Raw genomic sequence first — 70,277 nt, forward strand, 5'->3', positions numbered from 1 at the left:
TGGAGACGTGGACATGGACGCGCATAACACCATGCAGGATGGAGTAGAGAGTGACGATGAGCGAGCGGCCGCACACTAGCGTGATGAAGCGGTTGCGAGCCTGACTGCTCCAGCGGCCTCCCAGGATCACAGACCTCGCCGACGGAACCAAGCACGCCACTCTGAACTCCTGAGCCTGAACACACACACACACACAGCATTTTTTTATTAATGCTGTATTAGGGTGTTTAAATTTAGCTAAATGGTTGCCATGGAGACAATACCTGAAAGGGCAGAGCTTGCAGATCAGCAGGAAGTTCCCTTAGAGAGTTACAGGGAACCTTGGAGGTGTTTCCAAAGTCCACAAAGAACACCTGTGCACGCACACAAACACAGCTTCGTTACAGACTTACTTAAAATACAAAAATAACATAAAATTTACCTTTAACCACTTCATTCTTTGCCATGGAGATACTTTAGTATGTGTAGATTTATGTGTGTGTGTGTTACCTCCACGTTACTCCCCCTGACGTGCAGTATTTTGGCTCTGTAATATTTATATGGTTCAGTCTGTGTCTCAGAGAAAGGGGCGAGACACAGAAGATTTGGATAGAGTGACACGGGAAGTGGGCGGAGCTCGCGCTCCTTAATGGCCCCCGTCATTCTCCTCTGTTTCTCCAGACTCGTCTCATCAGCCTGGAACCCCCAGAAGTGCCCCACTTCAATGACCTGCACACACACACACACACGAGCTCCTGCATATATATATATATAAATATATATATATAAAAAACACACATATACACTACCGTTCAAAAGTTTGGGGTCACTTGCAAATTTCTTTGTTTTTGTTTAGTGATTTATTTTCTACATTCTCCAACAATACTGGGGATTTCAAAACTATAAAATAACACATATGGAATTAGGTAATTATCTAACAACAAGAAAAACAAGAGTTAGTTGTTATTTTAAGACACAGAGGTCGGCCTTTCTGTAATAGTTCTTGCAAGAACAGTATTGTCAAGTGCATTTGCAAAATCCGTCGAGCACCATAATGAAACTGGCTCTCATGAAGGCCGTCCCAGGAGGGCGAGACCAAAACCTACCTCTGTCACAGACGAGAAGTTCATTTAGAGTTATCAGCCTGAAAAATGACTAATTAACAACCAGCACCTCAGATTAGAGGCGTTATGAAGTCTTTACAGAGCAGAAGTAGCAGAAACATCTCACCATTAACTGTTCGAAGGAGATTAATGCATTTTTTGGACGCCTTCAGCATTCCTTTACAATGTAGAAAGAAATAAAAATCAGGAACCATCATGGAGTTAGAAAGTGACCTCAAACTTTTGAACGGTAGTGTGTGTATATATATATATATATTTTTTTCATATTTTTATTCATTTTATATATATAGTTTGCGCAGTGAAAGACAACAAAGGTGTATCGGACACCTCTGTGATGTTGACGATGAAGACGCATTTGGACGGGAGTTCCTCTGGATCGTAGCAGCTGCTCAGAGCGCCGACGGGGCTCACACACTGCGTCTGAAAATCCACATTCACCCTAAAAGAGAAGATAAAGAACTGGTAATGTACAGCGTATCATCTACACATCACACCATCGAAGGGATGTGGTCACATGACTACGTCCACTTTAAATGTAACCATGGCAGCCTAAGAAGCGATCTGAACTTACCTTACGATAGGATTTGATGATGCTCTTGTTTTCTGTGCTGTCCGTATGTGTATGTGTGTGTGTGTGTGTGTGTGTGTGTGTGTGTGTGTGTGTGTACACCCATACCGTGCATATCTGAGGTGTGAGATACAGCGCCCTCCTGCCCGAGCTTCCACCTCCTCTACAGGATGAATGTTGAGATGGAGAGGAAGTCTTTGCTGAGCGAGGAGGAGAGACAGAGAGACCTCTGGGAGAACGCCGGAACTCGGGGACGAACAGTAGAATTCTACATACGCCCTGAGACACACACACACACACCATAAACATATGCATAATCACAACAGACACACATACGGTGTTCTACCTGGAGTTGTCGTAGGTGATGGACTTGACCGGACCACACTGTCTGAAGAGAGATTGGAGCTGTTTATAGTACAAGAACGCAAACGGAGGGAGATTACGCACCTGAGGGACACAGAGAGAGAGAGAGACAGATTCTTTTACCACTACAACTTATTATTATTAATAAATCAAATTCAAATTTTATTTGTCACAGACACAGTCATACACAGTGAAATGCTTATTACTACTACGAATACCCTGAAGTTGAGTAAATACCATTACGGTGGTCCTGGGGTCGTTCCCTGAGAGTTCCTTGCAGACGAGCTCCTCGTCCACGGGCCCCTGGAGGAAGTAGTTTGGATAAAACGCTCCTGCTATTGCCACCTGAACACCAGACCGATAAACAATAATTAATAACAACAGATCGCTAGCAGGAATAAGCCACACATGTTGGACTTTGTCGTCATGGAGACGGGGAGAGACCACTTTAAACTTATTGATTTTATTTTTGCGTTCAGTTCGACAGCTTGAGAAATATGACCACAGAGTTTCACCTAAACATGAAACAAAGCTCTTCACAAGTTAAACTAGACCCGTTTCATTAGTGTGTGTGTGTGTATGTGTGTGTGTGTGTGTGTGTGTGTGTGTGTGTTACCTGCAGTATGAATCGCTGTGTATGTGTGCTGGTGTAATCTAAGGGAGAGGACGTTTCGGGGATGTGCATATTGAACTGCGACACACGGTTCTTCAGATCCTCAAACAACTCGGCCACCTGTAACACACACACAAAGTATGTGTAGAGACGTGGGTGTGTATAGATGTATACTGGAGCTGTGCAATTAAATCAACAACTAAATTTAATTGAGCTTGTGTTGGTCATTTTTCTATTTCGTATCGATTCAGACGTTTTAATGTGTGTACAGTCGACCCCAAACAAAGTCGCGGTTCAGAGTTCGTGACCTCAGTCGTTCAGTACATATAGGGGTAAGATGGGCATTAGACATTCTAGTGATAGACACAACAGTACACGGGTTCACCTTCAATTTCTTTTTTTTTTTTTTCAGGAGTAATGTATTAAGCTGAGTTTGAAATTTTGAATGAAATGCAATTTCGGGGGTCGGCTGTACATTACTGCCACCTACTGGCCTGAAATGTGCAGCAGAAGAAAAAAAAGTTATTACTGACAAAAAAAATCTAGAGTATGTATGCGCATGTTACTGGTACTAAAGCTTTGTGATTAAATAATTGCCCGTGTCCAAACTCTCTTTCTCAGATTAATTCACAAAATTCCAAAAGATTATTATTGGCCTTATTAAAGTCCTTATGAAAAATCACTAACCCCCCTATAGTGTACACATCCACATGTGGTTACAGATGTGTGTATAAACGTGTGTAATGAAAGGCTGATGAGTCAGTGTGTGATTTCTAACCTCTCGTATCCGTTTGATCTGAATGCAGTTCTCTTTTCCCCACTGCAGCTCATCCTGAAAACACACACACACACACACACACACACACACACACTATTATTTCTGGAAGTAAACACACGACCATCAATCCCAGACTAACCTCTTTATTTATATCCATAACAGATCATGTTACAACTCATCATCATCATCATCATCATCACAAGCTCTCGGCTCTCATCCCTCCTGTATACATGCTCTATACATGTTTTACCCATTTCCTTATTTGGTCATCACTTCCTGTCCTTATTAGCGTGTCCTCTCTCGGGGCGGTTCCTATTGAGTTCTGCCTTACAGTGAGTACTGTATCTGTACACTACACACAGAGAACACACACACACACTCACCTTCGGGTGTCTAAGCTCTCCTTTGGCTCTCGATGTGTACCAGGCCTAAAACACACACATAAAAAGCAATAAGATGATTTAGTGTGAGGTTTTGTAAGCGAGTACTGGGAGGGAGATGACGCCTCAGAACGGTGTGTATTGGGGCACAGATTAATGCCGAGGTGAACACTAGAACACACTCAAAGCCTGACGTTACACTGCCAACATGACCACAGCCCCACGTGTACTGCAGACGGAGACGGATTCCAGGATACGTATGATAAACAGAGTGAACGAGGACTTGACCAAACCCCCTGCCGGGTCTCAGGGTCAGACATTAACCACAGGGTTCATCAACACTTCATCAAAATAAGGCATACCTTAAAGGCGTTAACAAAGGCAATGGGGTCACTGGGCACGCCCTGAGCGAATGACAGCTTACTCCTGATAGAACACACACACACACACACACACACACACACACACACACACAGGAACGGTCAGGATCAGACACAAATATACCACCACTACATAAACGAAAAAACAATAAATAAAAAACTAAACTCACCGGTAACCTGGAAGTGGCTGCAGAGACGAGCTTACAAAAAAACTCTTCAGAGAGAGAGAGGCAGCTGAGAGAAAGAGAGAGAGAGAGAGAGAGAGAGAGAGAGAGAGAGAGGGAGAGAGAGAGACAGACAGAGAGAGAGAGAGAGAGAGAGGGAGAGAGACAGAGAGAGAGAGGGAGAGACAGAGAAGGTGAGAGAGAGAGAGGGAGAGGGAGAGAGGGTGAGGGTGAGAGAGAGAGAGAGGGAGCACTGATTGTGTGCTGAATTATATTAAAACTAAAACTATTAAAAAATTAATAAAAAACTATTAAATCTCGCACTTTCACACTCACACACACACACACACACACGTGCGCACAGCATTACCAATGATGACACACTCCTCCAGGCAGCCGAAGACGTGTCCGAGGACGATGAGCTTCCCGAAGTACAGATCCAAGGGCAGGTGTGCAAGAACCCGACCAAGAAACGTTAAATTACCATCAAACTGCGTCGTACTGCTGCTACACACCGAGAGCGCGCCCATCTGCTCTCTCACACACACACACACACACACACACACACACACGTTAGAACTGGCTATTACCTCATTTGTGATTACACACAGAAATTTAACTTTAGTGTGTGTGTGTGTGTGTGTGGGAGCCAAACAGAGGTGACTTTGAACCCCTGACCTCTTTGAGCTGCAGGACGGTCCTCTCAATGTCGTCCAGGTTCGGGGGTGTGAGCGCGGTGGAGAGCACGGAGCGGGGATCACCCATGTCCAACAACTTCACTTTTAACAAGGTACTGGCTAAAGGCGACCGCTGTGTACAAACACACACACACACACACACAATAACAAGAATTCAATAAAATTTGTATTTGTAAAGCGTTTTTAACAATTGTCATTGTCGCAAAGCAGCTTCACACAGTCAGAAGAAGTTTGTATGGAATGTGAGTGTGTGTGAATCAGAATAATCAGATCATCATCAATCATATGTTTGTGGCCGTATTAACAACACTGATAGGGGTGCTAATAATTTGTGCGGCGTGACCCGAGAGCGCTCGTCTCACCAGCATCTGAGGAACGGTGTACTCCGGAATCTCACTGTCCCAGAAGTTTCTAGTGACCAAGCGATAACAAAACCCTTTAGACACACGACCTGCGCGACCTGAGAGGGGGGGGAATGGGGGGTGGGGGGTACGAGTCATTCTCAAGTAGACGGTGATGAATAAAATATCAAGTCATTAATATAGATGTTAATTTCACCTCGTCGCTGGTTACAGTTGGTCTTGGATGCCCAGGTGAGACGGAGAGACTGGTAATTTGTCTCCTTATCACACACCAGGTGGCGTACCAAGCAGAAGTCAATCACTGTGGGGCGCACACACACACACGCACACACACACACACACACACACACACACACACACACACACACACACACACACACACACACACACACCCTCTAGCGAGCATATTCGAATTCTAGTGTTTAGTTTCATTGTAGTCCAAACCAGTACATCATAAAACATCACACACAAACAAAGACGCACCATATTTGACATCAGGCACTGTGACTGAACTCTCCGCTATATTGGTGGACAGGATGATCTGTCAAAACACACACACACACACACACACACACACACCAGTATGTTTAAATAGGCAAAACATTTCTTGAGTTGGAAAAAACTGAACTGTACAGTACAAGGGCAGAAATGCAGAATTAAAATGTGTACAGGTAAGTGTGTGTGTGTGTGTGTGTGTGTTACCTTCCTATACCCAGGTGCAGGTACCAAAAACACCCCATTTTGCTCCTCCAGAGTGACAGTGGAGTGGAGAGGATACACCTGCAACCTGACACACACAAATATACACACATAAAAAGCTGTGTGATTGTGATTGTGATTAATCCAGGTCTGTGTAAAGACTCCAGGTGATTAAATAAATATAGATCGTATATAATTCTAGTCGGGTCGGAGTAAATCGGACCCTCTCACCTTTGGCGCACCAGTTTAGCGAGAGCTTCCTGCATGTACTGAATCTCAGCGAGTCCGGGGAGAAACATCAACACACTCCCTCTGTCTGGGAGAGACGTACCACCATCCTGCTCCGAAATACTGTCCAACACACACACACACACACACTCTGATGAAAACTGAAAGTAATTCTAGCTCAGACATGTTGATCGCGTGCAGGCTGTAGATTAGATTAGATGTGATCAGATTCCTGGACATTGTGATTCTCAGTTTATTTCAGCAGCAGCAGTTTACAGTCTGATTTAATTCTGCCGCTCTATTTCTTACATGTTTTAATGTATTTAAAACTAATAATTGCATCTAATATCCATTTAAACATCGTGTAACTCGTGTTGTTGATTGTTTACATTTCATGTTGCATAAAAAGCGATTTTTTTTTTTCAGCCGATCACAAAATGAATAAAGTATTTAAAAACTAAATGATCGTGAACTCTGATGTGGGTCGTGTGAAAGCTGACCTTTGCTCTTTGATCTCCATCTCATCAAAATTCTGAACGAGACTCACGGCAACATTATACATTTCTACTGTAATGTAGGGCGCATCGGGGTGGGACATGTCCACCTGACACACACACACACACACACACACACACACCATGTTAATCTCACTATATGAATAACTTGAGTCATTATTGTTCACTCCTGTAATTAAGTACACAAAAGTACACAAACACTAGCGGTGTGACAATACATCAGTATACAGGTGTACCGCGATATTATACCTGTACACAACACGACACACACTCGTACGTCTGTAACTCACTCACTCACCCTAAAAGGCAGGATGGTTCTGAGGTCATCGAGGTAAAACTCCTCGACGGTGTACGGCGCTCCCTCCACCTCAAACACATACGCCGGGTTTATCCAGTTCCTGATCGGAGTACCGAAGTATTCGGCAAACTCAGCACAGTTAATCGTAGCCGACATCAGGATCACCTGCAGGAGAGAGAGAGAGAGACAAAGAGATGATCACCTGCAGGTTAGACACAGTTAACCAAATGTGTGTGTGTGTGTGCGCGCGTACCTTAACAAAGCGTGAGTTGGAGTGCAGCAGTTTTCTAACCAACAACAGAAGGAAGTCCAGCTCCTCTGTCCGCTCATGCACCTAAAACACACACTCCATCATGAATACTGTGTGTGTGTGTATATATGTGTGTGTGTGTGCGCGTGTGCGCGTTACCTCGTCTATAAAGATGTGTGTGAACTCGATTAGGCTCTTGGCTCCCACCAGTTTCTGGAGAAGAACTCCTGTGGTCATGTAGATCAGCCGAGTGTGTTCTGTGGCCATCTTCTCCAAGCCCACCTACACACACACACACACACACACACACATGAGAAGACAAGAAAGTATTGGCAAAGGAAATGGGATGAGAAAAGGGAAGGTGGAATTAAGAAATCAGAAAGAGAAGAAGAGAGGGAGGATGTAAACAGACAGAGGATCAAAGACAAGAAAAAAATAAAGAATAAGGAAAAAAGTGAGAGGAGAAGTGGCAGAGAAGTGTGTGTGTGTGTGTGTGTGTGTATACCTGATACCCCACCACGCTGCCGAGTGTACACCTGCGCTCCTGGGCGACCCAGCGTGCGATGCTGCTAGCTCCGATCTTGCGCGGCTGTGTGACCACCACGTTGCAGGGGGCGCCCTTCTCCATGTAGTAATCCAGAATGAACTGGGGCAGCTGGGTGGTCTTCCCACTGCCTGTCGCCCCCCGGATTATCACCACAGAGTTATTCTCAATCAGGGAGATCAACTACACACACACACACACACAGTAAATACACTGTCTTCTGATAACCTGAATGTACGGGTGATAGTGTAGATTTAGCGTGTGTGTGTGTGTGTGTGTGTGTGTGTGTGTGTGTGTGTGTGTGTGTGTGTGTGTGTGTGGACCCACGCACCTCCTGTCTGTTCTTAGTGATGGGGAGTGTTGGATACTCGTAGCTGGCGAGAGGAGGGGGAGTGACCCCGGTGCCTAGAATTTAAGCTCAAAGGTCAGAGGTCACATCAAGGACACAATGCAAACACTGACTGCATAAAAAGAACTGGACAAACCGTCTGTAGCGCCACCCACAGGTCATCTAAAGAGCACACCCCTAACTATGCATGATTTTACCGTTTTATTATAACTTTAACTGATGATTGTACCAGGCTGTGAATTTCTGGTGTAAACTTGTGCAGGTGTTTAATATGAGGCTCTGTGGGGATCGACTCACATTTGTGGACATTAGAGGAACTTTGTGCACGTTTTGGCACGGCCATTTAACTTATTTTTAACAGAACAGGATTTCGTCCCTTGAGCGTGAATGTTGAGCTCAATCTGTAAAGCGTTTATTTTATAAACAAGTTTTACACTCAATAAAAGTGTGTATGATTAAATCTGTGACACGACGATCGCAGACTGAAAAAACCTAATGAAACTGCTCTCACCGAGGAGGAGGTCAGACTTCTTTTTTCTCTGGACTCCTCCCTCTGATCCATCCTTCTCTGGGGTTCTGAGGCTGACACTGGAACACACACACAGAGTTTCACATTAACACTTTGTTAAACAAAAATGTTTATATGGCCACCGAGTGGCACAGTGGTAAAGTGCTCGCGAGTTCAATTCCCGGGTGATGCTGTAATCTCTCACAGCCGGAGGTCTAGAGAGAGCTGATTGGCCGAGCTCTCTCAGAGGGGAGGGATGAGAGGTACTCGCGCTCCCACATTAATCACGACTCTACAGCCAATCAGGGGCGTCTGTGAGCTCACCCAAGCAGAAGGATGTTTGGATAAAATCTCATTCAGGAGCTTCAGCACATTTCCACATCTTTTTACACTCTGGAAATGTGCTGAAGTTCCTGAATGAGATTTTATCTAAAATTAGTTATTTTAAACTGTATTTTAGACGTCAGGGTAAGAACAGTTTTGACTCATTCACAATAAAAAATAAATAAAATGTAAAATATATACTGGATTAAAGTTCACCTTTCGTGGATTAAAGTTCTATTTATGGCAAATATGAATAAAGTAATAAATATTAAGTGATGCAGTACCAAACATATTTAAATATATGTTTAGCTAAAATGTATTACTATATTAACATTGGTTTTGTTTTTATTATTAAAATGTTAATGGCCAAAACACAGTATTTGTGTTGATGTAATTTTTTTTTTATGTTATACACATGATACAGATGGAAGTGACCCATCGTGCGTCCCTAAAAGCATATGAGCTGTAAAACTGTTGCTTAAGTATTTTTTTTCTGTCCATTTATTCATGTAAAATCTAAAATGACCAAATTTAATTTGAATGACAATTAAGATCATTGAAGGATTTAAACTTGAACATGTAACTTCACTGTAGATAATAGTTTAGATGAATCCTAGAGAACAGGTGCTGACCTGCTGATTATGCAAATGAGATGAACTGCTATTAGCTCTCTCATCGCGCATGCGCAGAGCCGAATGATTCAGCGATTAAACTAGCGGTTCTAATTAGCCAGGGAAGCTAAATGACATTCCGTCACATCCCTCAACTAAAGTCAATAATCTACTGAGAAGTGAGTTCATCGTTCTACATTAAAATAAAATGACCAGAATGTTAATATTATTCTAATCAGCACTGCGCATGCGCGGACTGGAGCGGCTCTCCCGCCAACACTTGGTGTAACATTAGCGTTAATACTCGGGGTCTCGGGCCTGAGGTGTTGTGCAGTGTCCGTCCCTCCGCACCTCCGCCGCTCCTCCCGCCGCTCCTCCCCGGGCCGGTGTGTGTCCCCGGGTCTCGGCTCCTCACTGATGCGGACATTAGCGAACTGGGCTCCGAGACACCAGCGCGCGATCTGTTCCGCCGTCACCGCCTGCTTCATACCGACTCACACACACACACACACTGATTAATACAGACCATACAACACGGAGGAAAAACAGCTTCAGTCACACACACACACAACCGAATGAACTCTAAACTTTAAAGAGCAAAAATAAACTTGCTCTCCGTGCGTGCGTGCGTGCGCGCGCGGTGACGTCACCAAATTAACGGTCGCGCCCAGGTGATAAACGGATATTTAAATCGGTGAGGGGAAAAATTCAAAATAATTAAACTTTATTTCATAAATAAAGTTCATCATTATTTAAATTCTGGCCGAAGTTTATATTATTATTACTATTTAACACCACTGAAACAAAATCTACATTTATAATAGCATCAACAAATTCGAATAAACACGTGTTAAACAGGACCCACACTAGTAAACACTTTTCAAAAAGGAGGAAAAAAGACAAAGCAATAAAACAGAAAATTAATAAATAAACACAATTAGCAATTAAATACGATTACTAATACAAACAGGTCTCTTTATTTCTCTTCTAATAAACCGAGGTTTCTTATTATTCCAGCAAATGTCTTGGCGTTTTTTATTTTTATTTTTTTACCTTTCATATGTTCCACAGATGGAAAGTAATTACAAACAAAATCTTTTTTTAAAAACTGAAAAATTAGGTTTAGTTTTCATACATTTGAATTTATGAATGATTTTTTTCCAACTTAGTTTCTGTTTATTTATAATGTTAATCTGTTTTGTCTCAGCTAGCCTTAGCTAATTAGGTTCTTAGTTAGTTAGTTAGTTAGTTTTTCGTTAATTTGGTTGTAGATTGATGTTGTATGAAGCACCTCGGTCCTGGAGGACCGTCGTTTCGTTTCATCATGTACCCAACTGTATATCGTTAAAATGCCAATAAAAACTTCTTTAATAAAAAAAGTTTAAAATAATTTTTTTTTTAATTTCCCAGAATCAACTTTATATTAATGAAAACCTCGTTCTCATCATCAGCAGTGTTCCAAACGTAATGGATCATGTTGTATCTTTGATTCCAACCAATTAGAATTATTTCCCCAAAAGATACCAAAATACACACATATAAGAAAAGAAAAGGTGATTAATTGTCTTAATGTTAACTTTACAGAAAATACAGGCATTTTGTGCAAAATTAAACTGGTGTCTGTTAAAAACCGAGATGATTACCATTAAATATTTTGAAGTGAGTTTCCAATATACTGTATTCACAGTACTACATGTATTTTAATAGTTGGTTTATCATAATTTTGTGAGAAACTGTTATAGTATACCCATGCCAGATATAATATAGAATTAGAACAAGAGCGAATGATTTCGTTGGGAAGCGTCGCTTTGAGGTTATTAGCATTTTAAGAGAAGTGATGGAAATTCTCATGATCCATCTGAGATGTTGGTAAAGCTGTTTTGTACAACGTTTATGAATTTTTTTTTTTTGAATAGCTTATAAGATGCGTTCAAATTGCTCATGTTTACAGTGTAAACTGTATTTAGAACAGAAACCAGTGAGAGACAACAAGCTCCTGTCCTCATTCATTAAGTAATGAACTGACCAAACGCTTATTAACCTAACTTACATGTCTTTGGAATGTGGAAGGAAATCCACCAAGCACGGGGAGAACATGCAAACTCCATGAACACAAAGTCGGGAATCGATCCCGGACCCTGGAGGTGCGAGGCGACAGTGCTAACCACTACAGCACCGTGCCGCAAGATTTAGTGGAGTGAAGTTATAATTCAACTCAACTCAACTCATCTTTATTTGTATAGCACTTTAACAACATGAATGCCCCAAAGTGCTTCACATAAATAATAAAATAACATTGTAATCTAATAAAATAATGAATAATAATAATAATAATAATACAAAAATAAAATATTGTTTGTAATAAATTGTTAAACAATATGTAAAATCAACATTTCATGTTGGTTTAAATGCCAGGGAAAACATGTGAGTTTTAAGATGGGACTTAAACACCCTCAATGATGTGGCCTCACGAATGGTCAATGGTAAATCATTCCATAATTTGTGAGCCGCCACAGAGAACGCCAGATCACCCCTGAGCTTGCATTTGGTCTTGGGTACCATCAGCAAACGTTTATCTGATGATCTGAGAGACCGGGGTGGGGCATAGGGCTGGAGCAGTTCTAAAGGGTAGGGAGGGGCAAGGCCATGTAAACATTTAAACGTGACCAAGAGAATTTTAAAATTAATTCGGTACTGTACCGGGAGCCAATAAAGAGAAGCCAGAACTGGTTTGTATAATAATTTACAATTTAGCATAACCTGTTGGTGAAATTAAGATAATTTAATTGGTAGTCACAGGAAACAGTAAAATCGCATCTTAATAGAAAATCAGTTCCACACAATAAAAAAAAAAATTAACGTCTAGGAACGGAAAACCAAAGATTATTTTTGTTTTAGCCATTTAATTTTTAACATACCATTTATACAAAAAATGTTAAAGGGATTGTAATCCACCATTTTCAAATCAAATTCAAATTTTATTTGTCACATACACAGTCATACACAGTACGATATGCAGTGAAATGCTTATAAGACGACTTAAAAAACCTAGCTGTACAAAATATTCACAATAATGGCTGTACAAATATGCAAAATGTGCAAAAGTGTGCAAAATGAATTAAATGAAAATGTCCAGACAATATGCAAAAATAAAATGACCAGAAGTGCAGAATGAAGAATGCAGAATGAAATAAAGTATAACTGTCTAAAAATGTTCAGAAATGTCCAGGGTGAGTGCAAATGTGCATGAATGTACAAATGTATAATATCCATAAATGGACTATAATTGTCGGGTGTGAGAAATGTCCATAGTGCAGTGTGCAAATGGATGTTTTTAGTCCTGTGTGGTGTTTTGGTTGCGAGACATTATCACCTGTGGGACAAATTTTTATAATCTTGTACAAATTGTACTTTCCTAATTAATGTCCATGTTTTTTCCATATGAAGTTAAAATTTATCTTGTTGATGGTCTTAATTGCTCTATTAGAAATGGAAAGGCAAGATGCTGGATAAATGCATAGACAGACTTTCTATTTTAGTTAAATAAGTCCTGCAAAAAATTTTTATAAATTTTTCTGCATCCATACCTCACGGCTATGAGGTATGAGGTAACATTGTGTGTGTGTGTGTGTGTTGTCAAATTTAAATAAGAGATGAGGAAGGTTTACCGTGTAAGACGAGAAGAGGGAGGTGTGTGTGTGTGGGGGGGGTCTAATTCCTCCTCTTCTCTTACTTTAAATTTACACACACACACACACACAGCGCCTGCGTGCATAAAAGGAAACACTTATCTGTCGGGATCTATTTTTACTTTTTTTTAAAGTAAAGTTCAAGTTAATTTGTTTTATTTTTACTTTATTTTTTGTTATAATTACTTTTATGTATTTATTTTTTTGGGGCCGTGGAATGAATAATTTGAGTTTCCATTATTTCTTATGGGAATTCGCTTTGGTTTATGAGTGTTTTGAAGTATGAGCATGCTTCCGGAACAAATTATGCTCGTAATTTAAGGTTCCACTGTATATATATATATACACTGAACAAAAATATAAACGCAACACCTTTGTTTCTGCTCCGATTTTTCATGAGATGGACTTAAAGATCTAAAATTCATTCCAGATACACAATATTAACATTTCTCTCAAACATTGTTCACAAATCAGTCTAAATGTGTGATAGTGAGCACTTCTGCTTTGCTGAGATAATCCATCCCACCTCACAGGTGTGCCACATCAAGATGCTGATCTGTTCTATATATATATAATTTAATAATCATGGTCATTGTTTACCAAAGATAGATGTTAAATTGTCCAACAATTTAACATCCTTCCCTGGTTTGAGAAAGAGTGTGATTAGCCTTTGTCTTGTTGATTTAGGCAAAACTGGATTTCTAATAATTTCCTTGAATGCTGCAAAAAGAAATTATCAAAAATCCCCAAAATGGCAATAAAAGTTAAATGTAAAACCGTCTGGGCCAGGTGATTTATCTAATAACAAACACATAACAGCAGAATCGAGTTCTTCAATTGTCATTTCTGCATCACCTACCGGTTTGTACTATTTACCTGTTTGAGGGATAGAGTTGCAAATTTTTTCAGGGAGAGAGAATCATGATCTAATATCGACGAGGAAAACAAGTATTAATCTTGATAAAAGTTATCAGTTTTTTTTTTGCTATTACTTGTGTATTTGAACACTCAGCCCCATCAGGGATTAAGGTTTGGATAGAGTTCCTTTCTTGAAGTTTTTTCCGAACCTACAGAATACTGGCCAAAGTTGTCCAGGTTTTAGTTGAAACTCTGTGGTAGAAAGGTGAAGAAAACACTGTTTGGATACAGTATATAAAAAGTAGTGTGAAGTTTCTTCGTCCACCATCTTAAAAATGAGTGAGTGTTAGGGGATGAAACCGTAACAGCATTCTGACTTGCGGGATGACTCATTTAAGTGCCTAGTGTGGTCCAGAATCCTCAAAGCAAGGAAGAGCCGGTAAGGAATATACATACGTACATGCATAGCCATGTTAACGGTTATATACAGTATATATATATATATATATATATATATAATGTCTCAGTATGAGAGAGAGAATTTAATTTTTTCTAATAATTAATATTAATGATCATGATATAATTATATTATTCTTATTGTAACTGTATAATTATTCTGAAAAAACTTTCAACCTTGATGGTGTCTAAATAGATTATATAGAGAAATAAAGAAAGTGTTTACTCTCAGAACTGTTTGACTTGAAAACAATTATAATATTTAAAAAAGAATAAAAAATCTGATAAATTCTCTGAATAATCACTACACCCAATTTTCTTTCATATTTTACAATGACAATAAATTAACATTATACTACATTCATTTGGACAGCTGTTGCTCATATTTTTATTCAATTATTTCTTTTCCCTACAAAAATAATTAAAATAAATCTTAGGACTGAGTGCCAAGGGAAAAGAATCCATCCATTTATTACAAATCCATCAGAACCCTTTAATAAATAATCTAACTATCAATAAATCTAATCAATATGTGCTGATTAATAAATATTAACTGGTTTATTAAAGGGTTTTCCTCTCCAACATGCAGATAAGCAGCAGCTTTAATTCGATCTAAAATTTCCAATAATTAATTTACAAACACCATAATTAAGAAATGTTTATTTATTTCAACAAAATCATGAATAAAAAAATAAAATATGAACTGTCATTTCTACATGTTCATACAGAGAGAGATTTACACCAGAAACTAAACAGGTTTTAAACACAAACATGACAATTAGGATGAACAACGTCAGAAAGGACAAGGACAATAAATTTTATTTTTAAAAAGTCTGGAAAAATGAAAATTATAACTGTGTTTAAGATCAAAGTGGAGAAAAAAAAACAGGACAAGAAACAAAGGCATAAAATGATTTCACATTTTACTTTAAAACCCATCAGTAGAGCAGATGGTGATGAAGAAGCTGCCGTGAAGATCACCTCAGTTCCTCTAGGAGTAAAAATCATTATGTACACTTTCACTAATTATCTAATTACAGTGAACCGGACGGAGAGTAGGAGCTCGCAGGGTCGCCATGTTCACGCTACAGCATGTTTAACGCTAAAGGAGGTGTGTGTTTCAGTTCAGGGTGTTACAAGCTCATGTGGGAAAGCTCCTGAGATAGCCAGCAAATATGTGTGTGTGTGTGTGTGTGTGTGTGTGTGTGTGTGTGTGTGTGTAGTGACATTGCACCGATGTTCAGGACGTACTCTTCTGTCGGAGTTTCTCATTCTCCTAAAACACACACAAACAGATTGTAAAGCAGAGCACAAGAATCATCATCATCATCACACAGAGTTAATTGCATTTGAACAGAACCCTGGCTGCGTCGTGTTCTCCTCAGCTTTTTGCAGGAGTGAACGAGGGGTTGTTCAATTCATTGGATTTAAGTTAGAATTGGAATTCATTTGGAATGAGTGTGGGGGGTGTGGGGTGGGGTGGGGTGGGGTGGAGTGGGGCAGGGTGGGGCAAGGCAGGAGTAGTAGAAGGAGTGATGAACCAAAAAGATGTATGCATGGATGAACTCTGACCTCCTGCAGTTTGGTGATCTCCTTCTTCAGCTTGACCATGTATTCGATCTTCTGCTTGTGGTTCTGGTGCCCCAGCAGTTTTCCGTTCTCCTCGGCCAGGTGATCCACCTGCTTCCTCAACACCTCCATTTCCTGTCACAGCAAAACAGCAGGACATGGTTAAGACACGGCTAACACACGGCTAACACATGGCTGTGTTACAGGAGCCTCAGCATCGCCCCCTGGAGGAACCGGGACCATTCTCTATAGTTCAGTGGGCGGAGCGCTCAGGTCATGTGACCTGAATAAAATACTATTTCAGGGTGAGTAAGTGAAGCTGTCCGGAGGTCAGAGGTCACCTGCAGCAGCTCGCTGTCTTTCTCCCTAAGCTCCCGCAGCTCCAGACAGCGGTTCCTGAGTTCAGTGGTGAGCTCCTGAACGCAAGTCTGAGACTGGACCAGAGTCACCTCCTGGTGCTGTAGGCTGACACACACACACACAAACCACAGACCAGTCAGTTATGTGTGTGTGTGTGTGTGTGTGTGTGTGTGTGTGTGTGTGTGACGCACTGTCCTCCCTCTTACCTCTTCTGAGCTTCAGCCAGCTGCATCATCAGTGTACTCTAAAAGACAAAAACATAGAAGATTAGATTTCACACACACACACACACACACACACACACAATCCTGCAGTCTGAGTATGTTGCGATCGTCACCTTCGCGCTTCTCTCCTCACGCAGGTCTCGCAGCACAGACTCGTGGATCACATCCTTCAGATTCCTAACAAACACACACACACACACACACAACATCACAATCAAGACAAAAATATAAGAATTATTTAGTACAGCGGTACGTCTTTATGTGAATTTAATCCGCTCCGGAGGTGAATTCTGAAGGCGAAATTTTGTATTGCGAAATAAATGTTTCCATAAATGCAGATAATCCGTTCCAGCCACCCAAAAATATAACCAATATTATCATATTTTGCATATAAAAATCCAAACGTTTAGAAAAGACATGTAAATTAGGTAAAATATAAAATAAATAGATATTAAACCTCATTTAACCCTAATTAATGATTCCTCTCGGCACCGGCTGCTTTACAAACCAAACTGAAAGTGTTTCCCTTTTCTTCTTGCTCTGTGCTTGATAAATATTCTTGTGACCACATGGTGCTGTTTACTAAATCTCACACAAAATGCAAAAAACTATCAAACCTCCCTTGGCTTGATTTCCACTGACGCAAACAAGGTTTGAACGGACACGCGCAGGACTCAGCTGGTGATCAGTTCACTCGTATGCTGAAAATCCTGCTGATGCCCCAGACAAATTTCTTGTGAAATGCCGAGGTATTGCTGTATTTTAACTGTGCGCTTTCTCACATCAGGGAGCAAAGACTTGCATGCAGCAATATATAAAAAAAACTAAACAAAAAAAAACTAAAAAGCAGTTAATTTATGCGTGTGGCTCACGGCTCTCACTCTGTACTGCTGCCCTTCTGTTGGTTCTGTGTGTTGTAGAACTGCTCCAGTAGAGTCTGGATCTCCAAACGCATGTTCTCCTTCTCATTCAGCTGAACCTGGTTCACACACACACACACACACACGTTAGTATATTCCATTATGGACATGTCCCAAACCACACTCTCTGTTTCTATATTTATAAACTGCATGTGAGTGAATGTGTGAGTGAGTGAGTGAGTGAGTGAATGTGAGAGTGAGTGAATGTGTGAGTGAGTGAGTGAGTAAGTGAGTGAGTGTGTGAGTACCCTGAGCCTCTGGATCTCGTCGTTCTTTGCCGTGCGCTCGGCGTTGAGTTCGGCCAGCAGAACCTCCATCGTCATCATGGACGTGCGCCGGCTCTCCAGCTCCTTCTCCTGATTCTCCAACACCTGAGACAGCTCTGTGTTAAAGCTGCGTGGAGTGTGAGGAGTCTATACACACACACACACACACACACACACACACTATAAAAAGAGTCTTAAAAGTCCACTAAATGTATTATTTTCCATCAGTCTGTCCCTCCATGTTCATCCTTCACTCCATCTGTCAGAGAATAACATGAACAGACTGATAACTGTACCTGTGGGTTTGTTTTAGGAGAAGCAGCCGCAGGACCACCGTTTACAGACCTCACACTGAACATCTCCTCCTGCTGCTTCAGCTACACACACACACACACACACACACACACACACACACACACACAAAGACTGTGATGATTACAGAACCCAATAAAATATGAAGCTAGAGAAAGATATGATTAAGAGAACTAGGTTCTCCCTCGGTTCCCCCCACCCCAGGGTTCTCCCTCGGTTCCTGACAGGGTTCTACCTGTTCCTGCAGTGTGCTGATGGTCGTGTCCTTCTCAGCGCCAAGACGCTCGGCTTTCTGTAGCTCTGTCGTTTTCTCCTCTAAAGTTTTACTGAGTTTTTCCACTTCCTCTGTGACGTACGCCAGATCCTCCTGCAGCAGCTCCAACTGTACAACACACACACTGATGATCATTACATGTGTGTACCGCTCATGCTCAGAGAGCATGCTGGGCATTTGGGGGCGGAGCTCTGGGCGGACTCATAACGATCGCTTATTGATTAGGAACAAGTGCTTACGTCACCCACAGAGCAGAAGGAGACGTAAACAGTTAGCTGTGTATTGATTTAATGGAGCGTTCTGTTGCGGCTGCAAAATGGAAGGGAGCGATAAAAATATCAGCGAGTCAAGACCACAGAAATTGTCAGTTTTGATCCCTAAAGTCATTCACACAACTGAGGCGGCTTAAACATGTTTATTTTTTTTGCCGGACCTTGCAGAATCACTGCGGATCAAACAACATACGGGAGACAGGGGTATAAGGTATTTCTATTATCTATATATCTAGGTATTTCAGGGGTATAAGGTATTGTGAATGATGACAATGTTTATTTTTGCTAAAATGCTGTATGCATTTAAAAATAAAAGTTGATTTATCTAAAAAGAAAACCAATTAATCTTTGTTTTTCTTCTATATTTTACATTGCTGTTTAATTAAGCAAAAGTACATTTTATCCGATTAATCGATTAAATAGAATCAATGTAGAATACTCGATTATTAAAATATTCGATAGCGACAGCCCCACTTACATACAAGGCTTTAAATGGTTTAGCTCCCACATACCTAAGCAGTCTTCTGATACGCTATAATCCACCACGCTCCTTAAGATCACAAAACTCTGGAGTTCTTGTAATTCCCAGAATATCAAAGTCGACAAAAGGGGGCGGGGCTTTTTCATATTTAGCTCCTAAACTTTGGAATGGCCTTTCGGACAGTGTTCGGGGCTCAGACACAGTTTCCCAGTTTAAAAGTAGACTCAAGACCAGTGTTGGGTGTAACGCGTTACAATGTAGTGCGTTAGAGTTACTTTGATTCGTTTTTGTTTTTACATTTAGTAAAAAGTAGTGATTAGTAGGTGAGATTAGTAGGTGAGTGGGTGAGATGGGGGGTATTAGTGGGTGAGATGGGGGGTATTAGTGGGTGAGATGGGGGGTATTAGTGGGTGAGATGGGGGGTATTAGTGGGTGAGATGGGGGGGATTAGTGGGTGAGATGGGGGGGGATTAGTAGGTGAGATGGGGGGATTAGTAGGTGAGATGGGGGGTATTAGTAGGTGAGATAGGGGGGTATTAGTAGGTGAGATAGGGGGGATTAGTAGGTGAGATGGGGGTATTAGTGGGTGAGATGGGGGGTATTAGTGGGTGAGATGGGGGGTATTAGTGGGTGAGATGGGGGGTATTAGTGGGTGAGATGGGGGGTATTAGTGGGTGAGATGGGGGGGATTAGTGGGTGAGATGGGGGGGATTAGTAGGTGAGATGGGGGGGTATTAGTAGGTGAGATAGGGGGTATTAGTAGGTGAGATGGGGGTATTAGTGGGTGAGATGGGGTATTAGTGGGTGAGATGGGGGGATTAGTAGGTGAGATGGGGGTATTAGTAGGTGAGATGGGGGTATTAGTAGGTGAGATGGGGGTATTAGTAGGTGAGATGGGGGTATTAGTAGGTGAGATGGGGGGGTATTAGTAGGTGAGATGGGGGGGTATTAGTAGGTGAGATGGGGGGGTATTAGTAGGTGAGATGGGGGGGTATTAGTAGGTGAGATGGGGGGGTATTAGTAGGTGAGATGGGGGGGTATTAGTAGGTGAGATGGGGGGGTATTAGTAGGTGAGATGGGGGGGTATTAGTAGGTGAGATGGGGGGGTATTAGTAGGTGAGATGGGGGGTATTCGTGGGTGAGATAGGGGGGTCTTAGTGGGTGAGATAGGGGGGTATTAGTAGGTGAGATAGGGGGGTATTAGTAGGTGAGATGGGGGGGTATTAGTAGGTGAGATAGGGGTATTCGTGGGTGAGATAGGGGGGATTAGTAGGTGAGATGGGGGGGATTAGTAGGTGAGATGGGGGGGTATTAGTAGGTGAGATGGGGGGGTATTAGTAGGTGAGATGGGGGGTATTCGTGGGTGAGATAGGGGGGTCTTAGTGGGTGAGATAGGGGGGTATTAGTAGGTGAGATAGGGGGGTATTAGTAGGTGAGATGGGGGGGTATTAGTAGGTGAGATAGGGGTATTCGTGGGTGAGATGGGGGGATTAGTAGGTGAGATGGGGGGGATTAGTAGGTGAGATGGGGGGGTATTAGTAGGTGAGATGGGGGGGTATTAGTAGGTGAGATGGGGGGGTATTAGTAGGTGAGATGGGGGGGTATTAGTAGGTGAGATGGGGGGTATTAGTAGGTGAGATAGGGGTATTAGTAGGTGAGATAGGGGTATTAGTAGGTGAGATGGGGGTATTAGTAGGTGAGATAGGGGTATTAGTAGGTGAGATAGGGGTATTAGTAGGTGAGATAGGGGTATTAGTAGTTAACAGATTATGGGCCAAACTTGACTGAGTGATGATGGTAGAATAATTATAAAGGTCTTGACTAAAACAACATGCATGAGGAATCACAAAGGAGTTTCATTTTCTGTAATGGAAAAGCTCCAGTAGGCAGAGGCCAACCCTGTGAAGATCTTAAAGCATTCATGATGGTTGGTTTGGTTTGAACTTCCAGCAGCCCAACACTTGATGTCGTTACATAATCCCTGCTATCTGTTATCACCCAGATGAGGATGGGTTCCCTGTTGAGTCTGGTTCCTCTCAAGGTTTCTTCCTATTACCATCTCAGGGAGTTTTTCCCTCAGCACCGTCACCCTCGGCTCACTTTTTTTTTCTCACTCATACACACTTCCATAAATGTTCTTTTGATTTTGTGAAGCTGCTTTGAGACAATGACCGTTGTTAAAAGTGCTATATAAATAAAATTTAATTAAAGAAAAAAATAATTATTTTATAATTAATGATTAGGTTACTGGCAGAAACTTTAGAAACATGACTCTGGAGCTCTAAGAGCATCACACACACACACACACACACACCTCGACACGGTCAGAAGCCAGGCGTCTCTCTGAAGCCTCTCTGAGCTCCTGGATTTCTGCCTGCAAGCGAGACACCAGTCTGTTCGTGTCCTCTCTCTCTGAGCACGCTGCGCCGTATTTCACCTGCAAACACCAGAGTCAGAGTCACACACACATCACAGAGTCACACACTCGCCACACACACACACAGTGCTACAGAGTTGGAAAAAAACACTTTAGTTTTAGTAATAAATAAGCAGAAGAAGAGACGCTCACGGTGATGTCACTGAGGTCCGCACTCATCAGAGACAGAGTCTGATCCCTCTGTCCGAGTTCAGAGCGCAGGTCATGTGTCTGCTTCATTAGGTCCAACACCACGGCCTAAAAACACACACACACACCTTAATCCCAGGCACTAGTCATTAGAAACACACACACACACACACGGGATCACATGAACATAAGAACATTTTCTCCCCAGTTTGACCAGTTCCCGTCCACCAGCCCGCTCTGGCCAATAACACGGCATATTCAGTCCGGGGAAGGTGGAGCCTAACACACACTTCCTCAGAAACACATGAATCCAGTCGGCGGTATCATTTGGAGCTGCTGAGAGAGAAAGAGGGAGAGAGAGAGAGAGAGAGAGAGACAGAGAGAGGGGGAGAGAGTGAGAAAGAGGGGGAGACAGAGAGAGAGAAAAGCGAGAGTAGGAGTGGGAGAGAAAAAGAGAGTGGGAGAGAGAGAGGGAAGGAAAGAGAGGAGGAAAGGGATAAAGGGAGAGAGAGGGAGATAGAGGGGGAGACAAAGAGAGAAAAAGAGTGAAAGAGAAAAAGAGAGTGAGGAAGAGAGTGGGAGAGAGAGAGAGGGAGGGAGGGAGAGAGAGAGTGCCATCCGCCCTCTTCACACATACATGAGCTCCCGGAGGTCTGTGATTGGCTAGCATCTCTGTGATTGACAGGACAGAGAGAGACGGTATGCCCCTCCCCCCCAGAGAGGACAGACAGCACTGCTCTCACTGCACGTGTGGTGAGACTCACTTTATCTTGCTCTGTTTTCTGCTCCAGGCTGGAGATCGACACATTCGCACTGTTCACACTCTGCTCCAGGGATTTAATGTCCTCAGCCTGGGGGGGGGAGAGAGAGAGAGAGAGAGAGAGAGGTGGGAATGGAGCATCATACTTATTTAACTAATAGACCTCAGTTAGTTAGATTTTTTCTTTATCCTCACACACACACACACACACACCTGCTGCTGGTTTTGAGCGCTGAGCTCCTGGATGTGTTTTTTGAGCAGCGAGTTCTCCTCCACAGCCTGCAGCAACTCTCTGTGTGGAACAGCACCAGGTTCAACATTTATATTCACCACCACATCTGTATCATCTATTTAACACCCCCCCCAACACATCCCCCCATCATCCCCCCGCCCCCAATCACCCCCCCCCATCAGTAGTAGATCTTACTTGGAGGTGTTCTCTCTGTCTGCTTTCAGCTGTGACCTCAGACTGCTGATCAGCTCTCTCTCAGTTTGAAGAGTGTTCGTCAACTCCTACACACACACACACACACACAGAGAAAAGCGAAAACTCTGATTTCTAATACACATCACATATTTCAGTTTGTATCTCTAATCACAAGCAAAAGAGAGAGAGAGAGAGCGAAAAGCAGACAGACAGACAGACAGACAGACTCACAGTGATGTGTGTGTGCTGCTCTGTGTTTTCTCTGGTTTTCTCCTCCAGCTGTTGTTGGTACTGATCCGCTTCAAACTTAAACTCAGCCTGCAGCGTGTCGAACGCGTCCTGTAACACACGCTGCTGCTCCTGAAGCTCCTCCCACTCCAACCTGACACACACACACACACCTGCAGTGTAACTAATAGTTTTTTTCCTACCCATCTTCTCCTCCCTTATCCAGTAGGTAGCAGTAATGCACCAATTGCCATGATTTCAAAAAAAAAAAAAAAAAAAAAAAAAAGTGTGTGTGTGTGTGTGTGTCAGCACCTACCTGACTTTGTCCAGCTGCAGCTGTGTACTGATTAGGCTGTTAGACAGCTGTGTGTTCTCTCTCTCCTGCTCCCGTCGCACCTCGTCCAGCTGTTTGTCAGAGGACTGCAGCACCACCCGCAGGTCACACACTTCACTACGCAGCACTGAGGGGCAAAAGTTCAGAGGTCACACTCACTTCAGCATGTTCACATCTAAAAGTTGTGTGTGGTGTGTGTGTGGGGTGTGTACCCTCTGCTGCTGCTCTTTCCTCAGCGAGCTGCTTTTCCAGAGCGCTCACACTCTCATGCAGCTGCTTCTGCTCCTCCATTAAAGAACTTCGCTCTGCACTGAAGTCCTACACACACACACACACACACACACACACACACACACAGAGAAAACAAAAGTCAATATAATAATGTAAATTCCACCATTTCTGTGGGTTACAGGAGAGGAAGCAGCTGATGTACTCCCACCCCACCTCCGCCCTGCGAGTGGACTGCTCCGTTGCCGTAGTAACCTGCTCTTCCAGCTTGCTGATTTGCTGAAGCAGCTTCCTGTTTTTGGCTTCCTCCTGGTCCAGCGCGCTCTTCAGACGGGTCATCTGCTCCTAAAGAGAGCGAGCAACACAACACAATAACCTATCACTGTTTAACACTGTGTGTGTGTGTGTGTGTGTGTGTGTGTGTGGTAACAGTAGCTACCTGCATTTGTTTGAGTTCCTCAGTGAGAGCCTCACAGGCTAGCTCGCTCATGGCGGGAGGGGGCTGTTCGCTCTCGATGTCCTCCAGCTCCGACTCGCCCCCGAGGCCGTTCAGATGCTCCGGGCTCGACAGCGGCACCAAGCGGGTCCGCTGGTTATGCGCTTTAGTCGGCGTCGTCAGAATCTAAAACAAAAAATATATATAACTACGACCAGTGTGGTCAGCGATCATTAGGGGTCCAAGCACTTTGTTAAACAGCCTGTTAGACAGTCCTGCCGTATCGTTACTGTCACACTGCTGCACACAAATAGTAATAACAATGAATAATAATCCTAATAATCCTCATCTGGTTCTGGATCTGAACTTTGTGCACCTTAATCGTTTCAGCGTGGATCTTGTTGAGCTGACACACTTCCTGTTTGGTGTGAGCTTTAGTGGCTTCTAGAATGTTTTCCAGGTGCTTGTTGGATTTGTCCAGGTAGCGTTTCTCAGACTCCAGATCCAGGAGCTGCTTCCTGAAAAACAGGAAGTCAGTATCAGAGTAAACTTCATGAGGAAAACAATCATGACTGTTACATGAATTAGTCTGAGGATGAGAGTATGGGACTGGATCCTAAAACAGAACCAGAATCTGAAGTGAGAATTTCTTCACACACACATTCATCCAGTTAGATCTCACCCTAGTGTTAACAGTTTTAATAAGATATACATTTATTCGTCCCACAGTGAGGAAATGTCTGTTACAGCAAGAAAAAAAATGTGCAAATATAAAGTAGAGACAGAACAGTGTATAAACAGAAAAGAAAAAAAAACAATACAATAGTTACACTGGGTAGTTTAGCTAGCTAATTCTTTATTATCATTTTATTCTGTAATTTAAATGAGCATTTAATATACACATCGTGTAAACAAAGAAAATAAGACTAGTGGTGACATCACACAATGCTGACTTAAGCCCCGCCCTCAGCGCCCGCACTCACTTGCTGACGTGTTTGTAGTCGTTGAAGGCCTGCACCATGGCACTGAGCTCCGACTGTTTCTGTAACAACTGGGCCTTCAACCTCTCCATGGAAACAGAGGAGAGCGTCTCCATGGTAACCGGGGTGGAGCAGGAAGGTGGAGCTGTGAAAGAGAAGAAAGACTTCACTACAATAATTATTATTATTATCAGTAGTAGTATATAACCTAGTAGTAGTATACAAGTAGTATAACAAGGCTGAGGGCCTTGTTCCAAATCAAGCATCATTACCCCCCTCTGTCTCCGCCCCCTCCTCTGACTGTAAGACCTCCTGATACGCCTGCTCGAGCTCCGCTGCAGATTGGGACGCAGCCTCCTGAGCGAGCTTCACCGACTCTAGAGCTCTCAGTGTGCGCACTTCCTCCTTCAGGCTGCAGTTCTCCGCCGCGTACCACATCATGCGTGGGTGATGTTCCACCTGGGGGGGGGGGGTTATGAGAAGGAGGAATTAAACACAACTACATTATAGGGGTAAATACATACAAGTTAAATCACCTGTGTGTGTGTGTGTACCTGTTCTCTGAGCAGGCGAATCTCCTGTAGCAGCTGATCGATGAGGATCTGGTCCTGCCGTGCTGGCTCCGCCCGCTCTCCTGACTCCAGCTCCCTCTTCAGACGCGCGATGCGATCGTCTCGGAACTTCAGGATCATGCGGTTGGACTGGATGAATTTCTCCTTCTGTCCCCAGGCCTCCTCCAGGCGAGACACTTTCTCCTGTAGGACCTGATCACAGACACGAGAAATTACAGCATCAGACGAGTCCTGGAAAACTGATAAAGATCAATTTAGAATTTAAACCAATAACAACAACAACAACAACGATTCATTATACTAATACAGTGGAACCTCGGATTATGAGCATAATTCATTCTGGAAGCAGCTAGTATTTCAAAACACTCGTAAAGCTAAGCAAATTTTCGCACAAGAAATAATGGAAACTCAAATTATTCGTTCCACAGCCCAAAAAGTAAATACATAAAAATAATTAATACAAAATAGAAAGTAAAAATTTTACAAATTAACCTGCACTTTACCTTAAAAAAAAAAAAAGTTAAAATAAATCCCAACAGATAAGTGTTTCCGTTTATGCTCGCAGGCGCTGTGTGTGTGTGTAGCTAAAGTAAGAAAAGTCTCTTACTTTCAGCCCCTTAGCCTGTCATTGTGTGCGTGCATGCGTAATTTGAAACTGTGCCGGGTCACACTCTCTCTCGCCTTTAGTGTGTGCGTGTGTTTGTGTGCTCTGCTTTACACACACACAAACACAAAGGTGAGAGAGTGAGTGTATGTGAACCGGCGTGGTGTCAAATTACGTGTGTGCACACATAACGACGGAGAGGGAGAAAATGGCTCTTTAACCCCTAACAAGACTTTTGCTTTACACGTGCACACATACATGTGTTATAAGAAACAGTACACGCGCGCTGTACACACGCTGTTTCAAACTAAATAAAATGTTTTACTTGTAAGACTTGTTTGTTTTCCAAGTCAAGATTTAATAAAAATCTTTGCTCGTCTTGCGGAACGCTCGCAAACCTCGTTACTCGCAATCCGAGGTTTCATTGTATACTAAAATGAATAATATTAACCAGAATTTATTTTTATTTAATTAGTATACTATAAAATATTTTTAAACTTTCATATTTACTAAAATTCCTTTTTTTATTATTTACAGATGCTAACAAAAAATGATAGTTAAAAAAATATTTACATAAACACTTAACTTACTATATGGTAAGTGTTGGTTAAAAAAATATTGAACTTAAAATCTTAATACGATAAATAACATTAAATGACAAAAAAAACTCAGTGTTTTAAATGTAATAACTTTACTATCCTGGGTAAAGTTACAGCTCCAATTATTGTCTTATTGTTTAGAAACCAGTGTTTGTGAGTAATACTGTGTGTGTGTGTGTGTGTGTGTGTGAGACCTTCTTCTCCTCCTCTCGTCTCCTCCACAGTCGTACAGCCTGCAGGAAGTGAGTCTTATAAGGAGGCTCGACTTCAGATGCTGCTGCAAACACACACACACACACACACACACACACACACACACACACACACAGTATTACTCCTTAGGCTTTAGCAGGTGTTCCCAATGTAGCCAACACTATTTTAATAAATACATAGTATAGATGTGTGTGTGTGTGTGTGTGTGTGTGTGTGTGTGTGTGTGTGTACCAGTGAGTAACTGCGGCCCCCCGGGGGCGAGCTCAGTGCTGTTATGGCGAGTGGACAGAGCGAGCGCTAACTGCTCCTTCAGCTTCTTCACTTCAGCCTGGAGCTGCTTCACATTTCCCTGAGTGTCCTCGTTTATCATTGCCTACAGCACACACACACACACACACACACACACACACACACACACACACACACACACACACACACACACACACACACACCAGACAAACAAAAGACTAGTACTAAGGTAAATAATCGCGGGTGCCTCACACACACAGTGTGTTTAAAACGTCCGTGATATTTCTCTGACCCTGTTCTTGATGAGCTTGGCCCTCTGAGCGAACTGCAGCGTGGACAACGTCTCTCCAAAACACTTGGATCCTGGGTGGACGTTAGCAATGATGTACGTCTTAGCATTGCCTCCAAGGGAGTCCTAACACACACACACACACAGTCATATTCACATCACAACTCATCTACAAGCACACTATCTGTGGTATGACCTTTGACCTCTTACCCGGAGCAGAAAGGTGAGTTTGGAGTCGCGGTAACAGACGTGCCGGCTCCTCCCATTGGACACGTCGACCAGAGCCATGATCACCTGACCCAGGCACATCAGAGAGCGGTTGATGCTGCTCGCCTCCTGTGGTGTCAAAGGTCACACAGGTCTTTAACAACGACATTCATTATACTTATACAGCATTGTGTATAAAATGACTCACACACACACACACACACACCTTGAGGCGTGACCCTTCGGCCTGTGTGTCCCTCTGCCTCTCGGACCCCGCAAGATCCACCAGGTTCAGCTGAGACGTCCTGATGTTCACCACCCCCTGTCCCGTTTCCTTGGACTCCAGCGTCATGGTGAACACGGCGTGAGAGCGGGACGACTCGCGGTTCATCGACGTGGACGCCACTCGCCGATTACGCCATCCCATTGATAACACCTACACACACACACACACACACACACACACACAGTATCAGACTCGCTCTGAACACAGATAGGGATTTATTTCGAATTTAGTTTCACTATGATTCACTGAATCAACTCTGAACTATATTTAGTGATTCATTGTTTAAATTTTCAGCGTCGCTTCATCAGTTATAAATTGTTTGATTATCAGATTCGGTGAGACCACCCTAAACCATTTAATCAGCTGATTCTTAATTCTTAACAAGTATAATTTCCTGAACCAAGAAACTGACCTTATTTACTGATTCACTGAATTGATTCACTGTTGGATAAAACAATTCTAAGATTGTCCAAATTTATCACTATTTTTGTTCTGAATTAATATATTAACTCAAATTTTTTAGACCTGCTTTGAAAAATTGATTGTCTTCTCAAAGTACTGTACAGTTTAAATAAATAGGTTTAGATTTTAACAAGGCAGCACGGTGGTGTAGTGATTAGCACTGTCACCTCGCACCTCCAGGGTCCGGGTTCGATTCCCGTCTCTGTGTTTATGGAGTTTGCATGTTCTCCCTGTGCTTGGTGGGTTTCCCACGGGTACTCCGGTTTCCTCCCACAGTCCAAAGATATGCAGGTTAGGCTAACTGCCGTTCCAAAATTGCCCGTAGTGTGTGAATGAGTGTGTGAGTGTGTGCGTGCATGCGTAACCTGCGATGGATTGGCACCCCGTCACACCACCTTGCTTTAACTGATTCACTCAACCGATTGAGTAAATCTGATCAGTGAATCAGTTTGTGCTCGACATTTAATCCCAATTTTTACAAAACATATAAACACTGATTTACAGAATGTCAGACTGAAGTGAAACCAGTCAGTTTGTTAGGTATGTAGTGTCCATAGCTGTTTGTGGTGTGTGTGTGTGTGTGTGTGTGTACCTGGTATGCCTCTGCGGCTGAAGCTGCGTATTTCTCCACCGCTCCTTCCACAAACACTCCTTTCTTGATGTCCTCTCTGAGGAACAGACTCGCGGAGGCGCTGTCCAGGAGGTCAAAGATCTGCTCGTTATAGATCTCTATGAAGGAGCATTTACACAGGAAGCTCTTCGCTCCTGCAGACTGCTCACACACACACACACACACACACACACACACACACACACACACACACACAGCATAACCCACAATGCACTGCAGCAGGTGAGCATCATAAACAGTGTAGCAAAGAACACAGGAGTCTGTAGGTTAGTGGGCGTGTCTAAGGTGTGAGTGGGCGTGTTCTGCAGGTGTGTGTACAGGCAGTGTGAGTGATGCGAGTGTGTGTAACAGCTCACCTTCTCCACCTCCCTGCTGATGAGGAAGAACAGATACTCAAAGCTACGAGGGATCACACCGCGCAGCTCGTCGGAGAAATCCGTCAGCTCGTTCGGCCCTGCGCGCGCACACACACACACACACACACACACACACACAGAGACACAGACACAGAATATCGAGTTCTTCAGCACTGTAGACCAACATGGTGACAGATCACGTGTGTGTGTGTGTGTGTGTGTGTGTGTGTGTGTGTGTGTGTGTGTGTGTGTCTCACCCAGCATGGTAAAGGTCTTTCCTGAACCCGTCTGTCCACTGCATCATCAAAACAAAACACAACAAACTCAGATAAACACTCACATTTTTGTGTTTCTAATCTGCCAATTTATTTATTTATTGTAACTAAAGGTGTGTGTGTGTGTGTGTGTGTGTGTGTGTGTGTGTCTATTATACAAACTGCAGGACTCACTATGCGAATATGGTGCCGTTATAACCGTTCATGCACGACTCCACGATGTCTTTAGCCACACACGAGAACACCGATTCCTGTGGGACAGACAGACAGACAGACAGACAGACGGACAGACGGACAGACAATCAGCAGCAGGGACACAAGTTTACTATAAAACCTTCTTCTAAAACAAAACACAAAAAGATGTCAAGCTTTAAGGTTCAACACAGTAATTCCTATAATACCATTAAAACCATTAACATCTCATTCTTTCCTCTCTGGGATGATTATTAATATATATTAATTAATATAATTAGCTTGTTTTGTGTTACATTACATTTTTCCCTGTTCTGACTCACTTCAACAATTCAGTTCTTACCACCGGACTAAATGAACCGACCCGGCAGGTCCTCAGTTAGAACACACACACCGCAGGTGTCCCGTCTGAGTCCCCCCCTCACATCCCCTCCTCTCACCTGAGACGTGTCCATGTCCGCCACGTGATCGTAGGTGAAGTTCCGGGGTTCTGGTTTGGAGTTCAGACGCACCGTGTGAACCGACGTCACCGCCAGACACAGACTCCGATCTCCGTCTGTCGTCAGCCCCATGCCCTGGGTCAAAGGTCGCACGCGGACGTACACCTTAATGGCGTCTCCATCACTACTGTACAGAGAGAGAGAGAGAGACATAAACAACAAAAAGACACAAAGAGAAGGAGACGAGTGTGAAGTGCACTGTGTCCTGACAGGCTGATGTTACGTTTCATTATCTCAAGAATTATCTCAAGAGCTCAAGATAAACTTCAGTTTTTTTCTACTGGTCCGTTTCTCCTTACAGGAAAAAAAAAAGACTGATTCACTGCGTCGGTGCTCTAATGGGATTAATTAAAAGATTCAGCGTCAGAAGTCAGTGATCCGAGACCGGAACCCGAGACCGGAACCCGAGACCGGAACCCGAGACCGGAACCCGAGACCGGGCCGTAGATGATTTGGTACTGGACTACACAGATAGAATTACACTGCGTTTTATTTTATTTCTACTGACTATGAGAGCATGCAGTGTTTTATTTACAAAAACGATCAGATCTCCTCCAATACACTTCTCTCTCTATCGGTTTAGATGTCCAATCAAATTAAGCTAATGTTAAAAGCTAACTTTAGCTACAAATGAATAAAAAAAATAATAAAAAAAATATGTTTCTGAAGAGCTTCGCTGAAAAGAAAGCAGAGTAGTCTCTGAGACGGCCAATAAAAAAAAAAAAAGAAAAGAAAAAGGTGTCGATGGTCCGTCCGTGGAAAACTGTCCAACAAAAAACTGGTCCGTTGTGAACAAAAGGCTGGAGAGCACCACTGAACACCATTTAATTAAAAGATTCAGTGTGTTGAATATTTAAAACAATTTTTTTTAATTGTTTGAGTTACTGATGCATTAAGTCAATCCATCGATCAAAGTTCATCACACGAAACTTCAGAACTGTGAACTTACTGACTCCTCCAACCGAGTCACTGAGTCTGTAGGATGAACGATTCACTCAGTCGATTCTCTGACCTGTTCGATTCAATGTGTCAGAGAATCTGCAGTTATCTGTTTAAATCACTTCTAAACAATTCATTTACAATCATATCTAATCCTGATTTACTAAAAAGGAAGAGGAGGAACTCACTCATCCTGAACGTTTAACATTGTGTGTGTGTGTGTGTGTGTGTCGGAGCAGCAGGATGATGATGATGAAGTTACCTGTTAGACTGGAGAGGTAACGTCGTGTCTCCGGAGCCTGTGGAGGACAAACACACAGTGAGAAGAGTGCAGAGGAATCACACACACACACACACACACACACACTAAAGCACATCAGATACACCTGATTAACAGACCAGCATGGAACAAACTTCACATTTATTTATTTATTCCATCATTAATCATCAGAAACACACGACTCTGGTCTCATTTCTCAGGTTTAAAGCTCTGATTTCTCCCTTTTGTGTATATTGTGTTTTTTTTGAAAAACTAAATTGATTTTAATGTAATATTACTGGAATCTAAAATTAACACAGATGAATCACTGACATGAAGACAAAAGGTGATGTTTATTAGAGTTATATTCACATAAAGACATTAATAAACACATTTACACACTCTTTCCTACAGTTCCACACACACACACACACACTCTCTACTGTGGAAATGTGAAGTAAATTAATGAATATTAATGATTTATTTCCCAGAAATCCAGTTCACTCTGATGTTAAAACTGTCATCATTATCAGTTTATTAAAAACACTAACGCGAAGAAAAACAAAACCAATAATAATATTTAATAAATAAACACTTTAAAATAAAATCCCCCCTTTTAAAGAACATTAGTCTGAAGTCGTAACTCCTAAGTGTGTTTACTCTTTAGCATTTCTGACTGAACTGGCTAACCGCTAACCGCTAGCTTAGCTTAGCTTCACCAGCCTGACGTGCAGCTCGAGCGGCTCAAACCTCAGATAAACTGAGTGTAAAAAACAAACGAGACGCGCGAGAGGAGCGATGAGCAGATCTACCTCTTCCTCTGGGGTTCATTGTGGAAGTCTGACTGAAATAAAACACAGAAACTAAAACAGAGCGAAAAACTCCATCGGCAGCCAAAACACTTAAAAATTGGCGCGTCGTGATTCTCACTCGGCTCCTGCTGGAGGAGGTTTTAATGGAGCAGAGGTGGAGCAGCGCCACCTGCAGGGCTGGGGAAGAGCTGCAACAACAAACTGAGCACTAAACAAACAAACTGAGCACTAAATTGCTGACTAAAATAAAAACGAAAAAAAAAAAAGAATATTGACATTGATATAAAAATAATAATAATAATAATAATACGCACTTTGGCCGTAGAAGTTTATTTATTTTCATTATTTAAAATTTCCACTTAATCTTTCTGCTTTTCAAATAAGTTTATAAATGATTCAGCTTTTCTTTTTCTTTAAGCACCTACACCTCATTAAAGGCCACAAATGCACTGCTGTCTTCAATTCTCCATCAGAAGTGAATTTTCATCCTCGTGTGGCTGCTTTCAGGGGACCATACCGGTCTGATTGAGCGAGATCAGGACTGTAGGGAGGATTCAATGTCATCAGCCGTAGACATGAACAGCCGTCCGGCGGCGACCTTCCCTCAACTTCTCTGTCTATTCCAAAACATTGTCCCATCCCGCGCAGACAGGAGCCTCAAACGAAAAGTGCTGATGAGATTGTGCGGCCATCAGGAGTTTTAATCAAACCAGAATACAGATAACTCACCTTTTTTTTTTTTTAAATGAGAAATAAAGTATATGACAGTGTCATAGTGGTAACACTATTGCATTGCTAATCCAAGTGTGTGGGTTCGAATCATGGGTGATTCTAGTCAATGTGTGAGAGTGGAGTTCTATGTTCCCACAGTGCTGTAGGAGTGTGTGTATGCCTGAAGGTTACCAGAGGTGTTGTGTAAGAAAGTGATAAGCACAGTCGTAACTTCACCAATAAAAGCATCAGCTGACGAGGAGATAAAAAAAAATATGTAACAAATACATGACCTAAGGTAAGCATTTCACTACACTGCGGACTGTGTATGTGACAAATAAAATTTGACCTGTTATTGATCAACCAAACTAAAGTTACATGTGTCTAACAGTCCTAAAACAAGCTGCTTTGGTGATGAGCCATATTACTCCAGTGCAATAGTGGCAGTCTCTGGCTACAAACAAACATTTGCTTGAAAAGAGTTTTATTGAAATCAAAAGTGGTTGTGATAGTGTCCGCCTTCAAGCTTTCATTTGTTTGCCCTTGTGTGTGTCTCTCTCTAATCCACCACTATATTATTCTGGTCTTTCCATTAATACCATCGTGGCCTACAGTGTAGCCTGGTGTATGTAGGAGTGATGCAACATTAAAATGTAAAGATGTTTTTGTGCAAGCACAATGAGAAAGTTCTTAAAATCCCTCGAACTTCAGTCAAGTTGATTTAAATTGAAGACCCCATTCATTAGCTTTATAAATTAAGTTTTTTTTCCCCTATTAAACAAAATCTCTGTTAATCTCACCACCATATTTTAGCAGTATTTATGCATTGCTTGTTTTTGCTCTTATTCTCCACACACTGTTCTAACTAATACAGCATCAATCTCAGTTCTCCCTCCATGGATATCCCACTCTCACACTAGGTTCTGCAAGTCCATCTCTAGTAAAACATCCAACATGTAGTGTTTGTTTATACAATTAACAAACCCATAAAAAAAATAAACCCAAAATTGAGTTGTGCGCAAGTGCGAAGTGATTTGCTTCCATAAACACACGTTCCATAAACATTAAAGGAATCTTTATTAGTGCGAGAGAAGTTCACTGTAGACCTCAAGGTCACAAACTCCCAGGTAAAGGTTATGTAAATAACTTTACAGTAAAAGTCTTTATTTATTACGTCAGAACAGGATGAACAACAACCATAAAGAGACACACGTACACAGACGGACATAAATAAGATGTGAAATTCAGTGATGCTGCACTTTAGCGATCAGCTCATCACACAGCTTGGTGACGTCCTCCACCTCCTTGGTCTGAAAAAACAGAAGAAAAAAAAATTCTCACACACTGAACTAGTTAATCTTGTACCAACTAGCAGCTTTCACATTCAAGTGAAGTGAGACATTAATGACTCGCAACATCTAACATAAGGGGGAAAGTGGGTTTAGTCATTTCAGCACAGTGTGGTACCTTCTGCTCCAGGTTCTTCTCCAGGGACTGCACTTTGAGCTGCTCTCTCTTCAGCTGCACCTGAAGAGCAGAAACCTCCGCTCCCATTTTGGTGCGCACCTCGGCTATGTGCTTATTCGCCCTGCAGACAGAAACACATGTTCACATTCGAGTCAACACACTCCAGATCCTGTCCGGTTCCTCTGATCAGTCAGTCCCCTGCTCGTTCCTGTTCACAAAACCTGAAGACAAACTGGTTCTCTGCTATTCAGAACTTCTTACTAATCTCCAGACATAACTGCACCTTGTGAAGGATGTACAGTGATGTGACGGTGTCAGTAATCTGAGCTCTTACTGGTCAATTTTCTCCTCAGCATGAGTCTTGAGCATCTGATAACGCTGCTCCTCCTTTTGCAGTCTGGCCAAGTAGCTCTGAGCGCACTGTTTCAGTGTCTCCTCGTTCTAACACAAAAAAAAAAAAAAAAAGAGAAAAAAAAAGAAAGAAAAAAAAAAAAAAACAGTTTAAAGGAGACTTGTATAGAAACAGTGCAGTTATCTAAAGGGATGAGATCTATAACACCAGAGGATGGATCTAACACACCACCATGTGACAAACAACCCGAGAACCGAAGCGTCCATCTTACAAACTCACTGCCAACCTACTCAAACATATTGCGAACTTAGAGTGCATCAGTGCATTAGAAAGTGAGCAGCGCACCTTCTTGAAGCCGTCGATGACCTCCTTGCGGCGGTCCAGGCGCTTGACGACGTCGGAGAAGGAGCGCTCCATGTCGCTCAGGTCTTTAGCCAGCTGCTGTTTCTCCTCGAGCACTTTGCTCAGCTCAGCCTGCGCGAGCTCTTCCTTCTGCTTGTGTTCAGCTGGACGTTAACACACACAAGTCAATCAAGGTTTAATCATGCAGGTTTTTAATAAACACAGAAAGCGGAGACTTGCTATAACACACACCTGTGATCTGAGCAATAACAGCCTCGAACTCTGACACGATCAGCCTGGAGAGGGAGAAAGAAGATGTGAGCTTAAACACTGACACAGAATCAACACCCAACCTGAGCAACACCCAACCTGAAGATAAGCTTACACCATGTGCTGATTGTCCAGAGTCATCTTCTCAATCTGAGCCTTCAGTTCTGCCTCGCGCTCCTCAGCCTACAGGAACACACAAGTTTAAAGGGGATCTCTGCAGTTTCTAGAGTTCCTGTTCCCACAGCACTGGAGAACCAGTGAGATTTATGAATAAAGACGATGTCATTCAGTAGCACAGCGTTATGAGAAACGTGGAGGACGAGACAGAAGCTCGTGTGTTAATTGTGTGCATCCTCCACTTCCTGTTGCCCGGCTGTGTGTTTCACTCTACCTGTTTTTGAGCCTTCTCTAGAGCAGTGTCCAGGTCTTTCTGTGTGTACTTCAGCATGTCCACAATGACATCATCGCTCCTCTGAGTCTGCTTCAGCGTCGGCACCAGCAGGTCCACCACGATGGGGTCCTGAACCGCTGGAGGCTCCACCTACACACACGCATGTTTGAATTGACTTCTCTGAACTTTTTGTTCCCTCAAAACACTCCGTTTAAAGCACTGCAGCACACCCTCACATAAAACCATCAGGCACACATCAGTGCGGACACTATCATTGGACTTAACATAACACTACATCTAATTTATCATTGGACTTAACATAAGAGGATCAACACCACCACACTCGAACCCATGCATGAGAACAAACCAAGCTATGTGAATGTAAAAGCACTCCAAGCACTGATGTGCAGACAGTTTGAGAATCAAAGTTCAGTGTTCTATAAACTCAGGTCTACAGACAAAATTAACAGTGATTAAGGCATTGGACTGCTGATTATGAGGTAATGGGTTCAAACCCAGCACCACCGTGCTGTCACCATTGTTTCCCTGAGCTCGGCCCTCAACTGCTCAGAGGTATAATAAGAAACTAGGGATGCACCGAAATTTCGGCCGCCGAAAATTTTCGGCCGAAATAGCATTATCGGTTTCGGCCGAAACGTAAGAAAGCGCCGAAAATAAAAGCCGAAATTGTCGCCACGCCTCTCCCATCCTCCCGTCTCGTTCGCGCTGTCATTACGCATCAAACACGGAGTATGTCGGCGGTTTGGAAGCACTTCAAAGTTTCAGATGAGGACAGCAAAGTTGCAATATGCAACATTTTTTTAAATACAAACAAAAAGAAAATATTTTAAACATGTTTTTTTAATGAAGCCATTTTCGGTTTCGGTATCGGTTTTCGGCCAAGTGCATCCAAAAATTTCGGTTTCGTTTTCGGCCCAGAATTTTCATTTCGGTGCATCCCTATAAGAAACCCAATAAAATAACCAAGTCTTTTCCCTTTTTTTGCACGCAGAACCAAAAACCTTCCAGCACCTTTTTTTCTCGTTTCTTTCATTTTTTTTTATGCCTGGCGTCTAGTTTCTCTTATACATGTAAAGCTGGCTTGGATATAAGGAAAGGCGGGGTGAGTGCTATAGGGGTTTATAAAATCTGTATTGAAACATTACATGTTTACCCTGTTATATCCCCGTTTAAAATCAATAAAAATATTGTTGAGGAAGAAATAACCCCAAGTCTTTCTGAATAAGGGGCATCTATAAACTGCCCCAGGTCACAAACTCCCGTGTAACACGACATGAACACAGGAACCAGTGAAACGCTTTAACCCCTTCAACAGATCTCTCTTCAGTGTGTGTGGGTGTACGTTTGTTAATGTGTATCTCACCGGTGCAGGGAAGTCCTCCAGTAGCTTTGGGCATTCCTGATTAGATTTCTGCCTGACCTCTGACCTCGCAGCCTCCATCATCCTGCAACACACACACAGCTTTTACTACAAACACTCACATCAAATCAGGCGAGTGCTCACAGTTCAAGGTGATGCTGACTGACCGGATGGCCAGAGAGGGACGAGGCAGACTGAACCCGGAGCTTTCTGCTGCAGCCTTTTTTGGGCTTTCTTTCAGCAGAGGGTCAAACTTCAGATAGAGGGACTGCTTACGCAGGGCAGATTCCTTAAACTACACACATACAAAAGAATTATTGACATCAAAGCTTTTATTTACAGTGGTGTGAAAAACTATTTGCCCCCTTCCTGATTTCTTATTCTTTTGCATGTTTGTCACACAAAATGTTTCTGATCATCAAACACATTTAACTATTAGTCAACGATAATATAATTGAACAAAAAATGCAGTTTTTAAATGATGGTTTTTATTATTAAGGGAGAAAAAAAATCCAAACCTACATGGCCCTGTGTGAAAAAGTGATTGCCCCCCTTGTTAAAAAATAACCTAAATGTGGTTTATCACACCCGAGTTCAATTTCTGTAGTAACCCCCAGGCCTGATTACTGCCACACCTGTTTCAATCAAGAAATCACTTAAATAGGAGCTACCTGACACAGAAAAGTAGACCAAAAGCACCTCAAAAGCTAGACATCATGCCAAGATCCAAAGAAATTCAGGAACAAATGAGAACAAAAGTAATTGAGATCTATCAGGCTGGTAAAGGTTATAAAGCCATTTCTAAAGCTTTGGGACTCCAGCGAACCACAGTAAGAGCCATTATCCACAAATGGCAAAAACATGGAACAGTGGTGAACCTTCCCAGGAGTGGCCGGCCGACCAAAATTACCCCAAGAGCAACATCTAAAGAACTGCAGGCCTCACTTGCCTCAATTAAGGTCAGTGTTCACGACTCCACCATAAGAAAGAGACTGGGCAAAAACGGCCTGCATGGCAGATTTCCAGGGCGCAAACCACTTAAGCAAAAAGAACATCAAGGCTCGTCTCAATTTTGCTAAAAAACATCTCAATGATTGCCAAGACTTTTGGGAAAATACCTTGTGGACCGACGAGACAAAAGTTTAACTTTTTGGAAGGTGCGTGTCCCGTTACATCTGGCGTAAAAGTAACACAGCATTTCAGAAAAAGAACATCATACCAACAGTAAAATATGGTGGTGGTAGTGTGATGGTCTGGGGTTGTTTTGCTGCTTCAGGACCTGGAAGGCTTGCTGTGATAGATGGAACCATGAATTCTACTGTCTACCAAAAAATCCTGAAGGAGAATGTCCGGCCATCTGTTCGTCAACTCAAGCTGAAGCGATCTTGGGTGCTGCAGCAGGACAATGACCCATAACACACCAGCAAATCCACCTCTGAATGGCTGAAGAAAAACAAAATGAAGACTTTGGAGTGGCCCAGTCAAAGTCCTGACCTGAATCCTATTGAGATGTTGTGGCATGACCTTAAAAAGGCGATTCATGCTAAAAAACCCTCAAATAAAGCTGAATTACAACAATTCTGCAAAGATGAGTGGGCCAAAATTCCTCCTGAGCGCTGTAAAAGACTCGTTGCAAGTTATCGCAAACGCTTGATTGCATTTATTGCTGCTAAGGGTGGCCCAACCAGTTATTAGGTTCAGGGGGCAATTACTTTTTCACACAGGGCCATGTAGGTTTGGATTTTTTTTCTCCCTAAATAATAAAAACCACCATTTAAAAACTGCATTTTTTGTTCAATTATATCATCTTTGACTAATAGTTAAATGTGTTTGATGATCAGAAACATTTTGTGTGACAAACATGCAAAAGAATAAGAAATCAGGAAGGGGCAAATAGTTTTTCACACCACTGTATATATAAAAAAAAAAAAAAAAAGAAGAAAAAAAAAAAAAGCCATGTTAAAAACCCATCCACTCACAGTGTTGGACCCGAACTGCTCCAGATAATCAATCTGTCCGTCCAGGTCACTCGGCATGACTGCACAGAGGGGAGGAGTTACACAAGGACCTCAAGACTTACTCACATTACACACCCATACAGACACTTACACATGGAGCCGGGAACAAACTCATCATCGGCCGTGGTCATGTCGAACTCTGTGCTCTGGGTCGGGACGTGGAGGAAAGCCGGCTCCTCCACCTGCAGAGGCTTTGAAATGACAGGAACACTGGGCTGGTGGGCTTCAGGAACCAGTAAGGGCTCGTGTTCTTCTGCTGTCTGCACAAGCAGACACGAGACACAGTCAAGTCGAATAAATTACAATCTACAGGAAAAACTATTTTAAGTTTGAGGGGAAAAATGATGGATCCGTTATGTCGAGGTGATTGGACACGTCTATTTAGCAACCACTGTTCTCAGGACCTCAGATGGTCTTATTGCTTGTATGTAACCCAGATCTTATTTTTTACATGCCAGTCTGAACAGCACTTATTTTTTTATCAACAGTCTGAATTACAAATGTTCTGAATCTTACAAATGTTTAGTGCAGGTGTCGGCAACTTACGGCTCTTTCATTTCTTTGCTGTGGCTCCCTATGGCTTCGGAGAATAAACATTCGAAGTATTTTATTTAAATTCTTCTTTTTTTTTTTTTTTAATAGTTAGATAAAAAAATAAAGATCATATATAATTAAAAAGAAAAAAAAAGGCACAAAAGCACAAACTGAAGATGTGAGTTATAGAAGTTGGACGATAACCTGCCTTTACAGTTATCTTGAAAACACCCCATTCCTGTGTTCAGGTGGGTCAGATTAGGAGCATGATCTAATTAGACTGATGTAATGTCTGCCTGCAGTGTGAATGCAACCTAATAATGCCCAATACGTGATGCTTCACACTCACCTCTGCAGATGCCAGTTCAGGTCCTGTTGCATTTCCAGGCTCGGTGGAATCAAAGCTGTTCAAACACATACAGTCACTTATAAACCAACAGCATTAAACACACAGGACACAGGTTTTTTTTTTTCAATAACCCAAGTTGATTTATTAACCCTGAGGTTTATTTCTTTTTTTGATCAAAGTTTTTTTTTTTTCAAACTATACAGAAAAAAAAAAAAAAAACACACAAACACACAAACACAAAACCAACCCCCCCACAACCAGACAAACAAAGATGCCAAAACAATCAGATGTCTATAAAAATTAAATAATAATAAGTAATTTTCCCCACACCCTTCCTTTACAGTACAATATTATCTGTGTCCATGCACTCAGCAAAAGTTAAGAAAGTGCCAAATATTATAAAATGTCCCAGTAGATCCTCTAACTGTATACCTAAATTTCTCCAGTTTAAGCCAGTACATCACTTCCCTAATCCAGTGACTAAATGTTGGCGGATCATGGTTTTTCAATTAGGTCAAAATTTATCTCCTAGCCGAAAGGGAATTTATGGCCAATATTTTAATTTTCCTTTGGTTAAAACTGGTGTTTTCTGGAGGCACCATAAACAATGCAATAAATGGAGATGGCTCTACTATCTCTCCAAATAAAATCTCAAAAATATTGGTCCAGAACATCAGAGTCAGAGCTGCAGGAGCCTGCCTGCATCTGTCACATGTGTTGTCTATCAGTTTTAATCTTAGAAAGTCTGACTTTTGACCAATGTAAACGATGCACAAAATTGTACTACAGCATGTCTAAGGCAAATTGATGAGAAAATTCCTTGTATTATTTTGTGCCAAATTTTCTCTGAAATTGGTTCATCTAAATCAGTCTCCCATTTATTTCTGAGTAAATCTAAAGGTGTTGAATTATACATCATAAATCCTACGTATAGTTTCTTTTTGGACTGATTGACATTTAAATATTGAAACTAAAAAAAAAAAAAAAAAAAAAAAAAAAAAAAGGGAAGGGCGCTGAGGTATTTTTTGTAGAAATGTACACTAATATGCACATGAACAAACATCTCCCAGTTCTCCCATCACTGACCTGTGTGTAGGGTTCTCCACAGCACTCTCCTGGTTCTCCAGCAGAACTGGACCGGTAGAGACTTCACTCAGCCCTGGAGCACTGCGAGGAGGAGAACTCCCCATTTTCACCGCCGTACCAAAAGGATTAAAGTTCGGATCATCAAACTTAGCAAAGTCGATAGAGTAAGCGCCTCTGGCTGGAGGAATGTCTGTCGGTGTGCTGTCGGCCTCTGTGTCACATGCCCTGGCTTTGATTTCTGGACTTTTCTTCTCAGCTGGTGGAACAGACTCTGGCTTTGTACCATCAGGTTTGGTTTTGGAAAGCGGAGGCTTTTTTAAGCCGAGGCGTTTGGGTGGAGGTTTGCGTTTGACACCGGCATCGTCGTCAAAATTGAACTCCAGCACCATGGGAGCATCTTTAGGGGAGGTTACTAAGGGGGCAGCTGTGTCTGCGGCCACCTCTGGAGGGCTGAGCTGCACTGTGGTGGACAGTTTCTCTTCCTGCACGACAGGCATCTCGATGATGTTCTCTCTTGAGCTCACATCCTCAGCTTGAGACAGAACCAAGTCGCAGACGGGTGACTTCCTGGAGATGGGAGGAGAGTTCTGGATTTTTGCACCGCCTGTGTTAAAAGGGTTCACCGAGTCAAGGTTATCGAAATCGATCTGGTAGGATCCTTTAGGGAGTGAAAGTGAATCGGTCACATCTTCAAGCACTACAGGAGCAGGTTCAGAAAGTTCTACGTTCATCGTTTCGTCAGAGCTGTGATCGGCGGGCGGGGTTTTCCTCGGCTCGATGATCACCGTGCTGTCTGTGGACGCACCGTCTGCAGAAAAGTCTGCCAGGGAATTCTCGACAGACGGGATAAAAGGAAGCGTCTCATCCAGACCCATGTCGATCTTTTCCGTCACCTTCTCTACCTGATCGGGGGCAGGCGATGAGGCGGGCGGTGCAGGCTCACTCAGGATCAGGGTGTCAGACAGCAGAGCAGCAGGTTTGGGTGGAGAGAGGATCATTTTACCAGAGCTCTGGAAAGGATTTACAGACTCCAGGTTGTCGAAGTCGATGGCGTAGCCTCCTCTGCTCTGAATGGGCATGTCGTCGTCAGGAAGGGAAGTGTCCGTTTTAGCAGGAATGTGGATTGGCAGCAAGGGAGCGCTGTGTGGAGTCGGAGACCTGAAACACCGGGACATCATCATGAGCCCTGAGGGTATATTTAACACCAAACTAATACCATGCAGGTTAATCTAAAACCTTGAGCACTCACTTGAGCGTGAGAGACTCCAGTGCGTTAGCGCAGTCGTCGAGAGTCGCCATCCTGCCCACACGACTCGGGGACATTATCTTTTTTGTAACCGGGTCTCTGAGCGGAGTCTGGAAACAAACCTGGAAGGAACGATCAGAGAGACTTCCTGAATGAACAAAGAGTCATTATACAATAAAACAATACATCAGCACACACAGTATATTTACATGCACAGTTAAGTGGAGCTCTGGTTAGAACTCAATTCAGCTGTTCAAAATCACACCTCCGTTCTCCTGTTACACAAGCGCAGCAGGGGAATTGATTTATGGCCCAAAGCATGTCCCACTCCACCACAACAGGTGGCGATATAAACACTTTCAGTTTGTGAGCAGTGGACCTTTTCCCAAGTTCATTCATTACACTTGACAAAGACACAAACCGGTAGCATGTGGAGAGGTGAAAACATGGACATCTTTACAGCTTCTTCTGCGGTTACACATTTTATTCAACTTCTGGGTGACTCGAGTCTGACTCTGAAAAGTCTGACTTGATTTCAGTCAGAGTAACATGTTTACACGAGATTGTTAGCTCGACTAAAACTGGACTTCTAAGATAAATGTAAACATACTAAAAAAATAAAATTTAATCAATAAAAAAAATAAACATACAAAACAAGATTGCTTACAGATCACAAATAGAGCATTTTACAGACAGGGCACATCATTAAAAAAAAAAAATTTATAACCCATCAAGAGAACAAAAATATATTCTGAATATTCATGGTGTACGGGACCGCACTCTCACACTCAGACCAGTGAAGCTGCTCCCCCCAAATATACATTAACTATTATAAAAGGTCAAGTACAACATCCAATCATCCGCCCCTTATCAGTTTGTAAATGCTCTTAAAATTTTAAATAAATGAATAGAAACCACCACATTATCTTACTTAGAATAACGTACGGCGGTATAACTGTACATGACAGAGTAAATTTGTTCTAGACATGAACTACGACGAGATAAACATGCTTCACAAAAGAAAGCCCATGAGCAGTCGTACCTTCACTCCTTTTGGGATGTTTTTATTAAGGTTCTCGGCCTGAGACTGTCTCAGGATGGACGGCCGGCCGGTGGGCTGATCCAGAGCAAAAATGTCAGCGGCTGATTCGGACGAGAAGTGCTTGTGTACGGGCAGAGCGCCCTGATTCTCATCGTTCACCACCTCCGAGCTCATACTGAGAGAAACAGAACATTTCAGTTTAAAACCACACCCAGTCCAGACGTCATGAGTGTTTGCGTGCTGATAAGGAACACACTTTCACACTGTAAATAAACAGCAAAGTCACAAGCGCTGCGGAGAAAGAGTGAAGAAATGTGAAAACGTAAATCACACTTCAACCCGTACAATTAGCGCTGACCCAATATCAGGACGATAATTAATTACGTCAACGCACCTACCCAAGACATCGTGATTTTAGTTTTTAACTCGGAATTTTTAACATTAACGGGAAGCAATCAGTTCGCTTCTTTGGTACAAAAACACTCAATTTTCCTTTCCAGTGTTACTTTGTAAGCACAAAAATCACCGTAGGTTCATAAACACGACAAACAAAATTATGTTGTGCTCGTCACAAAACTCAAGATATTCAATATTTGTTTTAAATAAATTTTTACTTGATAAACGAGCGAGTCATGATATCGGAGTACCAAATATCATCTAGTATATTGTGACACGCATGTGCTTCTTCATTTGACACTGAGCATCACAACTGAGCCCACCCTCCTCTCTTTAATCTCAATCACTATATCCATGATTGTTTTCAAAGGTAAAGTGCAGGTTACTTTGTTTTATTTTTACTTTATATTGTTAAAAAATTATATTTTAAATATTTATTTTTTTGGGTTGTCAAACAAATCATCAGAGTTTCAATTATTTTTTATGGGGGAAATTCACTCAATATACAAGTGTTTTGGTAGACAAGCCTGTTTCCAGAACAAATTATGCTCGCAATCCAAGGTTCCACTGTATAATTATTTTAACTTAAAGTTCAAATACCAAAGAATCATCAAATAATATAAAAAAAATTATTCAGTTATGGCGATTCTTTTGTGTGGTGATTCACGTAATGCCACACTGATTTCAAATGAATTTTTTATACGTTTACAAATATTTGTACGTTTATAATAGAGATGAATTGGTCGATTGGCTGTGATGGGTGATCAGCCAATCAGCCTCAGATATAAATGATTCTGTCCCGAGCACAGAAGCTTCAGTGGTGCAACAAAAACATATTTATGGCATTACATTATTCAAAAGTCTTTGCCTTTATGCATCAAGTCTGTAAGTCTTCATACGGTGATTGAACAGAACAACTCATGAAAACTTAGGACGACTAGTTCTGGTTGAAGCGCACACACACTCAGTCTAATGGGGAAAATCTGTTCTAAGTCAGATGCCCTGAATCATCGACATTAATCTGAGAGCCCTGAGTGAGGGAGTGAAGAGATGATCATGATCACACTACTCCAGTCAGCTGAGGTGTGTGTGTGCGTGCATGTGTGTGGGGAGAGAGGAAAGCATGACTCTACACACACACACCACAGCCATGGGACTATAAAAGAGTGCCAAAGAAAATAAAATATTAGCGTTGAGTTTCAGGTTTAAAACTAAAATTTAAAAAGGACTTATGGTGAAGCAGATAAATGTATTTAGATTCCAGTCTTTATTTATTTAAGCTCATTGATTATTACTAAAACATAAATGATTGTTATTGTTCCACCCCAGGGTCTCAACTTCAGATTCCTTTAACACGTCAGGAATTCTGCAGGAGGAAAACCCCAATAAGAGATGGAGCTGCTGCTAAAGCTAGCTGGCTAACTGGGTGGAAGTGCATCATGTAAATAATAAAACAGGAACACACAAAAATGACCGTACTAAGAAAGAGTGAGTATTGTATTTTAGTTAAAGTCTCTTAACCCTCTACTAACACACTCGTCAGTTTAACTTGGAGTGGATGCTAGGTTTAATAAAAGTCAAGTAGTTAAGCAGTTAATAATATAAGTGTTAAACAGATGACGCGTTCCACAGCCTTTAAACAATTCTAAAACGATGAGCTAGCTAGCAAAAAACAAAACAATAGAAGTTACGTATTAGTTCAGCTTTCTATCAAATCAGCAACAATGTCAGCGTATAAAAAACACATTACCATTGATATTTCATGAGAAACGCCATGAGGATTCCTGTGGGTTTGTGTTTTAATGCTGTTAGTTTATGTTATAGTTTATATGCTAACACACGAACAAGGCTAGCTGCCGTGACCGTTATAACCAAGAATCAGTCAAGTTAGCCAAGACAAAAGTTATATTCGCAGTTCGAAATCAATGTGACACGATGTTATATTACTGAACTTACCTCAGGTTTTATGATAAATATGACTTATATTCACTTTTCTGACTGAAACACAAACAAAAACTCCAATCACCGTTAGGAGCTCGTGCAGTCTCCTCCGCCTCAGTGTCGTTTCTGAGACGCCACACTGCAGCAGGGGAGAATTCAAATTTGAACGCGACCAATTAAATTCACCGCGCGGTGCACAGAAGGCGGGGTTTAATACAAATCCACCAATGGCGTGTCAGGAAACGCTGACGTGCTTATTGGTCTCCGCGGAGATTGACGTGCACGCTGACGAATGGACACGAACTCGCCGTCTTAAAGCCACAGTTTAAAGCTCAGCGTGGAGAGAAATAAAACCACAGTTAGCATGTTTATGAGAAGTCCTCATGTAAACATTCCTCAATGGAATAAATTAATGTAATAAATTGTGTAAGCTTTTGCTTAGTATGGTCTTTTAATATTGACACTAATGTTAACAAAAGAGATTTTAACATACGTGTATTTAAATAGCACGTGGCTTCTGAGTTGTCAATAAAATTTATGTCATTCTGTTGTTATTGTTGTAATCGTCGTTAGAGCTCGTACTCTGGCTCTCGCCCTTGGTTCTAGAGCAGTACTGAATGGCAGTATGGTGAATATAACACTACAAATGCCTGCAGTATGATTTTGATTTATTACACAGCCAGCCACCAGAGGGCAGCAGCGATGTGCACCACGTGCGATTAATCGGTAATGAATCTTCATGGAAACAGTTTAAATACCTCCACTGCACGCTGTATTCTCACGAGCAACACAACCCAACGACTCCTATTCAGAAGCCTTAAGCCCTGTCTATATGATTATGTAATGATAGAATTACATTAAATGTCATGTTTACAATGCACAAAACAGCAATGCTACAAATTGATGCGCAGAACACTTTTTTTCTGAACCCCAGAAATATTGATATTTGTTTAATGTGTTATTTTGCATGTAATGGACATTATAAATAAGGAACAATTTCGAACAATTTAACCCGAACATCAGACAATCTTTAGTATTTTAGGACATATTTTAGATGTTTTAAACCGAATCACTGAGTTATTTGTAATAGAATTAAACAAAAACAAAAAGTCTTCTTATTGGACTACCTCTCTCTCTCACTCTCGCTGTGGGTGTGTCCGTCTGTGCACTCGACCAATCGCACGCAGGCTCTGTCTGAGCGACAGCCACTGCGACCAATCACACGCAGGCCCTGTCTGAGCGACAGCCACTCCGCCCAATCAGAACTCAGAGTGGGGATTTCGAATGATGCGGCGTTTCCAGGGCAAAAGCCTCTGAACCCGTTAACGCTCTTTCATCTCTTGTCTCCACAAAGCAACTAAGTAACTAATTACATAAATATAAAGCTCGGGAAGCCCCAGAGAAAACAAGTGTTTAAACTCGAGTGAGTGAGTTCATAGTGAGGAAATGCTAATGGTTTCCCTCAGACGTGTATAGCATGAAAATATTGGCACCCCAGACACCTCTCAAACTTGGCCAGTAAGTAAATAAATAATGGAGGCTAAGAATGACAGCAACTTTCTAAATTCATTATAATACACACACAGGTATAATAAGAATAAAAACAGTGTGTAATAAAGCTGAGTTGTCATGTTCACACACTTCCTCCGGGTTCAGCTCAGGGTTACAGCATCGGGGCGACGCCCTCAGTCACAGGGACGTGCTTCCTGGGAGCAGTTGAGGGTTAAGGGCCTTGCTCAAGGGCCCCACAGGTGGTCGTGAGGTTTGAACCTGGGATCTCCCGAACCAAAAACCCAGTGCTGTAACGACTGAGCGACCCCTGACCCGCACCAGCAGTGACGTTTCTCAGCTTTACTTTCTTTACAAAAATAAAATGATTAAAAAAATATATACATGTATAATTTTATCCTTAGATCATCCCTAACGAACAGGCCAGAGGTGATTGCAGTTTGATTCTTTGGTTTAAGCGCCGACACCGAACACATCTCGTGTAGTGGCGGGACGCTGCTTTACATTATACAGCGAGAACATTACAGTCCACAGGGAGGAACCATCTTCTGCACATAAAGTGAACTTACACATTAAATTTCCAAATATTGAAAAATGTAAAAAAATTTAATTGGAACAAGTGCTGTATTATTGCTAACCTAAACTAGTTAAACCAGTGTCTTTTTCTTTAACCAGCCTGCATGATTTTCATTCTTTATTTGAATCCAGTGCATTGTGCATTGTGTGTGTGTGTGTGTGTAACCAGTCATTCAGGTCAGGGAAGTAAAACAGACCGTTGACTTATCATACATTTTCTTCCTCATACAACTTTAAACAAATAACCAAGACTTCATACATTTTAAATTGCGTTTAATTTCTTTTTTTTTACCGTAGCAAAATAGAATCTGTGACATGGGGAAAAAAAAAACAAACAAACAGTATTTACAACACCGCTGTGCAGATTCGAGTTGTGTCCAAAACAAAAATTCCACACCTCTACTGAGCATGTGCAAATACTACAGAAAAATCACACACACACTGAGGTAATTTAGGAAAACATGGAAAGACATGCACCGCTGTTATCAGAGAGCAGAAGCTAAACCATCACACAAATGGATCATTTTACCTTATGGGGAGGGAGGGGGGAAAAAAAAACAAAAAAAACACTTCCTGCTCTGAATGTGCAAAGTTTACCTGGTGTAAAGCCATGACCACCTGATCACCTGGTCAGTTTAATCATTAAACACACACACCTGAACATTAAGCTGTTAATTTCTCCACTTTACTCTTTAAATATGAAACACACGCACTCACACACGCTCACACACACCAATCACTCTGAAGAACCAGACATTGGCACATGCCCGAGCTCAGTGTTTTCCATTTTATTCCCTGTTTCAGTCCTAAGCGAACACACACGACGCTCCTCCAGCGGGAAAGCGCAGCGTCTCAGGATTCCACACATCTGCGAGACGAGACGAAGCCCCATCAGATGCCTTTAGAGTGTTGGTTCTCGTAGGAACTTAAGAGGATTTTATGTATTTTTATCTGCACTTGAGTCACCATGCTGATCTCTGGTATTTTATTCAGTTCTGAATTTATCTCTGTGTATCAAGTCTCGGTGTGGCAGTGCACTTTAGCTTTTTATAAAAAAGAAACCTTTCACTTGTTATGCAAAATAAACTACAGTTGTGACTTCATGGCTTTTTCAGGGCGCTGATTTTGCGCAGCAGCAGTTGTCGTCTGGCTCGCAGTTTCTTCCTCTCCTGCGCTTGCCGTTTCTCTCGCGCCTGCAGCTGCAGGAGGTACTCCGTGGCGCGGGTCAGGATGGCCACCTTGGAGGTTTTCGCAGACTCCGACAGACCAGGAACTTCATTCCGGAGCATCTGGAAGCGAGATCTTAGGTCATCCCTCCTCTTCCTCTCCAGGAAGTTCCTGCGCTGCTCGGTGGCGTCCTCGGAGTCCGAGCTGGCGGGAGAGGAGGACGAAGACGAGGGAGCGGATAAGTCCACACGGGCTCGTTTATCGCGCGGCTCTGCGTCACAGTCGTCGTCGTCGGGGTCGTGGAGCCGGTGTTCGTCCTCAGATTCGGGAGATGGGGCGGCGTAGTTGTGCTGCTGCCGGTGCAGAGAGATGTGGAAGTGCTTGTTGCGCGGGCCGGCACTTACAGCAATGGTGATGGGAGTGCGAGTGCGCTTCTTCAGCCGGTTCTCCACCGTCACCACATCGATCTCATCATCATCGTCGTCATCATCATCGCCATCATCTGAGGAAGGAAACAAAGCACACACTCATACATAGTCTAAAGCTCTAAAACCTCTACAACGGTCTCAAAAGCCTGCAACGGCATGTGCGTACATTTCGACTTTTGGTTACGTTTAAGAGAATATTCCCGGAGGTGTTGTTTCTAAGATGTTGAACTTCAGGGTACACAGTTAGACTTTAGAGATATGAAAAGTATTCAAATCATCGAGCAGAACAAAACATCACATTTAAACAGATTTACAAGACTGAAGGGGACGTGCAGAATGTCTTTAGGGTGTACAAAGTTCTGGAAGCTGAAGCCCCCCGCCCCTATGACATCACTTCCTCTAGGAGCACTACAGAAAATGGCTAAAGTATTAAAAACACACTACGTTCGATTTCTTTTAACGAGATTAAAAGAAATCTTTTAAGGATTCACTTAATAAACCTCTTTCATCACTTCCTGTTCTCACTCCTGAGCTAAAGATGCGTCTCCGAAATGACCATGTCGCGCTAAACAGGAAGTCCATACAGCTTCCTCAACAACATCCCTGCATTGTCGTCACTGCGCAGGTGCCGGAGCTCTTACCGGATGAGTCCGAGTGAGACTCTGATCCTGAGGACGCCAGGGTTTTTCTGGCCTGGGGCACGGGCAGGTTGAGGACGGCGGCAGGGTTCACGCATCTCGCGGTCTGTACGTCAGGCTGTCTCGCTGCACTATGGATCCGTGCCGCATTCACGTGCACCAGTTCGTTTTGATGAGTTTCTGGGAGAGGGCTCACCCTGGTGGCGTTAAAGCCACCGCTCCACATGCAGTCCTTAATCACCACTGAGCTCATGTTCCCAAAAAGGTCCAGCGGGTCCAGCTTCTTCACGCCGTAATCATCCGGCGCCCATGAGCTCCGCTCTATGGCCGGCAGCGGGAATACCATACGTCCAGCAGGGGAGGTCCTGGAGGGAGACCCGGGCGGCGTGGGGAGCAGCTCGAACTTCTTCCAGATGTCCTCGCTGGGCGCCGTGGACGTTAAGAAGTCCTCGATCCTTCCGTCCAGCTCGTCGTAAAAGTAGTGCTGGAGGTGATCACACATGTTCAATCCACACACGGGCGAGGTCACAACCTGCAGCACAACACCACACACGTATTAATAATCAACATGACTGACTTGATGTTTATCAGAGTCAGGTAAAGAGGCATCTGGGATCAGTGATGGGTTCATGGTGGCATCACTCAGTCACTCATTATCCGCCTAGTGTTTTCCCCATTAACAGGCAGATGCTTACTTAAGAAGTATGCAACTTAAAGCAGCAACAAATCATTTTAAATCTAGCTGACTATTCTGTACTAGAAAAATAACTAAACATATAAAAGGCTTAACTTAAAAAAAAATCTCAGGACTTAAAAATATAGATCACAATACTTGACATTCAGGACCAAAAATAAATAACTTAATATGGTTCTCATTAAACAGGATTATTAACAGACATCGCAAACAGCATTACAGAAAGTGTTTTATATGGTGCATTTTTCCAGTGCACTACAATGGAGACTGGTGTAGTTAAGCACGAGCTCACAATGCAACACAATGAAACTCATACAAGTCACTTATCGCTGCTCTAATCTCGCTCAAGACACATTTAAACCTCATACCTCCTGAGAACGCAATGCTGATTAACACGCATGCATTAACAATCAAACATGACCGACTAGACGCTTCTCGGGGCCAGATACAGAGACGTCTGGGATTTGTGATTTTTTTTTTCCCTATTAATGTCACCGTGGTGAAACCAGGCCACTTATTATTCGGATATATAATCCTGTCACTTGTGTATTTTTCCCCCCATTAACAAGTAAATGGTTTCTTTAGATCCAAAAGTAAAGCAACAACAAATTATTTTTAACCTGGCTGACTAACAATACAAAAAAAAACTTAAGACGACAGGACATAAATAAATCAATGCACAGCAACAAAGATCCACATTTGTGCCAAAATAACAAAAACTGCTAATTTGGATTAACAAAATATTGTAAGTTATATATTAACATACATCACAATTACATTACAGAAAGCCTCAGCTGAAATATAATGTAAACACTGAAGCCCAAAATTATTAAAAAAAAGAACAAAGTTTACATTTATTTTTTTTTATTAAAATAAATAAAAACAAAAAACACCACCACAGCTGATCTGAATCACTCAACATCACTGTGATGCATTTATAAATCAGGATAAACACCAGCGCGTGGTCCAGTCTTAAAGCTGCAGTGTGCACTTACAATGGAGCCTGGTGGAGTTAAGCACGAGCTCACAATGCAACATAATGAAGCGCGTGCAAGTCGCTTATCGCTGCTTTAATCTCGCTCGGGACACTTAAACCCTAAACCGCGCGAGAACGCAATGCTGCTGAACACAGGAGCGCGTTACGAGCTCGCGCGAGGCGACAGCGGGGAAGTTAAAATCACTGCTCACGTGCGCACGGAAACGGTATTACGGGGGTTTAACGCAAAACAAATTACAACATCGGCCCTTTGATCTTTTTACAAATGAAAGGAAAACATTTTACTGCACAGTGAGTCACAGATACACATCAGGAAAACACATCGGAGTTACTGAAGTCCCTCCGAGCTGAGACACACACACACACACACACTCGGTCGGTCGGTCGGGGGGTGGGGGTGATTAACGCATTTACCGTCTCATCTGTTCACTGTGTCCGTGTGGAGGAGAAGGAGAGCATGAGGAGCACAAAGACTGAGAACAATTGAACTTCCGGAACAAAGGAGGAGAAAGATCTCCAGCTGCAGTGAGAAGCTCCGCTCCACACGCCGGGGTCCGGAATCCAAAGTTACACACGGCCGAGAAACACCGAGATCCAGATTATAAAAAAACAAACAACAACAAAACTAACGCGTCTATTTACACCGACTGCAGCACGAGACTGTACAAGCCGCACCCGCGCGCCACTTTCGCGCCACAGCTGCGCCTTTGTGTAGCCACACACACGCTAACCACGCCCCCACCGCACGTAACTCCGCCCATTTATTTCCATAACCGCCCCGTCTCCACACACACACACACACACTCCATTCGGCCATTTTTTTTGTCCTTACTTACCCCACGGCAGGCTGAGCAGCGCTCACTTCAACACACACACACACACACACACACACACAAAGTTGTCCTGTTGCTAAGAAAACAGTCAGGACGCGTCACAGGGCGGCTCACACGTAACAGGGTCTTTACTGTTAACGGATAAAAACCTCATAGTGCAACTAACACACACACACACACACACACAAAATCATGTAATATGTCCATGAAGTATTTATGTATAACATAATTAGTTGAATATAAGTGCAGTCTGCACTAAGACACTTTGTTCCATGCATATTTGCACACACCGTAAAGTATATTTCAATTTGCACTGTATATTTCTATTTTGTACATCCTATTTCTATTTTTATTTTTAGTTCTATTTTTTCATAGCACATTTCTATTTTTATTTTTAGTTCTATTTTTCCTAGTTTAATTTAATTTTGTAATTTAATTTCTATCGTATTTCTTTTATTCATATTTATTTCTTATTTGTAAAATTTAACTCTCTTTTAGGGTCAATGGCAGTCGTATAATACATTTCACTACATTTCGTACTGTGTATGTTTGTGTATGTGACAAATAAAATTTGAATTTGAATTTGAATTTGAATTTGAATTTTATACACAAGGCCACACGGTGGCGTAGTGATTAGCTCTGTCGCGTCGCACCTCCAGGGTCCGGGTTCGATTCCCATTTCGGGGTCTGTGTTCGTGCAGTTTGCAGGTTCTCCCTGTGCTTAGTGGGTTTCCTCCAAGAACTAATTATTCATTAGCGTCCCCTAAATTTCCCCTAGTGTGTGTGTGTGTGTGCCCCGCAATGGATTGGCACCCTGTTTAGGGTGTACTCCGCCTCGTACCCTGAGTCTCCTGATCTAGGCTCCAGGCCCACCGACACTTTATACACAAGAAGTGGTATAGACGATGAGAGTGAGGATACATGTACCTTCATCCATACATGAACCTCTGTAGTCCAAATAGACACTGTGGAGGCCAATAAGGACTGTTGTATTTATTCATAATTTTTTATAACCCTGGTAGGACCTCAGGTTATAAAAAACATATAAATATTCACACATTTATACGCCATCATCATCAATACTCCTGTGTACAGGGTTGCAGTGGGGCCTGGAGCCTATCCCCGGAGGCAGGGTACACCCTGAACGGGGCGGAGGTCCTTGCAGAGCACACACACACATACACACTTATTCATACACAATTTGGAAGCACCAGTTAATTAACACCTAATCTGCATGTCTTTGGACTGTAGGAGGAAACTGGAGTACAAAGAGGAAACCAACCAAGCAAAGTGCGGAGAACATGCAAACTCCATGCACACAGACCCTGAGATGGGAATCGAACCCGCCTTTTTAGGTGGAAAATGAAAGTGCTAATTACTACGTCACTGTGCCGCCGTAAATGATAATCTGACACTAAAGAGGAAAAAATACGTGTCTGAAAATATTTCAGTATAAACTAGAGTACCCACAGCTCCACCCAGGTGCAGATCCCGACCCCTGCATGCTATCATTACCTGCGAATATAGTGTGTGGTCGTCTCTCTGCCGCTCCTCACGCTGCTCCAATGTTTCAGCAGCTCTCAGTCCTGCCTGTCAGACGCCTCGTCACTGTAGGCATGTCACAGTCTGATCCGGGGTTTCTGTAACTATGACCTCAGCCTGACGTACCAGCTTTAGCTACTGTGAAGACACTCACAGTATGATGTCAAAGTTGATGATGTCACTGACTACCGTTATGTTAGGTGAGCAACACGTCTGTGACACGTTGCGGCGGATTTACCTGTGCAAACAAACAATCGACATTTTTGCCGTTGAGGAATTGAGGAATGCCTGTGACACACTTGTGATGGGACTACCCGAGCAAACACAACATTTCTGCTTCAGATATAAAGATAAACTTTGCAAACATATAATACATTCATCCAGATACGTCATAAAGACGTGCGTGTCATAAAACATCAATTCAGTAAAAATCTTGCTGAGTAGAAATACAGTACAATCTGCAGTAAAATTAATCACGTCAGTCATTAAACACGTTTGGGACCGGATGATGCGTCAGAAATATTACAACAACATCCTCACACACTATCGCCACAATATTCAGCTACACTACCAGATTTGCGTTTTTTTAAAAGACAGAAAACTGACTGACCTCCTGTTAAACAGCTTCAGTGTTATGAAAGATATCACACTACCTCAGGAAGACGCATCATCACACAACTGATCACGGTATCAACAATATACTGTGTCATCACAGAGCCCTGACTCATCACACACTCGAGACTAGATTGTGTTACGCATTTGTGTATTTTTTCGTATTTAAACATTTGTCATTTAATGCCTGATCAACTTTTGGCCTTAATATGTGTGTGTGTTTCTGATATACAAATACTACCAACATCTCCTGGGTAATGAACTGTGTGTGTGTGTGTGTGTGTGTGTGTGTGTGTGTGTGTGTGTGTGTGTGTGCGTGTGTGTGTGTGTGAGACCTGACGACGCCCTGATTCTCATTTTCACCTCCTTGGCCATAAACACAAACGTTAACAAGGAACAACTGCAGGTCTTCTCATCTGTTAGTGTGAAGGATGAAAGAATGAAAGAATGATGTGAGGAATATGTCACTCTCTATCTCTGACACACACACACACACACACACACACAGGTCATGCTCTTTGTTATGTGTGACTGGTAAAAGATCTTTTGTTCTAAGTCCTACATTTGACATGCGCATGTATAATCACAGACCCTCTTTCACACACACACACGCAGCTCCATTAACACTCATTCACAAGCTGTTGAGTCTCTCTCTCTCACACACACACACACACACACACACACACACACACAAACGACTAAATGATTTGCCTGGGTTCTTTTGCATTTCTTTAATAATCAAATACAGAAATCAAAGACACACTCTCATGTACACATTTCTGTTTGGACAGCGAGTATCTACACTTCTGACCCTTTAGTGTGTTTTAGTCCCGAAACTCGACACACTTTCACACATCTTCATGTGCTATGAACAAAATGAAACACTCAATTCAAAACCATGTACAGTACACTCTCCCCAAAAGGTAACACTGACACCAGGGCACGCACACTCACGCACACACACACACACACACACACACACACACACACACACACTGGTCACCCTTATCACATGGGTTTGTTTAAGACACTGAGTAGGTTTACACTGCACTGATGAATTAAAACACTGTGATTTAGGGTGCATCTATAATCTTTGTTTACAGTTAATTGATTAGAGACATGACAGAAATTATACAGAATTATAAATCAAGATTTAGTTCTTTCACATTTTTACCCCTGCTAAAAAATAAACCACTTCAGACTGCACCAGTACAAAAAAACTACTAAGGAGATTTAAAAATACCGGAATTATGTTAAGACCTGTTCAACTCATTATGAAAACCTGTAAGGACTGTAAGGAACCTTCAAGACATGTGAAATGTTTTCAAAATCCTGTGTTTTTCAAAGATCACGTAAATGCTCGCATGGTGAAAGAAAATGACAGTTTAAACCCAGAGCTATGTTTAATAGTGAAAGGAAGAGCATTCGGACCGATGGAAAAAGGTCATGTGAAGCAAAGCTGAAGGCGGTGATGGAATCTTGGAGTGTGCGTCTTTTTTTTTTGGCTGAGCAGTACAGTACACACTCCTAAATGAGCAGGACTACATTGGTGCTCTAATGCATGTGCAATTTAATGGCCACAAGAATATTCAAAATATTAAAAACAGGAGACAAATAAAAGTACATATATACATACTGTATATATCATCTGAGAACTGAAAAAGAACAATTCCACATTTATCCTAGCATCTCTGTTTGGCCAAAACATCTCATTAACTTGACAACAAACGGCCCTGAAACTATTGTATTGTTTCTAATGTCTTCCCCAGAACCACTGATTCTCTACTCTACTAAGTCAGTGAAATGGTTTTGGTTCCAAGCCTGTGCTGCTGATGGAACCTGACACAGACCATACGGATCTCCTTAAGAAGAAGTTGTGAAGATTATCATGAAGATGAGCTGTGCTGTACAGTATGGACCACATGTCTGATGGTGATGGAGAACCTCCTGCATGATAATAAGAGCACAGTCATTTGTATTGCCCTCATGATGATTATGAAGATCTCTGCAGTTTTATTTAGGGAAGATCTCTTCAATTCATCTTGTTCATTCTACTGTGGACTGTTACCATGAAGTAAATATAGCAGCGTATATACTTAATAGAACTTACGATACAATAAACAATGAGATGTTGCACTACATGACACACGATAAAGTGCAGTGGAGGATCAGAGGCTATACCTGCTCCTGTTAATAAAAGTTCATACTATGGAGTGAAAGCTGCCACCTAGTATAACCTGACTTTCATTTGGGACGAGCTTCTTCACTACATAAACACTCTGCAGAGATATATCATGACCCATATCACTGGTCCAGTGGAGGTGAGGTTCCCTAGTGGAGGAAACACTGTACTTGTTCGGGAGCATCATGGACCTGGAGCTCGCCGCTTTACCTCCATCTTCTGCACCCTTCCTGTGAAAGTTTGTTTTTCCTCCAAATGATTCTCATGAGACGTGCTGGTAGACAAGCACTCAGAAAGGCTCTGCAGTGTTCGACCCTCAAGCGCTGTGTTATTTCACTGCATTTTTATGTAAGCAGTAAAAGGGTTAAAAGAGTTCACCTTTTGCCTTAGAGAGTGAGCACCACAGTATTAAGTGTTTAGTGGAAAGTGTTTTACGGGAACAAACACAGGGACTGTGATTGGAGTATTGGTCTACAGGCTCAGAAAATAGACAGCTGTGTTTGGGTTTTGAGAACCGCTGGTGTGTAAGCAACTGAAGAGAGTGTGTGAATGATTAACTCGTGCTGGAAGATTTGACCTGATCATTGCAGTATTTTTTAAATAATGTAGCCTGTAAATAATCATAATGTTTTGTTCAGTGAACTCATAGTTAAACGAATAGATTATGAAAACTTTATTCATGTAATGCATCATGTTGTTTCATTCTGGCTACTCGATCGCTCTCCGGGCCCATAAGTATCGGGACAGTGACACAATTTTTCATGCTCCTCTGGACAACAACAGAAAGGATTTCAAATAAAATGCTCTCTCACTTAGGGCACTAGGCGGGCTACACCCTGGATGGGGTGCCAATTCATTGCAGGGCACACACACACACACAACAGGCAATTCGGGAACGCCAACTCGCGTAATCTGCGTGTAGTTATAGGAAACAAGAATACCTGGAGAAAACCCACCAAGCCCAGGAGAGCCATGCCTTTAATTTACATACTGCATTAATGCAGCCATTCTCACAGCCATGTCTTAGGCCAGTCGTAAAAAACTGACACTCGGTGACAGCCAATAAAATTGAAGCATTTTTACGGCTTTCCACGTGGTGCTAAACCACACCCAGGCGTTGCTTAAATAATATTATAAAATTGTTCAGACTCTGGCTCGAATCCCGCTCTGGGTAAAGATGTAATAAATGTGAATCCTTTGTTTTATGATTCTCTTTGCTTATGATTATCATTAAATTATAGCAACTGTGAGGTGAGTGCTAATGTGGTTCATAACATGCATTTAGTACTGAAGCATAACTTGATAATGTAATGGCTTTGTTATATCCAAAACTTGGTTTGTGGCTGTTAAATAATAAGACTGACTTCAATTATTCAGCCGAAACATTTTAATTGAAATTGCAATTACTTGTTACAATCTCCACACTCATTCATTTGTTTTACTTCTCACTATACTGTACATTATTCACTTTTCTTAATAAAGGATGCAGAAATGATTACATTTTACACAAGTATCGAACGCTCTGGGCAACAATAACATGGCAAAAAAACTAAATGCTAAATGCTAAAACTGAATGCTAATCATATATACAATATACAAAAAAGGCTATTTAATAGTTTTGCCGTTTCCTTTTACGGAAGAATGAATGTTTAAAATGAATTGGGCCACCTGAGTGTCTTACAGATTCCAACAGAAAGATAAAAGAGATAAATCTACATATAGATACAAAAAATAATAGTAATAATAATCAGATGAGTGGACATTTTTAATAGTTCATTTTTTGACAAAGGGCAGCATTAGTAAAAAAAAATTCTAAAAAACTATAAAGAACAAAGAGAACAAAAAAAATACAGACTTGAGAAACTATTGCCAGTCTCCTCCTTTCTTACATGATCTTTTCCCTCTTTTCCCACCTTTGTCTTTTCATATCATTAAATGTAAAATCCCCAAACTCTCTTCAGGTCATCTCCTTCTCCATGCCAAGATCCTTCCTTCTCCATGATTCTACAGATCCTTGTACAAAGAAAAAACCTTTGCAGGTCAGTAATCTACTTCCCTGCCATTCCAGTGTAACCCGTGTGTACGAGTCGGCTGTTTGGGATGAGAAGGAAAGATTTACGTAAAGATTCAGTTTGGAAAAACAATTCATGGTCCCAGGGCAGGAGGACTTTTGGTTAGAGAGCTCTTTCAGGTCCTGACCTGACCTGGCCTGGACCTTCTCTGGCGGTCGATGTCGTTGGCGGCGTAGCAGAAGCAGCAGCAGAAGCAGGAGCTGAAAGAAACATGGAAAAATTAAAATGAAATAAAGACTACATAGGCATGCACATTTCATAACAGGCATACTGATCTGGTTTTAATTTAAAATACATGTTTCCTCACATCTGTGCACAGACAGTTTGGAAGGAGAGATTATCAGCATTGCTCTCTCCAGCTCTTCATCTTCATCCATCACACTGTGGTGCTGACAGAAAAAGTTGCAGACAACCCTGAAGCATCCCCTCCTGTCTGACTGACCACGGCCAGGGCGTTTTGTCTGACGCGCAGCTCCCTCATGGGTGATCTTTTATCAGTCAGGCTGCATTGGTCGGATCTTGACGGAGATATCCAAGTGGTCCCTTACGAAAAACCTGCATGTTAAAAATAACAAATATTTTGTTTAATTAAGCATCACAGTCAAGCATAGTTTTTTATAACGTGTATGTTGATAAATGCTCAGTGGATAACAAGGATTATGAAGATTAAATATCAGTACGGGTACTTTTACTGTCTGCACTAATTAATCTAATTCTAACTGTCTAGGTTTCCTTCTACACTAATTAAACAAACACACATTATCTGTAATGCTGGCAAAGGCCTGACACTGGCATGAAAATCCCTCGGATACATCGGCGCTATTACAAAAACTACACATTTTACACCATAAGGTTTTACTTACAGTGCACAAACAGTACAAACAGAACATTGAAATAGCTAAAATGTAATGAATCCAGGTAACATAACATTGAATGAAAACACAACACATAAGAAAAATTATCATGGCATGTAGCATAAAATTTTTTGACAGCACCCTGTTATCTATTTGCTGATACAGAACATGTACCACACTACGGTTCTACCACGTCACATACTTTAGCACACACCCTTGTGTGGAACATGGATGAAGATCCCAAAAAAAACTGTGTTACACATGCTTATGTACGATAGTAATAGTAATATTCACACAGTAACTTCTGCAATGCCATTTCACCTGTTATGGTTCCCTCCTAAGGATGATATACAACACTTTGGTGAAGACCATGGTACTACTGAAGTTCGGTGGGTATTTAATACGATACTGCCTGTGCTTTACCACACCAGTATTCTGTACGAACATATCCACTGTGGTACTGTATGAATAAAAATACCATTTTAGAGACCTGCTGAACTTTATTATGGTACCCAATAAGTACCAGGAAAATTAGCTAACGTGGGTAAATATACTATAGTTTACAATTAGAACTTTTGTTATGGGATAAACACAGAGTTAGATGCAACAGAATGAAATTTAGCGTTTTTTAAATGAAATTTAGCGTTTTAACTTCATCTAAATGCCTTTGAGCCATTGGGCTGAAAGTATATTACATCCGTAGTGGATTTGCACTACCATTAAAAATGAATGGGAAATGGTTTAGGGATTCTAAACTCCTTTTGAAAGTTTTTTTTTAAGTTCCTTTTTGTGCAGTCCAATGCCACTCAGTCATGATTATATCAGCATCAGCACCCATGATGTAACACTCAGAACTGTGACGTTAGATTTTAACAATGACATCACTTCCCACGTCAGTGATCAGAGACTAGCAGGTGAGATGATCTGTTTCTCCTTCAATTCACATGCCACATAGTTTAAAAATAAAGCTACAGTTTAGTTACTTCTGATTAAAACATAATTAGATAGATTACAGATAGATGGATAGATACTTTACTGACCCTTTGGGAAATTCCAGCTCTTTTCCAGATGTTAACATACCGAGCATTGATGATTGAATACAGCGCGCTGTTGAGCTCCACATCTGTAAAATCATGTCCTAGTGAACTTTTCATTTAATGGAAGTTTAAATTCATTTGATTGATTTAATCAAACACAATCACAAGCTGCTAACTTTGGATAGTATTTTATTACAACATATCTTTATATTTTTAGTGTAATATATAACTCTATGGTGCAATACATATATATAACCCTATAAGTCGAATATACAATGTGTGCAATACAGTCTCTGAAAATGTGCAATACACTATGTATAGTTTATGTCTAAATTCCTGCATAATATATCTCTGACTGCTCTTATTTATATTCATGTATATACATATTTCCACCCTCATATTTATACTACTATGCTATCTCTGTGGCTTAAACTGGACCTGGGTCCTAGGTTCCTACCAGAACATGGAAGTGTGCCGGGATGACAATCAAGAATCCGTGTATCACTACAGGCGGCGCTACAGCGCCACACACTACTAGCGGTCAAAAATATATGACATCCCAAGCGTTGCTGGTTCGCTAGAATTTGCTAGAGTTCGAGTCCCTGGTTCGAGTCCCGGCTCCTGCAGACATCATTTATTTAGGTCTTTATTTTCCTCTCAAGTCCAGCAACAAGTCCAATCTGACAGCCTTTAACTGGACCATTATTGTTTTTTCTTGGTTTCATGTCAGTAAAGCACTCATTCACTTATTCTGTGATGCAACAATGTTTCACTTCTCCACTGAAACAGTTAACAGTTAAATTCTCAGCAAATTCATTTTTAGATGCACTCAGTTCTCATTGCATTCACATTTAACGGAGCTAAGAGTTCATTAAGGTTAGCTAGCTATTTAATTAATCACCAGGACAGGCAGGTCTCACTTCTGTCTCGTCTCACTTCTGTCTCGTCTCTCCTTACTGTCTCTCCCTCCTGCGAGGAATTCTCAAACATCTATCTGCAAAAACAAGAACTGTCAGTTCGGACTTGGTATTTGACTTGAGAGGAGAATAAAAACATATAAACAGACAGACAGACAGATAATATCTGCATGAGTCGGGAATCGAACCCAGGTCTCTCAGGGGAAATTCTCGCGAACAGCAACGCTTGAATAAAGCCCCTACGGATGTAATATATTTTTGCCCGCTGTGTGGCGCTGTAGCACCGCGTGCAGTGATACAAGATGTTAATTAATTGGAGCTTCCATTAAAGGAAACGTTGAGTATGAATTGATTTTCCAGTTGAGTTATGGTTATTCAGTCAGGGTTTTGTGCTGGACCACATCAACTGGGTGAAACTGCGGCGCTTTCAGATGGTGGATTAGGGAAAAAAATCTATTAATAATTTAAATCCATAAACTGGGTTTTCAAATCCAGTCGTGGAGGGCCAGTGACCAGCACCGTTTGGTGATTCTTCTTCTCAAACACAGCTGATTTACCCAATCGGTTCATTACTAGGTTGAGTGGGTGTGTTTGGGTGGTGGGGTGCTGGTCCACTGTGCTGGTCCCTGGCCCTCCACGACTTTGGATTTGGAGACCCCTGATCTAAATGAACCCGGAGAAAAAAGCAGGAGCCTGTTAATAATCCCTCCTGAGATTGAACTGGGGTACAGCAGATCAGGACTGGGGCACCAAGAAAACGGGTCTAGCGACACTTAAGGCTTTTGATGAATAGTGACATAATAAAACCTCTTTAAAAATAGTTACTTGAGAAATTCCTTATTCAATGAATGATAATCTATTCATAATTTACTTAATGTGAACTTATTTACTGATATGAAGTTGTAAATAGTTGTGTTGTAACATAGCGTATTTCTTGTGTAACTCTTTCTTAGCTGTATAACACACATTCTGCACTTCACTTTTGATTTTGTTTTACACTATTTGATCCTCTGTTAACTGCATAAGCTGTGATGTGAATCAAGAAGATATTTAAAATTATCTTTAAAAGAATTATAAATATGATAAAAGAAATTTTGTTTTAGAAATATTTTGTATAAAACCTGTAGTTAATGACACATAATCTTGAATTCAGAATGCTTAAATGTGTTTAGTAGTAAGATAATAAAAATGTTGTAATTAGATGATATCATGTGCAGTAGCCTATTTATGCCATAGTTGAAGGTTATTTCCTTTGCTTTAGGTGTGTTGTGTGTTCACACTGTGGAGATTTATGACTATGTTGAAGTGAAACCCCTGAGAAACAGGGACTGGATGTGTTTTTCTGCAGTCAGGGATGCTCACTAAACTGCTCTTCATCATTGTCCTTTTATTGTCCAACAACAGGAGGCGCTGTGGGGTAGATTTTAATGGACAGACCTTCAGTCGAGGCCAAAAGTTTTATGAATGACACAAATATTAGTTTTCACAAAGTTTGCGGCTGAACTGCTTTTAGATCCTTGTGTCAGTCGTGTCTGTGATGTACTGAAATATAATTACAAGCACTTCATATGTTTTAAAGGCTTTTATGTATTTGCAGTGTTGGCCCTTCTTTTTCAGGACCTCTGCAATTCGACTGGGCTCTCAATCAACTTCTGGGCCAAATCCTGACTGATAGCAACCCATTCTTTCATAATCACTTCTTGGAGTTTGTCAGAATTAGTGGGTTTTTGTTTGTCCACCCGCCTCCTGAGGATTGACCACAAGTTCTCAATGGGATTAAGATCTGGGGTGTTTTAAGGCCATGGACCCAAAATTTCAACGTTCTGGTCCCCGAGCCACTTAGTTATCACTTTTGCCTTATGGCACGGTGCTCCATCTTGCTGGAAAATACATTGTTCTTCACCAAACTGTTGTTGGATTGTTGGAAGAAGTTGCTGTTGGAGGGTGTTTTGGTACCGTTCTTTATTCATGGCTGTGTTTTTGGGCAAAATTGTGAGTGAGCCCCCTCCTTTGGATGAGAAGCAACCCCACACATGAATGGTCTCAGGATGCTTTACTGTTGGCATGACACAGGACTGATGGTAGCACTCACCTTTTCTTCTCGGGACAAGCCTTTTTCCAGATGCTCCAAACAATCGGAAAGAGGCTTCATCTGAGAATATGACTTTGCCCCACTCCTCAGCAGTCCATTCACCATACCTTCTGCAGAAGATCAATCTGTCCCTGATGTTTCTTTTGGAGAGAAGTGGCTTCTTTGCTGCCCTTTTTAACACCAGGCCATCTTCCAAAAGCCTCGCCTCCCTGTGTGTGCAGATGCGCTCACACCTGCCTGCTGCCATTCCTGAGCGAGCTCTGCACTGGTGGCACTCCGATCCCGCAGCTGAATCCTCTTTAGGAGACGATCCTGGCGCTTGCTGGACTTTCTTGGACGCCCTGAAGCCTTCTTAACAAGAATTGAACCTTTTTCCTTCATTCAGTTCTTGATGATCCTATAAATTGTTGATTTAGGTGCAATCTTAGTAGCCACAATATCCTTGCCTGTGAAGCCATTTTTATGCAACGCAATGATGGCTGCACACGTTTCTTTGCAGGTCACCATGGTTACCAATGGAAGAACAATGATTTCAAGCATCACCCTCCTTTTAACATGTCAAGTCTGCCATTCTAACCCAATCAGCCTGACATAATGATCTCCAGCCTTGTGCTCGTCAACATTCTCACCTGAGTTAACAAGACGATTACTGAAATGATCTCAGCAGGTCCTTTAATGACAGCAAGGAAATGCAGTGAAAAGGTTTTTTTGGGATTAAGTTTATTTTGTATAGCACTTTTAACAATTGTCATTGTCCTAAAACAGCTTTACACAATTAAAAGAATTACTTAAGTTTGTAAGGAATGTGAATGTGTGTGAATCAGAATGATCAGATCATCCCTGGTGAGCAAGCCGAGGGTGACAGTGGCAAGGAAAAACTCCCTGAGATGGTAATAGGAAGAAACCTTGAGAGGAACCAGACTCAACAGGGAACCCATCCTCATCTGGGTGAAACAGAGAGCAGGAATTGATCTGCACTCATACTGTGTGTTAGTTGGCAGGCAGTTCAGCATAACAGTTGAACATTTTCATGGCAAAGGACTCTGCAATTCATCTGATCACTCTTCATAACATTCTGGAGTATATGCAAATTGCTATTATAAAAACTTAAGCAGCAACTTTTCCATTTTCCAATATTTATGTAATTCTCAAAACTTTTGGCCACGACTGTACAACATGCACACACTCACACTGCCTGGCCAAATAAACAGTCACCATTTCAAAAAGGGGAATTACTGCCTGCATCGAGCACCTAAAACACATAAGGAGATCTGAGATCACTGATACTGGGTTAAGAGCTGGTCAACACATTATTAACCCTGTAACGACTGGACTGAACCTTGGGCTTCATGCAAAATGTGGAAATCATGAATGGAGATCATTTAAATGCGTAGTAAAGCTGCACGATAAAAAAAACTGACTGTAGAAATCTGAGCTGTGTTTAATAGTGAAAATAAGAGCATTTCCATACACACACACACACACACAATGTGATGAGAACTCACAGCGTTGGGACTAAACATCTGCATGTCCATAATAAAACCACTTGTTATTGAGAGACTCATCAAAACAAAGACTTCAGTTTGTTCGGGATCATAAAGACTGGACTTTGGAGTGATGGAGAAAGGTCATGTGACCTGATGAGTCCAGACTGAGCCTATCCCAGAGTGATGGGCGTGTCAGGGTGAGAAGGGAAGGTCATGAAGCGATGCTCCCATCATGCATAGTGTCCACTGTACAAGCCTCTGGAGACAGTGTTATGATCTGGGGTTGATCAGTTACTCAGGTCGAGACTCAGTAACGTTATGGGGCAATAAAATGAAGTCAGCTGACCACCTGAATGTACTGAACCACCAGAGGATCACATCTATGGAGGGTTTAGTTCGGACATATTCCACTCTGGGACTCTGGGATCATGAGGAATCATTAGCACACATAAGCTGGACGGCCGTCTGACAGTGAAAGCAGTTTCTAAAACAGTACATGGTACACTACAACACACACACACACACACACACACACATAGACACAGAACTGTTTACATGTGCAAGAAAGTTCACACTTCAGAACTTTCGAGTTAAGGTGCCATGTTTAAATTTGTGGTGTGTTTTAGGGTTTTAGCTTTTCTACTCCTCCGCGTAAAGGAGCGTCGCCAGTGAGTTAGCAGTTCCTGCGTGTGTGTGTGTGTCTCCTGGTATTATGGAGGAGAATGGTCATGAACATCCCGCTCATCCTGTGAAATGTGAGAATGTTTTCTGACATTGCGGAGGTTGTGACCACGCCGTGAGGTCTGGCAGCTGCTGTGTTAGTGTGATTTGAAGTCTTTTCCTCAGTAATGTAGCTTCACACGTTAGCAGGTTTACGGGATAGTCTGTGTGATAATAACACTGTTTTCACCACTTCAACTTCCTCAGCGGGAACCACTGTGGCCTGCATGTGCATACAGACACCTTTAATTCCACACAGTCAGAGTGTACGGGGAAGTGGACGGTCGAGTGTGTATGGGTGTGGGGGCCTTCGGGGAATTAACGGTCCATTTTGTGTTACAGATAATATGAGTGAGGAGGCAGTGTTTTCCAAGTCGTCTGTTGTATCCTCCTAGTCCTTCTTTCTGCAACCCTGCAAGGTTTTTTTCTTTTTCTACTTTCTAAATCTCTTATTAACTGGGAATGTTTCTCAGAATGCTTTTCTCCTTTCCTGTGAGGAAAAGGTTAAATACTTGTCTGTCAGATTATATAATATACAGTGGAAATGACTTCTATATTGAATGAGTGAAATATTTAATGGCTATAGAAGATTGGTGACCTTATTTTCATGCAGGATGCTCACCGGCCCATTGTGCTCTTACTGTGCGTGCGTGGTTCAACCAGCATTTTCCAGGACGTCAGCTGGGGCGACGCGGACCTCATGAACGGTCTCTAAGCTGTCCAGTTCTCACTCCATGTTTTCCGGTGGGGCAGCACAAAGGAGGAGGTGTACAGGACAAAGCCTCGCACGCTAAAGGACTTTGGGACATGGATTCAGGAGGTTCTCAGCAATGTCCCAAACCACATTATTCAGATTACTGTGCATTCCATCCCCGGCCGTTTAAGGAAACTAATTGACGCCACTGGTGCCTACATTGAAAGATTTGCTTTCTTTTTCCTATGTAATAAAGTACACGTACATTTTTTTTCAATACATTTGTATTAAAAATATGGACTTTATCACCAATTTTAATGTCTAGATCTTTTCACTTGTATATGGCACCTATTTCAGCAAAAGATGGCACCAGGCGTATAAAGAAGGCGGGCTGAACCTGCAGGTAACACGTGAGTTCCTCAGCTGTGTGCCACGTTTCTTTGTTTGAGTGATTTGTTTGTCTGTTAGAATGCTGTGAGCCCTGTCTCTCTAACAGAGAAGAAGAGGATTGTAATGGACCTCGCCAGGCCACTAGAGACAACCACCCAATAGGGAGGCTTTGTGTAAGCCCCAGAGGACTATGACATGTGATACCTGGAAGTCATATGCCTGCACTACATTTTGCTTTATTTTGTTTAACAAATCTGAACTGTGACAAGAAAGACGATGACACGCTATGGCACTTATGGCTCTGACTCCTGAGTCCTCTTTCTTGCCATAACACCTCCAAACACGCGCGCACACACACACACACACACACACACACAGAAAAAATTAGTTTATTCCTCCTTTTCTGTTTCTGTGTAAGAGTTATAAAATGATTGAGAGTGATCACTCTTATTGAGTTTATGTGGACTCACTCCATGACCACGATGGTACAGACACTTCTTCTTCTTTAACTTTTAATTAACCAGTGGTGTTTGTCCAGCAATAAACAGCTGAGAGATAAAGTTGGAACAGCTGCGGAACAGGTGTGTGTGTGTGTGTGTGTGTGTGTATTTGAGAGAGAGTGGGAACAGTGGGTTACAGTATTAAATTTATCCTACAATCTGTGTCAGTATTGTTTATTTTTTTTCACCTAATAAAATATAAAAAAATTAATTAGAAAACAGAAATAAACGTAGCTTATTTGTAGTTTTATGTAATTATTATTAGTAAGGCTATTTTAAACAAAATGTTAAAAAGTTTAGTTTTAGACACCTGCTTTTCTACTTTATTTATTAATTTGAGTTTTATTTAAATTCAAATGTTATTTGTCACATACACTGTCATACACAGTACGATATGCAGTGAAATGCTTGGGCAACTGCTCGTGACCTTAAAATAAAAGACTATGAATAGGAAATAAATATGAAAAATAAAATAGAAGGTAAATTGAACTAAGAAAGAATAAAATAAAAATATAGAATAAAAATAAAAATAAAATAACTGTACAACAAAAAATACACAATATAGAAAATATATGAAGAAATATAGAACGATAAGAAAACAGCTGTACAAGTAGATATAGATTTATGGCATTTTTATGTGGAATGAAGTTAGATATAAATGGTAAAAAATGGTAATGTCCAGGGTTGTGCAGTCCACATATTTAAAGTGTCTTGTGATTTAACTAATGACCACGAAGTGTAGTTGTGCAGTGGCCACTAGTGTAAACGAATGTCCAGAATGTCCAGTGTGTGTAAAAACCATATGTGTGTGTCAGTACTGTGTGGTGGTGTGATTAAGAGACCTTATCACCTGCGGGAAGAAGCTCCTCCTCAGTCTCTCTGTGTTGGCCTTCAGGGAGTGGAATCGCTTTCCTGACCTCAACAGAGTGAACAGTCCATTGTTGGGATGGCTGAGGTCCTTCACTATCTTCCATGGCCTTGGTCCAGCACCGCCTGCTGTAGATTGAGTGCAGGTCAGGGAGCTCGGTGCAGATGGTGCGCTCAGCTGGTCTCCCCACCCTCTGTAGAGCTTGTCTGTCCTGCATGGTGCTGTTCCCGAACAAGGTTGAGATGTTTCCCGTCAGGATGCTCTCTATGGTGCAGGAGTAAAAGTTTCTGAGCACATTGTAGGGCAGTCTGAAGTCTCTCAAGCATGTGAGGTGGTAGAGACGCTGCCGGGCCTTTTTCACCACAGTGTTGATGTGACAGGACCATGACAGGTCCTGCGTGATGTGAACACCGAGGTATCGAAAGCTGTCCACTCTCTCCACTGGGCTCCTGTTAATGATGGGGGTCTGGTAGTTCCTCCCCTGCTTAGTGCTGAGGTCCACTATCAACTCCTTTGTCTTACTGACATTTAGAAGGAGGTTGTTCCTCTGGCACCAGTTGTCCAGATTCCTAATCTCCTTTAGGTAGGTCGTCTCGTTGGTATCAGAGATCAGGCCCACCACGACGGTGTCGTCAGCAAACTTAATGATGGTGGTGGAGCTGGTAGTCGCCACACAGTCATATGTTTATATATATATATATAAACACTTTTTGATTGCAGTGTACCGTTAGTCCAATATTTCATCAAATTCCTATTTTAGTACTTCTTCCTAAACCTTTATTTTTTTTTCTCTTTTCCTGTGAAAAAAAGTTAAATACTTGTTTGTTAACCCAAAAACCATAGATTATATAATATATTGTGGAAATGACGTCAGATATTATAGAGTACCAAAGGGTTAAACTGTGTTTAAAAGTTTACTTTAAGACTCCTGCTTTAAACATTTTCTCTATTGTTTTGCAGTTTTAGTTGATGTACTGTATCTGATGTTTACATAAATGTACAAATTTAAACCATGATGATGATGATGATGATGATGATGGTGTCGAAACCTGAATCGTACAGTTGTAGAGCGTGTGGGCGTGTCCGACTACATTACAGAAAGTGGGCGTGGACTCCACGTGC

The 70,277-nt window shown here is 41.9% G+C and overlaps 4 protein-coding genes across 8 annotated transcripts in view; all 4 read right to left on the reverse strand.

Moving 5' to 3' along the window:
• The window catches only part of tdrd9 (tudor domain containing 9), a 16,126-nt gene extending 5,889 nt beyond the window's left edge, over positions 1–10,237 (reverse strand). The window contains exons 1-27 of the mRNA XM_053502357.1: positions 10,087–10,237; positions 8,804–8,880; positions 8,275–8,348; positions 7,905–8,126; positions 7,559–7,681; positions 7,403–7,483; positions 7,150–7,314; positions 6,837–6,940; positions 6,340–6,459; positions 6,112–6,196; positions 5,893–5,950; positions 5,606–5,710; positions 5,410–5,507; positions 5,028–5,159; positions 4,720–4,879; positions 4,356–4,419; positions 4,168–4,231; positions 3,809–3,853; positions 3,426–3,479; positions 2,651–2,767; positions 2,272–2,379; positions 2,018–2,118; positions 1,780–1,950; positions 1,431–1,542; positions 490–708; positions 264–353; positions 1–175 (exon numbers count right to left, since the gene is read on the reverse strand). The exon at positions 1–175 is cut by the window's left edge and continues 83 nt beyond it. Coding sequence (XP_053358332.1) covers positions 1–175; positions 264–353; positions 490–708; positions 1,431–1,542; positions 1,780–1,950; positions 2,018–2,118; positions 2,272–2,379; positions 2,651–2,767; positions 3,426–3,479; positions 3,809–3,853; positions 4,168–4,231; positions 4,356–4,419; positions 4,720–4,879; positions 5,028–5,159; positions 5,410–5,507; positions 5,606–5,710; positions 5,893–5,950; positions 6,112–6,196; positions 6,340–6,459; positions 6,837–6,940; positions 7,150–7,314; positions 7,403–7,483; positions 7,559–7,681; positions 7,905–8,126; positions 8,275–8,348; positions 8,804–8,880; positions 10,087–10,223 — 3,061 coding nt within the window. The 5' untranslated portion in view covers positions 10,224–10,237. The remainder of the gene's footprint in view (positions 176–263; positions 354–489; positions 709–1,430; positions 1,543–1,779; positions 1,951–2,017; positions 2,119–2,271; positions 2,380–2,650; positions 2,768–3,425; positions 3,480–3,808; positions 3,854–4,167; positions 4,232–4,355; positions 4,420–4,719; positions 4,880–5,027; positions 5,160–5,409; positions 5,508–5,605; positions 5,711–5,892; positions 5,951–6,111; positions 6,197–6,339; positions 6,460–6,836; positions 6,941–7,149; positions 7,315–7,402; positions 7,484–7,558; positions 7,682–7,904; positions 8,127–8,274; positions 8,349–8,803; positions 8,881–10,086) is intronic.
• A 5,145-nt stretch (positions 10,238–15,382) lies between these two features.
• On the reverse strand, positions 15,383–32,930 carry kif15 (kinesin family member 15). Of its 3 annotated transcripts, none has more exons than XM_053503038.1 (35): positions 32,821–32,930; positions 32,012–32,048; positions 30,751–30,934; positions 30,293–30,369; positions 30,101–30,138; positions 29,844–29,941; positions 29,449–29,628; positions 28,335–28,544; positions 28,112–28,237; positions 27,905–28,027; positions 27,595–27,736; positions 27,345–27,427; positions 25,930–26,139; positions 25,648–25,834; positions 25,379–25,520; positions 24,772–24,913; positions 24,399–24,581; positions 24,176–24,304; positions 23,944–24,049; positions 23,714–23,858; positions 23,401–23,551; positions 23,170–23,255; positions 22,956–23,034; positions 22,747–22,833; positions 21,986–22,090; positions 21,731–21,853; positions 18,625–18,771; positions 18,374–18,454; positions 18,060–18,224; positions 17,773–17,870; positions 17,005–17,068; positions 16,874–16,911; positions 16,649–16,772; positions 16,311–16,442; positions 15,383–16,014 (listed from the first exon to the last, which is right to left on the reverse strand). In XM_053503038.1, exons 1-35 carry the CDS (start codon positions 32,837–32,839, stop codon positions 15,979–15,981), a joined length of 4,077 nt encoding a protein of 1,358 aa, XP_053359013.1. In that variant the 5' UTR covers positions 32,840–32,930; the 3' UTR covers positions 15,383–15,978. The 3 variants fall into 3 exon arrangements, with proteins under 3 accessions (XP_053359013.1, XP_053359014.1, XP_053359012.1); XM_053503039.1 differs by having other exon boundaries at positions 27,345–27,424; positions 30,751–30,937; XM_053503037.1 differs by having other exon boundaries at positions 30,751–30,937.
• Positions 32,931–34,589: 1,659 nt separating this feature from the next.
• Positions 34,590–46,482, reverse strand: tacc3 (transforming, acidic coiled-coil containing protein 3). 2 transcript variants are annotated; one of them, XM_053502840.1, is made up of 16 exons: positions 46,362–46,477; positions 44,010–44,184; positions 42,971–43,089; positions 41,722–42,879; positions 40,636–40,690; positions 39,844–40,012; positions 39,714–39,772; positions 37,902–38,029; positions 37,738–37,819; positions 36,354–36,503; positions 36,078–36,145; positions 35,945–35,988; positions 35,696–35,856; positions 35,333–35,439; positions 34,999–35,119; positions 34,590–34,841 (listed from the first exon to the last, which is right to left on the reverse strand). In XM_053502840.1, the coding sequence occupies exons 2-16, from the start codon at positions 44,181–44,183 to the stop codon at positions 34,776–34,778; spliced, it is 2,661 nt and encodes an 886-aa protein (XP_053358815.1). In that variant the 5' UTR covers position 44,184; positions 46,362–46,477; the 3' UTR covers positions 34,590–34,775. The 2 variants fall into 2 exon arrangements, with proteins under 2 accessions (XP_053358815.1, XP_053358816.1); XM_053502841.1 differs by lacking the exon at positions 44,010–44,184 and having other exon boundaries at positions 46,362–46,482.
• Positions 46,483–49,044: 2,562 nt separating this feature from the next.
• On the reverse strand, positions 49,045–54,798 carry mycla (MYCL proto-oncogene, bHLH transcription factor a). Of its 2 annotated transcripts, none has more exons than XM_053501390.1 (3): positions 54,704–54,798; positions 50,668–51,196; positions 49,045–50,100 (listed from the first exon to the last, which is right to left on the reverse strand). In XM_053501390.1, exons 2-3 carry the CDS (start codon positions 51,164–51,166, stop codon positions 49,532–49,534), a joined length of 1,068 nt encoding a protein of 355 aa, XP_053357365.1. In that variant the 5' UTR covers positions 51,167–51,196; positions 54,704–54,798; the 3' UTR covers positions 49,045–49,531. The 2 variants fall into 2 exon arrangements, with proteins under 2 accessions (XP_053357365.1, XP_053357364.1); XM_053501389.1 differs by lacking the exon at positions 54,704–54,798 and adding an exon at positions 52,770–53,050.
• Between the last annotated feature and the right edge of the window lie 15,479 nt (positions 54,799–70,277).

Source organism: Clarias gariepinus, chromosome 8, assembly GCF_024256425.1.
Source record: "Clarias gariepinus isolate MV-2021 ecotype Netherlands chromosome 8, CGAR_prim_01v2, whole genome shotgun sequence".
In the NCBI taxonomy this organism is placed as follows: Eukaryota; Metazoa; Chordata; class Actinopteri; order Siluriformes; family Clariidae; genus Clarias; species Clarias gariepinus.

Coding starts and splice junctions, on each gene's coding strand:
- kif15 (XM_053503037.1), bottom strand. Junction 25,835..25,929: donor TTCGCCTGCTCAGAGAACAG/GTACACACACAC, acceptor CCCCCCCCCCAG/GTGGAACATCACCCACGCAT. Junction 16,443..16,648: donor AAGACAGCGAGCTGCTGCAG/GTGACCTCTGAC, acceptor TTGCTGTGACAG/GAAATGGAGGTGTTGAGGAA.
- tacc3 (XM_053502840.1), bottom strand. CDS start 44,183: ATGAGCTCGGAGGTGGTGAACGATGAGAATCAGGGCGCTCTGCCCGTA. Junction 42,880..42,970: donor CTGGAGTCTCTCACGCTCAA/GTGAGTGCTCAA, acceptor CCGGTGTTTCAG/GTCTCCGACTCCACACAGCG. Junction 39,773..39,843: donor GTTTGTTCCCGGCTCCATGT/GTAAGTGTCTGT, acceptor CCCTCTGTGCAG/TCATGCCGAGTGACCTGGAC.
- mycla (XM_053501390.1), bottom strand. CDS start 51,166: ATGTGTGATCACCTCCAGCACTACTTTTACGACGAGCTGGACGGAAGG. Junction 50,101..50,667: donor GTCTCACTCGGACTCATCCG/GTAAGAGCTCCG, acceptor TTCCTTCCTCAG/ATGATGGCGATGATGATGAC.